Source organism: Sorex araneus, chromosome 6, assembly GCF_027595985.1.
Source record: "Sorex araneus isolate mSorAra2 chromosome 6, mSorAra2.pri, whole genome shotgun sequence".
Classification (NCBI taxonomy): Eukaryota; Metazoa; Chordata; class Mammalia; order Eulipotyphla; family Soricidae; genus Sorex; species Sorex araneus.
The window spans coordinates 105,526,104-105,593,624 of record NC_073307.1 but is presented as its reverse complement, the minus strand read 5'-3'; the positions used below and the strand labels follow the sequence as shown (position 1 = coordinate 105,593,624).

The 67,521-nt window shown below is 40.6% G+C and overlaps 1 protein-coding gene across 1 annotated transcript; it reads right to left on the bottom strand.

Annotated features, from left to right (window-relative positions):
- Positions 1–22,998: 22,998 nt before the first annotated feature.
- LOC101540178 (tripartite motif-containing protein 5-like) lies at positions 22,999–44,367 on the bottom strand. The gene is made up of 7 exons (XM_004621210.3): positions 43,951–44,367; positions 39,647–39,742; positions 38,660–38,890; positions 31,256–31,278; positions 26,044–26,144; positions 24,701–24,727; positions 22,999–24,020 (listed from the first exon to the last, which is right to left on the bottom strand). The coding sequence occupies exons 1-7, from the start codon at positions 44,365–44,367 to the stop codon at positions 23,251–23,253; spliced, it is 1,665 nt and encodes a 554-aa protein (XP_004621267.3). The 3' UTR covers positions 22,999–23,250.
- Between the last annotated feature and the right edge of the window lie 23,154 nt (positions 44,368–67,521).

Sequence of the window (67,521 nt, the reverse complement as noted above, 5' to 3'; positions counted from 1 at the left end):
AGAAATGAACAGAAGTTTCCTCAAAAAAGAAATACAAATGGCCAAAAGGCACATGAAAAAATGCTCCACATCACTAGCCATCAGGGAGATTCAAATGAAAACAACAATAAGATATCATCTCACACCACAGAGACTGGCACACATACAAAAGAACAAAAGCAACCAGTGCTGGCATGGATGTGGGGGAAAAGGGACGCTCATTCACTGTTGGTGGAATGCCGACTGGTCCAGCCTTTCTGGAAAACAATATGGACAGTCCTTCAAAAACTAGAAATTGAGGGGGCTGGAGCGATAGCACAGCGGGTAGGGCATTTGCCTTGCACACAGCCAACCTGGGTTCGATTCCCAGTATCCCATATGGTCCCCCAAGCACTGCCAGGAGTAATTCCTGAGTGCAGAGCCAGGAGTAACCCCTGAGCATCGCTGGGTGTGACCCAAATAGGAAAAAAAAAATTTTTTTTAATTAAAAAAACTAGAAATTGAGCTTCCATATGACCCCGCAATACCACTCTTCTGGGAATATATCCCGAGTATCCAAAAAAAAGCACAGTAGAAGTGACATATGTACCTATGTATTCATTGCAGCACTGTTCACAATAGCCAAAATATGGAAACACAACCCGAGTTCCCTCAAACAGATGACTAGCTAAAGAAACTTTGGTACATCTACACAGTGGAATACTATGCAGCTGTTAGGAGAGATGAAGTCATGAGATTTGCTTACAAATGGATAAACATGGAGAGTATCATGCTAAGTGAAATGAGTCAGAAAGAGAGGGAAAGACATGGAGGGATTGCACTCATTTATGGAGTATAAAACAACATCACATGAGGCTGACACCCAAGGACAGTAGATACAAGGGCCAGGGGGATTGCCCCATAGCTGGAAGACTGCTTCATGAGAGGAGGGGAGAAGGCAGATGGAATAGAGAAGGGATCACTAAGAAATGATGGCTGGAGGAACCAGTTGGGATGGGAGATTTATGCTGAAAGTAGATGACGGACCAAACACGATGACCTCTCAGTGTCTGTGTTGCAAGCTATCATGCCCCAAAGTAGAGAGAGAGTATGGGGAATATTGTCTGCCATAGAGGCAGGGGAGGGTGGGAAAGGGGTGGGTATACCCAGGATATTGGTGGTGGGGAATTTGCACTGGTGGAGGGATGGGTGTTTGATCATTGTGAGATTGTAACCCAAACATGAAAGCTTGTAACTATCTCACGGTGATTCAATAAAATTAAATAGAAAGAAAGAAAGAAAGAAAGAAAGAAAGAAAAGAAAGAAAGAAAGAAAGAAAAGAAAGAAAGAAAGAAAGAAAGAAAGAAAGAAAGAAAGAAAGAAAGAAAGAAGGGAGGGGGAGGGGAGGGAGAGAGGGAGGGAGGAGAGGGAGGGGAGGGAGGGAGGGGAGGGAGGGAGGGAGGGAGGGAGGGAGGGAGGGAGGGGAGGGAGGGAAGAGAATGGGTCAGAGCAATAGTAGATCACTTAGTGTGTTTGCCTCTCACATGGCTAACCTGCGTTAGAATCTAATCACTCCACTTGGTCCTCAAGTCCCACCAGGAGTGATCCCTGAGTGAAAAGCCAGGAGCTAGCCCTGAGCACCAGTAGATGTGACCCACTAACCTCCCAAAAATGGAAGGCTGTGGTGCACTACCTGTTGCTTTTCCTCTGTGTGTGTATGTTAGAGTACTAGGGGTACTGCTGGATTTGTGCTAGGGGTGCTCCAGAGTGCTCAGAGAACCATGAGGTATTGGGGATCAAACCAGGTCTCTGGAATGCAGAGCATGCACTCAGCCCTTTGAACTCTCTCCATAGCCTCCATGGGTTGTTCTAATGTCTATTTGGATTCTACTTGTGCTCCATCAAACTGTCTGGCTCTCTTGACTGAGCGCTATTGGGCACAGCTACCTGTGCACTACTTGGGAGGCCCTAAAAATTACAAGCAACTTAAATGGAAAATGATTCAATTATTTTAATCTGTGACTTGTCAAGCTGTCCAAAGCAAAGCCAAAGTATTAATATCTAAAGTAGATTCATTTTCATTCTTAATAGTAATGATTTCAAATCAGAGAGAAAATCAATAGAATTCTATCTGTACTAGGTGCTAGAACATAAGAAAGTTATTAGTTGGTAATTTAGTTCATTTGTTTCACCACAATATTCCAATCAGGTAAGTCTTCATACTGCCAGTTCTGAGGAGAAATTGATTTCAATTAAAGTTACTTTAGTAAGGGCCAGTAACATCACTATGGTAATGAAATCTGATTTTAAAGGCTAGGTTCTCAATTGCCACTTTTACCCTCTATCATCATATCACCAAGGGTGAAACAATTCAAGTGCTCCTGCTTCATTAATAGCCACATAAATTGAGCACAAATCTACTTTCTGGTGCCAGAGGTTTCCTATGATGTTCCAGCTCCTTCTACATCAGCACTTTCTGGGTTCTATCCAGTCAAATATCCTAGGGACAATCTGCCTCCTGTTATTTTCTTTTTGCCACAGAGACATTTATGCTGGAGAAACAGATTTATCTCTAATTCTATCTCCTCCCTATCATAAACCATGGGATGTTGAGGAATATCCTCTTAATTTATATTCTCTCTCAACCATTTAATAGAAATTTCATCATCATGCAATGTTTCTTAAGTTCATCTGGGATTAAGAAAACTCTCTCCATCTCTTTGCTCTAGCTAATGTGATGCAGGCTCTACGCAGTAGCCTGTATAATTTATAGCTCTCACATTTCTAAGAAAAGTATTGTTTTTATGCATTATATTTTTATGCTGAGTCTGTTGTTCATTTTTTTTCCCAAAGTCAGGGTGTCAAAGGCAAGACTTGTCTCTGTAATTATGCTCAGGACCCTTTGGTCCAGGGGCCAAACCTGGACTTCTTGCACTCAAGGCATACACTTCTGCTCATTGAACTACCTCTCTGGCCCTGTGTTGATTTTTAGTTTAATTCAGTTTAGTTTAGGGATCATAACTGGCAGTGCTCAGGGCCTACTTTTCTGACTCTGTGCTCAGGGATCACTCTCAACAGCACTCTCGGTAGTTGGAACTCTTAAGTGGGAGATTTCGAATTAGGGTGGCTAGTATGCAAGTCACAATTCTAGTTTTTAAACCATTTAAAAAGGAAAATAATGCATGAGATGGAACATATATGGAATTTATAAGAGTTTTACCAAAGAAAAAGTTCTTTATGCCAAAAGGCAGTCCATTTTACAAGTGTTATCTTAAGAAATAAAGATAACTAATAGACTTTATAAAGATATATATGTATATAAAATAGCTGTCCCAAGGTCAGGGATATAGCACAGGCATGAAGGTGCTTGCCTTGTGTGCTATAGAACCTATCCTGGGTATGATAATTACTGATGTAGAACATTTTTTCTTGTGCCTTTTGGTCATTTGAATTTCTTCTTAGAGGATGTTTCTTTTCATTTCTTCTCCCACTTTTTTTAATAGGGTTTGATGCTCATTTCTCCTGAAGTTCTGCCAGTGCCTTATATATCTTTGATATTTGTCGCGCGCCGCTTCGACCAGCGAAGAAACACGCAACCCAGAGATTCTTCTTGCAGCGATTTATTCAGGGACCTTTTCATGCATTAGGGAAGAAGGGGAACGGGAAAGAGGAGAAACGAAGAGGAGGAACGAGGAGGAACTGACTAGCTAGGCAGCTTTCCCCCTTATATACCTCTCGCTGCCTGTTTACGCCCAAGTGTCTGCAGCTGATAGACTAGTTACAGCTCGTGGGCGTGACAAGACATCCTGTTTCCTTATCAGGTGTTGTCTACGCACGGTGCAATTAACAAGAAACAGGTGTCCACGAAGCACGGTCCCGTGGAGGCTCTCCACAGATATTAATATTTTATTAGATGGGCATTGAGTAATTTTTTCCCATTATGTGAACTATATATTTTGGTCACTGTTTCTTTGCAGGTGCAAAAGCTTCTTTGTTTAATGTAGTCCCATTTGTTTACCTTTGCTTCCACTTTCTTGGTCAGGGTGTTCCATCTTGTTTTTGCTTGTTTGTTTGTAATGAATCATGCATAAATTTTATTTCCAAATTTTTCAATGAGCCAGGAGTAACCCCTGTGCATCACTGGGTGTGACTCAACAAGCAAAAGAAAGAAAAATAATAAGTATCCCAAGTTAAAGGCACCTTATCAAACGCTTGTGTCATTAAGAATGTATTTATGTTGTGGTATCTTCATAATACTTTGTTTTAAAGTGCTTTGAATATCCTATAAATCACATTTAAAATTTTAAATTTTTAAAAAGATAAAAAATACTAGTTCTTTATCTTTTGAAGGATAATCAGAACTACAAAGTAGAAGGACTTTAAAAAGGCAAATATCAAATATGTTTCATATACGAGATGGGCGATCTTTTACACACCATCAGCCTTTCTAGAAAGTTTACTAAGAAAGTTTCATATAGTGTTAAAATTAAAAGTTTTCTCATGTCCCAGCCGGGGCCGGTGCTCAGCTCCGGCCGGGTTTTGGCCCGCCCGGGTGCCCATGCCTCTGCACAGCCGGTGGATGTGGAACGAGCGGGAACCAGAGACAGCTTTAGGATTTGGGGTTCCAGCAAGTGCTTGCGCCCATGTATGGAGACTGTGAACTAACTTTGGCTACATGCTGTTCCAGGAAGGGAAATGATTCATTTTCCAACTTAAATCTCCACAGACTTAATTACTATAATACAGAAATTGTAAACCGCACGGCCGCTACTGTGGCCACGCAACATTTTATCTCTTCATTCTCATCAGTGGAAAACTTATTATCAACTATTTCCTTGTTAATAGAGCTGTATTCTTGGAGGATAAATTCCAACAAAAATAGTGAGTCTGTTTTGAAACTCTAACAACAATAGTGAGTTGTGTGTTGAAATCTGGAATGTAATCAAGGTAAAGAGAAAAGGAAGTGAAATTATCACTCACGCACGTGGGGGGTTGGGGGGTGAGGGGCGGGATGTATACGGTTTTTTTTTTTTTTTGCTTTTGTTTTTGTTTTGTTTTTGTTTTTATTGGTGGTGGAATATGGACACTGGTGAAGGGATGGGTGTTTGAGCATTGTATAACTGAGATATTAGCCTGAGAACTTTGTAACTTTCCACTTGGTGATTCAATAAATTAAATTTAAAAAAATAATAAAAAATAAAAATATAAAAATAAAAGTTTTCTCATTAAGAAAGTTCAAAACATTATTTGACTATTGAAATCTATTTCTCCCAATCTTATGTCCTTAACTAGAAGTTATAAATTGACTTAGAAAAGAACAAATTTTGGCATGATACAAAAATCGAATTCACGCAACAACAAATTATAAATAGTTTTTAATAAACAAGTTTATCAAAAGTGTAAACATACAGTAAATAAAACAGATAATATTCTAGCATACACAGTAATTTACTTAATGAAAGAGGTACGTTTTGGAATATATTTGGTGATAAAGAGTTTGTCTTACGTACAGAGTACTTGACCAAAAGAAAGCAAAATTTGGTGATTTTTGTTTAAATCTACTGTTTCACCTGGTTTCCTTATTGACCAGAAAATCACATTTCTACAGAATATTGGCTATAGAACTAGGTCACAGAAAAGGTCTGAAACATTTAAAAGTCATTGGACTACAGAAAAGTGTTTTCTTGAGACTTGGAGGCAGTCATTCATTAATCTGCCCTGGAAAGCATTCCTCAGCGAACTTTTCCCCTACCATCTTCAGAGGAAAGCCCAGGATCTGGGTTCCGGGATGGGATTGCTGCCAGCTGCAACTCTGACCAGCAGGGCATCCTTGCAGGCACTCTGCACGCAGGACTGCGGAAGCTCTGCAGCTGCCTGCCAGACCTTGATCCTCTCCATGGCTGCCTCCAGCCTGAGCGGCTCCACCAGGCGCTGCAGGGCGGGGTGTGGTGGGGGGAAGGCCGCACCCCGAACCCCAAACCTGGCCGCCTACTGGAGCCCCCGCTCCCGGCATGGAACCAACTAGAGGCCGAGCCTGGGGCAGAGGAAACGCGCCGCGCCCCCACTGCTGGAGGCCTGCGCGCCTGTGGGTCGGACCCCGCGGGCACCGTGACTCCCTGTAAGAAAATAGGGGTCCGCCAGGGTGTTTCAACTTTGAAGACGCCTTTAGGCACATGACAAAGTTTATTCAGGCTAACAACTTTTAAGCAGAGGCTGGGGGAAAATTCCGAAGTGCGTTAACGCGCACGTGGCGGAGGGAGGCAGGGTACTGTGACTAGGAAGAAGCTGCTGGAGTACTGTCCTTGATGCTCTAGGCAGAGGCAAGGTTGAAGTATTGCCCACACCCAAAAATGTCTGTTTCCTGCAGCTCAAGCCATGGGCTGCAGGCAAATCCAGGTCAATTAATCTATATCATTCTAGAGTCGCAATTTCGATATGCTAAAAACAGTAACAACAAGTCTCATGATGGAGACGTTACTGGTGCCCGCGCGAGCAAATCGATGAGCAACGGGATGACAGTAACAGTGATTATAGAGTCGGATTCGATTCCTCCTTCCCTGTCAGAGTGCTCGGCAAGCTACAAAGAGAATTCCACCCACGCAGCAGAGCCTGGCAAGCTACCCATGGTGTATTCGATATGCCAAAAACAGTAACAACAGGTCTCACAATGGAGACGTTACTGGTGCCCACTCAAGCAACTCGATGAACAAGAGGATGACAGTGATACAGTGCTATTCTAGAAATGTCAGGTTGCTCAGGCAACAGCCCAGTTCCCAGAGAAGTTGGGACACTAGGCACTCTCTACAGACACAGCGACCTCTAGTGGTTAAACGGCCATGCCAAGGACACTCCAACAGTCTGCTTCTTCAGATGCTCTGAGAAATTTTCTTGTTCACTTTAATCCAGTGCGTTAACTTCTCCTCCTCCTCCTCTCCCTCCCCCTCCTCCCTCTCCCTCTTCTCCCCGTCTGTCTCCTCCTCCTCCTTCTCCTCCTCCTCCTTCTCCTCCTCCTCCCTCTTCTCCTCCTCCTCCTCCTCCTCCTCCTCCTCCTCCTCCTCCTCCTCCTCCTCCTCCTCCTCCTCCTCCTCCTCCTTCTCCTTCTCCTTCTCCTTCTCCTTCTTCTTCTTCTTCTTCTTCTTCTTCTTCTTCTTCTTCTTCTTCTTCTTCTTCTTCTTCTTCTTCTTCTTCTTCTTCTTCTTCTTCTTCTTCTTCTCCTTCTCCTCCTCCTCCTCCTCCTCCTCCTCCTCCTCTTTCTTCTTCTTCTTCTTCTAAATATTTATTAGTGAATCACCGTGAGGTGAGGTACAGTTAAAAATTTATGAACTTTCATGTTTTCATTTTGTTTACATCTGTCCACTAGTGCCCAGTCCCCTCCACTAATATTCCCAGTATCCCTTCCACCCTCCCACCCCATCCCCCCACAGCCGACCCCACCTCTCTGTCGGGGCATTCCTTTTTGTCCTTTCTCTCCTTTGGGGTGTTGTGGTTTGCAATAGATGCACTGAGTGGCTATCATGTTTGGTCTATATTTTATTTTCAGCGCGCATCTCCCATCCCATACGAGTCCTCAAACCACACTTTACCTGGTGTTCCCTTCTCAATCTGAGCTGCCCTCTCCCTCCAACATGAGACCAGTTTCCAAGCCTTAGAGCCAACCTCTTAGTACTTATCTCTACTATTCTTGGGTGTTAGTCTCCTATTCTGTTATTTTATATTCCACAGATGAGTGCAATCTTTCTATGTCGGTCTCTCTCTTTCTGATTCATTTCACTTAGCATGACACTTTTTATGTTGATGCACTTATATGCGAAGGTCATGACTTCATCTTTTCTAACAGCAGCATAGTATTCCATTGTGTAGATGTACCATAGTGTCTTTAACCAGTCATCTTTTCTTGGGCAGAAAAATCTGGTTTTTTTCCAGATTCTGGCTATTGTAAACAGTGCTGCAATGAACATTCGAGTGCAGATGTCATTTCAACTATACTTTTTTGCCTCTCTGGCATAAATTCCCAGGAGTGGTATTGCTGGGTCAAATGGGAGCTCAATTTCTAATTTTTTGAGAAGCGAACATACTGTTTCCCAAAAGGGCTGAACCAGTCGGCATTCCCACCAGCAGTGTAAGAGGGTTCTTTTCTCCCCACATCCACGCCAACAGTGGTTGCTTTTGTTCGTTTGGATATGTGCCAGTCTCTGTGGTGTGAGATGGTATCTCATGGTTGTTTTGATCTGCATCTCCTCTGAGGAGAAATTTTCAAAAGGAACATTTTTTTAAAACCTCCTAAGTGAGATTTGTCTAAAGCAGTGTTATTTAAACTTATCTGACCGTCTATTCCTATTTTATAAACATAAAATGATTTAGCACCCTTGTTGCAATCTAACTTCTTTAAGTAAGCATAAATTTCACCTGATGTTATTGCAGTCTCACCCTATTATTCTAGTAGTCTCAGAAATGAGTAGGTGATCAGAGACTTACCAACACCCAGTTTCTAGACTGGACAATGTAATCTAATTTCAAAGAACAGATATTAATATAGGCCACCAATAAACTTGGAGCATATTAGAAGCCTTAAAATATTTAGTTTTATTTATTTATTTGCTGATTATTTTATTTTGTTTAGTTTTATTTTTAAACCTCTTAATGAACTTTGATGAAAAGGAAACACTAAACACACCATTCAGATATCATGTTAGAGGTCCTAGCATGGTTGTCTTGAACTCAGCTGTCTAGATTCTGTGTCTGGTACTTCATATGTTCCTCCAAACATCACCAGGAGTGACTGTTGAGCCCAAGGCCCAGAGAAAGTGATGAACACAACTGGGTGTGACCCAACTTCCCTCCCAATAAGAATGAGTATTTTTTTTTAATTGAATCACTTCGAGATACACTAACAAAGTTATTTATGATTGGGTTTTAGACATAGAATGTTCCAAAACCTTCAGCAGTGTACATCCCCCACCACCAAGGTCCCCAGGTTTCCCTCTTTTCCTCTCCATCCCCAGAGTCATCCTCTATGGCAGGCTCTTCTCTGTCTCTCTCTCTGTCTCTCTCTTTCTCTCTCTATCTCTTACTCTCTCTCTCTCTATCTCTCTCTCTCTCCTTTTGGGCTTGTGGTTTGCAATACAGGTACTGAAAGGTTACCATGTTTGTGTCTTTACCTATTTTCAGCACCCAATTCTTGTCAGAGTGAAGAGTGATCATTTCCAACTATCATTATCATAAAGGTCCCTTCTCTATCCTAACTTCCCTCCCCATGCCCCCATTAGTATTCAACTTCCAAACTTCCAACCATGAACCAGTTCTCCTGGCCCTCGTTTCTACTTTCCTTGAGTAATAGTCTCATACTATATTTTTCATATCCCACAAGTGAGTGCAATCTTCCTATGACTGTCCTTTTCCCTCTGACTCATTTCACTCAGCATGATACTCTCATTGCCCATCCATTTATAGCAAATTTCGTGACTTAAGAAGAATTTTGACTCTCAATTTATTCAAAGATTCTATGGCACTTGTTCTATAAACAAGCAAGAAAATAGTTATGAATATAATACAGAAGGTATTAACAAAAATATGAATTAATGTAACATAGATTAAAAATTAACCTCAGAGAGACAGACATAGAAAGATTGCACTCATCTATGGTATATAGAATAACAGAGTGGGAGACTAACACCCAAGAACTGTAGAAATAAGTACCAGGAGGTTGACTCCATGGCTTCGAGGCTGGCCTCACGTTCCGGGGAAAGGTCAACTCAGAGAAGCGATCACCAACTACATTGTAGTCGAAGGCCATGTGGGGGAGGGGAGTTGCGGGCTGAATGAGGGCTAGAGACTGAGCACAGCGGCCACTCAACACCTTTATTGCAAACCACAACAGCTAATTAGAGAGAGAAAACAGAAGGGAATGCCTTGCCACAGTGGCAGGGTGGGGTGGGGGGGAGATGGGATTGGGGAGGGTGGGAGGGACACTGGGTTTACGGGTGGTGGAGAATGGGCACTGGTGAAGGGATGGGTTCCAAACTTTGTATGAGGGAAGTATAAGCACAAAAGTGTATAAATCTGTAACTGTACCCTCACGGTGATTCTCTAATTAAAAATAAATAAATTAAAAATAAATAAATAAATAAATAAATAAATAAAAATAAATAAATAAACTCACGATTACCACAAAAAAAAAAAATTAACCTCAGAGTTGGGGCTGGAGCATTAACACAGCGGGTAGGGCTTTTGCCTTGCATGCAGCCAACCCGGGTTCGATTCCCAGCATCCCATATGGTCATCTGAGCACTGCCAGGGATAATTCCCAAGAGCAGAGCCAGAAGTAACCCCTGTGCATCTCCAGGTGTGACCCAAAAAGCAAAAAAAAATGATAATAAAAGATAAAATATAATAAAAATTGACCTCAGAGAGAATAGAAGACAGAATTGGTAGAAATTGTTCATTGATAGAGGGGAGGGACAGTGAGTAAAGGAGTTTTGCGGCTGGACTGAGCCTTCAGGGTGAGCCCATGTAGGAATCCATGAAAATGGGAGAGATTGCTCGTGTGTCCTGACTGGTTTGGATGAAGCTGAACATTTTCCCCCTTCAAATTGCCTTCAGTAGATAATTTCATAGATTTCAGTATATTGAAAGAGTCAGTTTTTCCTTTTCTCACAGAAGCCCATCCTAGTCTTTGGGATGCAAATTTCAAATGCTTGCCCATTTTGTAGACTTCAGGTGCAGGCCCAGTTTGTCTTTGGGATGCAAACTTAAATACTAGCCCAAGAAAGATTTAGGTTTTGGCTGTGTATTTCTTTCCTTAGGCCAAAATGCACTGGCCTATGGATACAAGGAAACATGTTTTGCTGCCTCAATATTCTTTCTGTAACTTCTTTTGATGATATCACTGTATTGTGTCCTTTAGAGGTACCATGATCAGTAAAAGATCATTTTGGGGCTCTCTACCTTTTTCACAGGTCTGAGAGAACCTGGGCTCTCCATGACATAAATTTCTTTCGCGTTCCTTGTCTCAACACCTCCGAATGAACAAATATTCATGCAACAAAGGGGTAATAAATGATGTTGAATCATCAAAAATTCATCCAAGTCCACGAATTATATGTCCATTTTATTTTTGCTGTTTTATTTTCTTTATTTTAGAGATTTTCTAGGAATTTCTTTTCATACCTGACGGTGCTCAGGGCCTACTCCTATCACTACCCTCAGGGATCACTCCATTAGGCATTATAAATCATTTATGGAACAAAGGATTAAATCTAGATCAGCCTTGTGTAAGACAAGTGCCCAACAACTATATTCCATCCCCCTAGAGAATAATTTTGAAGACTATTTTAAAAATTCTCACTTGTGCATTATCTATAATGAACTGGAAAATACAATTTTAGGTTGTGCCAATGGTGTCCACATCTTTAGATCTCTTATTGTCACACACATTGATGACTTTGAACTCCACCCTATATTCTCTAGTTATTTCAAAAAACAAGGCGGCTTTCAATATGTGGGAGAAAAAAATCTGTAGTTAATCTCATGTTTCATTTGTTCCTTCTTTTGTGACAATAAAAACATTCATGGTCTCATAATGTTTTCACACCTACAAAAGTAGCACCATAACTTAAAAATTACTATTTTGGAGGGATGTGCTCCAAATGGTGGTTAAGGGGTTGAACCTTCCTGGAAATTATCTGCCACCTGAGTCACCATTCAATTCTCTGGCTGGGGCCACGGGATGTGGAGATTCTTAGATTCTGTAGTACTGGGACATGAGGATCGCCCTCGTAGTGCTCAGGGACCTCCAGGGATAGACCCAGTGATACTGGGCTGGACCATGAGATGTCAGATATTGAACCAGAATCAGGAACATCTAAGACGTTTGTTCTAACTCCTATCCTCTCCAAATCCCGAGATGCTTATTTAATAAAGAACTAGCTCCAGGTGATCAGTGAGGTTAGAGTTACTGAGTATGGACCGATCATGATCCTCAAAATCCACTTGAACTATCCTCAAACTTGGCTTTAACTAGTTTACTTTATCTTTTAACTAGCTTGCCTTATTCTAAAATATAGCCATGTAAGAAAATTTCCAGAGATCTCAGACAGAGAAAGATTGCACTCATCTATGGTATATAGAATAACAGAGTGGGAGACTAATACCCAAGAATTGTAGAAATAAGTACCAGGAGGTTGACTCCATGGTTTGGAGGCTGGCCTCACATTCTGGGGAAAGGGCAACGCAGAGAAGGGATCACCAACTATAATGTAGTTGAAGGCCATGCGGGGGAAGGGAGTTGCGGGCTGAATGAGGGCTAGAGACCGAGCACAGTGGCCACTCAACATCTTTATTGCAAACCACAACAGCTAATTAGAGAGAGAGAGAACAGAAGGGAATGCCCTGCCACAGTGGCAGGGTGGGGTGGGGAGAGATGGGTTTGGGGAGGGTGGGAGGGATGATGGGTTTACTGGTGGTGGAGAATGGGCACTGGTGAAGGGATGGGTTCTCGAACCTTGTATGAGGGAAACATGAGCACAAAATTGTATAAATCTGTAACTGTACTCTCACGGTGATTCACTAATAAAAAATAAATAAATAAATAAATAAATAAATAAAAATAAATATGATGATCACATTAGTAATAATAAAAGGGGGAGGCATAGGTTTGGGGTGCCTCAGTGAAAGAACCACCATTTATCACTGGGTTAACTGAGCTGAGATTTCCAGTTAAAGTGCTTTGCTTTTATCTCTTAGAAGAATAAACTTTAACGGCAGTGTTATACAAAGTTAAAAAGCAAAAATTACAATAAAATACAATTCCTTTGTAAAAAATAAAAGAAAGAAAATTTCCAGAGATCATGCCCTACTTTCACTACACGGAATAAAGAAAAGTTTAAAAATTATAATAACATAAAGAAGAATCTATTAAAGTCATCCTTGCCCCCAATTCCTCAGGAAAATCTTTCCATTGTTTGTAATATACAGAACTCATCTAATCCATAGTAGTGGTTTTTTTAAAATATGAATATAAAGATGGGGCTGGAGCGATAGCACAGCGGGTACGGTGTTTGCCTTGCACGCGGCCAATCAGGTTTGATTCCCAGAATCCCATATGGTCCCCCGAGCACTGCCAGAAGTAATTCCTGAGTGCATAAGCCAGGAGTAACCCCTGTGCATCGCTGGCAGTGACCCCCCCCAAAGCAGTATATATATATATATATATATATATATATATATATATATATATATGAATAGAGAGTCCCTTGCCTGCACACCTGGCTGTCTTCCCCAGGGCCCCTCGAAGGGGATGGGCTCCAGCTTCCCTCCCCACCCCGAGCAGAGCTCCTGGTGGCCAAAGACCACTGGAACCTAGCTAAAGCCATGCTTGAGGCCCCTCTCTCCACACTTTGGGACGGGCCTCACGCATGAAGGTACCGGCAGAGGAACCCAGGTGTGTGTAATCCCATCAACGACCAACATCCTGAGACTTAAAAGCAAGCTATCAGAAGCAGTATCTTGTAGCCTACTTCTCCCTCTGTGAGAAACTGGCAAGCTTATGAGAGTTTCCTGCCCACATGGGACAGCCTTGCAAGCCTCCCATGGTGTATTCATATGCTAAATCCAGTAAGAAGCTGGATCCCATTCCCCTGACCCTGAAAGAGCCTCCAGTGCGACATCATTGGAGGGCCGAGTTGAGAGAGACTTCTAAGATCTCAGGGAAGGATGAATGGAGAGGTTACTGAGCCCGCTCGAGAAATCGATGATTAATGGGGATTTTGTGATTTCATCGTGATTTCGTGATATATGAATATGAAGAATTATGCCTCAGAGACCTGGGCCCTACGAAAACAGAATGAGAATGCTACTTGGGTATTCCAAAGAGGAATTGAAAGAGCTATGCTTGGAAATCATGTTTCACCCAAATGAGAGAAGGAATCCAGAGTTCTTTTTCTTTTTTTTTAATTTATTCTTTTGGAATCCAGAGTTCTGACCTCTGTCGACGATCAAGAATCAGGGACACTGTCTCACTTGCCAAGGCATCGAAAATCAGAAGGGCGGGACATGTAATGCAATTTAGAGATGACTGCTGGATTAGAGCTGTTACCAACTGTATTACACAGGACATCAAAAGACCCTGTGGCAGCCCACCTAGGAGATGGTTGAACTTCTTCATCAAGACCCTGAATGGGAACATGAAGACCACTCTCTACCTCTATTGCAGGTTACAGCACCCAAAAAGAGAGAGAACGAAAAAGAATGCCCTGCCACAGAGGCAGGCTGAGGTGGTAGCGAATGGGGTGGGGGTGGTGAGAGGGTTACTGGGATCATTGGTGGAGGAAAATGGGCACTGGTGGAGGGATGGGTAAACGATCACTGTATGACTGAAATGCAAACACAAAAGTTCATAAGTATGTAACTGTACATCACAGTAATTCTCTAATAAAAAAAATTTTTTTAAAAGACACTGAATGAACAGTTTGACGCTCTTCGTGTTCCTGGAGCAAGCAGACACCATTGGGCTACACTAGCATGGAACAAATGGAGACGTTAATGACTCCCACTCAAACAAATCGACAATCAATGGGATGACAAGTGATACTACGGGAAGCATTTAGCTCATCTCTTCTCACCCTAGTCATAAAGATTATAGGGGAGCAGCTCTGGCCAGGAAGAATATATGACTTAACTGAGCTAACTGGTTGACAGTACCATTTTGTGGGAAGCAGCCCTGGCCATGAAGGATATATGACTGAGTTAATGGATTGAAAGAACTACCTGGTCTTTATACAGACACAGAGCTGGAGAATCAGGAGCCAGTACACCCGTGTCTTGTATCCTGTGTCTAAATGATAAGATGCTGATGAGATGCTTTGTTAATGTATGGGAATGCCTTGCTTTCTTGATGTATTGGGATTGGGACTATCTTCCTAATTGGGAATGTTTTCTTGATATATCGTTCTTGTATACTTTTGTTCCTTTGTGAAATGTTTGAAGTTATTTCTGCCTTTGGAATTGTTTATCTTTGAGCTTGCTCCTGAGGCCCTTGTGTCCAGGATGGTTAAATAAACCCTTGGCTGTAAGCCCTTGGGTCAAGCTCTGACCTCCTGCTTCAGCAGAACAGCTCGGCCCCAGCTAGCTGGAATAATAAAGTCTCGGTGTGTGTGTTGCAGTCCCGCTGGACTCTTTGTCTCTCTGAATACTGAGGGGAGGTCTCGATCCTAACAATACAAGTGATACAATTAAATATAAAGAATATCAAATTTTGAGGCTGGAGCAACAATACAGTGAGTGTTTGCTTACACAGAGTCAATGGGGGCTTGATCTCTTACACCCCTTACCTTCTGTTCCTTGGCCCTGTCATCAGGAATGGTTCTTGAGCAGAGAAACAGAAATAAATCCTGAGCACTTCCAGATGTGATAAAAAAAAAAAGCCTGTTGCTATTTTGCCAAAGCAATATTCATTTAAAAAGCAAGGAATTTTGTTTTTGTCTTATCATTTGATGAAACTAGATTGTGAGGCTGTAAATACATAATTTTCAGATTTTTGTTTTCAATCAGGGAGTAAGATGGCTAGCTCTGTTTCTGTTTTTCAGCACCTTCAGTACACATGTAGCTATTAAAAGAGAACTGGATTTGTTTCTGCAAAATATCTCTTTGGCAAGAGTATTACATTTTATTAGTGAAGTAAAATAGCTCTGTTGAAAGAAAATTATTCAGAGAAAATATGAGGAGTGAAAAAGATAGACATGTGTTCGAGCGATAGTACAATGGGTAGGCTGACCTGTATCCGATTCCTCTGCCCCTCTCAGAGAGCCTGGCAAACTACTGAGAGTATCTCGCCCGCATGTCAGAGTCTAGCAAGCTACCCGTGGCGTATTCGATATGCCGAAAACAGTAACAACAAGTTTCACAATGGAGACATTACTGGTGCCCGTTCGAACAAATCAATGAACAACGGGATAACAGTGACACAGTGATGACTGATACAGTGATATGTTCAAGAGAGAACACAGGCTACTCCAGAGTGAGATAATCAATTTTCTTATTTTAGAGGGTCTGGGGGCAGGGAGGGCACATCTATAGGTGCTCAGTGATTCCTCCTGACTCTGTGATCAGGGATGACCCTAGCTTTAGCTTCGTGCTCAGGAATCACTCCACGTGGTGCTTGGGGGATATGTGGTGTCAGGGTTAAATCTGCATCACTTGTGCACAAGGCAAGAGCCATACTCTCTGTACTATCTCCCCACAGCATCAATATTATCTTAATCCAAAATAAGTTTCTTTGGCAAAAGTGTTACCTCAATCCACAAAATACATCTCATTGGTATCATTAATACCTTTTACAATTGGACATTTTGATCGAGGTGAAATGAGATAACTTTGAACTTCAAAACATTAGACATTAACACTTTTGTAATCAGGTAAACCTGGGGCAAAAGAGATAGGATAATAGGTATACCACTTGCCTTGCATGCAGTTCACCCAGGTTTGATCCTCAGCATCCCATATAGTCTCCTGAACCATATGGAGTGATTTCTGAGTGAGCCAAGAGTGATCCCTGTGTACAGAGCTAAGTGAAATACCTAAGCATAGTTGGGTGTGACCCTACCAGAAAAAAAGAACATGTGAGCCAAACTACAATAATTTTTGGAAAAAATTTATGGAAGGGTGGGATGGAAGGGTAAAAGGTGAATTGGTGGAGGGATTCTGACATGGGTGGTGGATGTGGAATTGGAATATTGTTTACCTGAAATTTATAAATTGCAGTGCCTAAATTTTTTAACTTAAAAAAAAACAGAAACAAAGAAAGAAGAGTTTAAAATAGCAAAAGCATGATTTTTTTCCCTTTGGTTTTGGATCACACTCAATTCTTTTCAAGAGTTGCTCTGGAATAACCCCTGACAGTAATTTTGTGATCAAATAAGCTGGAAGCAGTCCACAAAAACTGGGATGTGGCTGCAAAACAAAACAATGCATTGGTGGAGGGAAGTGAACAGTGGTGGAAAGCGATGTTGAAACACTGTATGTCTGAAACCCAATAATGAATAACTATAATTTCATCATGACTAAATAAAAAAATAAATTGTTTTTAAAAGGTGAAGTTTCAGAAATCAGTGACCTCCCACCCTGATGGATTAAGGAAACAAGAGATATCCAAAAAATGACCCTTTTACTCTCCATCCTGTATTACGGTCTACTACCCAGTGCCGGAGGGTTCAACATCCATATGATTTCCTGTAAGCTTTCCAGGGAATTCAGTGCTTTTCTAAATCTAGGAAATGAAACCGTACTGTAAAAACACTATGTCCATTTTACACAGAATGTGCATTCATCTTATCATTCCGGCATTTATTAAAGCATGTTTTTGCTGATTCAGTAGAATATTATATGTGGAGCGTGGTGACAGACACTGGGGCAGATGAGACCCGACCTTGTAAAGCGGCCCAGAAGCAAAGTGTCACAAGAGGGAGTATCTGGGAAAAGTTGGCAAGAACAGGGTGTCAGCCAGGACAGAGTGTTCGGCCTTGAACCTCACTCAACTTCTAGTCACATGAGCCCTAGATACAGAAACTGTCGCGCACACTTAGCAAGTCATGGTAACTGCAGTGTCTAGCCTTGATTGAGATTAGACCAGGGCAAAGCAGAGTTGGAGAGGTGATAGGCCACTACTGCTAAACTTTCTGTGATCTGACCATCCTCTTAAGTGAGACCCCCTATAAAATATGTGTGTATTGGCAATAAAGTGAACAGCCATCAGCTGCTCCTGGAGAGTGTTTCTCCGCGCGCCCGTTCTCCTCTGCCCCATGTCTGCCCCGACCCAGTGCACAACATGTCCGGGCACCGGTGGGAGGAAAACGGTTCCCCAACAATTATATTGTCTGGGTACCCTTAAAAATTTTCAAATACATAAATGTTCCTTCACTTTTTAGACATTTTAGCTACCAAAAGATTTCATAAAAATGTTTAGCTAGGGGCTGAAGCGATAGCACAGTGGGTAGGGCATTTGCCTTGCACCCAGCTGACTCAGGTTCGATTCCCAGCATCCCATATGGTCCCCTGAGCACCGCCAGGAGTAATTCCTGAGTGCAGAGCCAGGAGTAACCCCTGTGTATCACAGTGGCTGGAGACATGGCTTAATGGTAAAGCATGTGCCTTGCGTGCCCAAGACCAGAATACAACCCTACAATGAAAACAGAAAAGCCCTATTTGGGGACTGGGAGACAGCACAGCCAGTAGGGCATTTGCCTTGAAAGAGGCTGACCTGCTTTCTATCTCTGGCACCCAATATAGTGCTTTGAGGTCCACCAGGTGTCACCCTAAGTCAAGCAGGCAGGAGTAAGCCTGAGCAGTGTTGGGTCAAAAAAGATTTTAAAAGTTACTAAGACTGGGGCTGGAGCAATAGCACAGCAGGTAAGGCATTTGCCTTACATGCAGCTGACCCGGGTTTGATTTCCAGCATCCCATATGGTCCCCTGAGCACCGCCAGGGGAAATTCCTGAGTGTAGAGACAGGAGTAACCCCTGTGCATCACCGGGTGTGACCCAAAAAGCAAAAAAAAAAAAAAAAAAAAGCTACTAAAACTGTCCTGTTAGGGGCCAGAAAAAAAACTCAAAGAAGCAGGGGAGTACATAAGTCTTGAAGAAGAAAGTCTGTCTTTGATCTGATTATAACATGCTACCGGGACACAGCCAGGTGCTATTAGTGGCACCAGGCACCACTGGAACCAATCTCACCAGCAGAGGACAGAAGTCTTAGTTCCATACTGCAAGAGGGTTCACTGGGACGCTGAGTATTCCTAGAGACCTGTAAAAAAATAAATGTGCTGCTTCTGATATCTGCAGTCTTAATGACAAAGCAACTCTGAGGGGAAAACAACTGTTTCTCTTTCCTACAGAGGCAATGAGTTATCTGAACTGAAAGGTAGCACCACAAAAGGAAGTCGTAGTTGTGGTGCTGAAATTAAGAATATCTTAAGTTTGGGCAACACGGAAAGAACAGCAGGGAGAAAGAGATTTCACAGTATTTTCAGTGAGAGAAAAAGTTAAGTTTGTGCAATCCCATTAATGAGTGTACATCATGTCGTTATTCCACTGAAGATGGCAAATGTGCAAACAAAACTGGTCACGAGCTGGGGCGAGATCTAGGCATTTACACATGGTAAAGAAATGTTCGTCCAGGGTAGTGGATCTTTTGTGCTCTGATAGACTTCTGAGTCTAAATATTTCCCTGTGGATATACATCTGCCCCAAAAGACAAAATGGTATGACTGTTACTCAAAGGTCAGACATGAGAAAGAGAAAATCCTCTAAGTGGTTTTGTTTAGAGCAAATTCACACTTGTTTATCTATTCACCGCTTTGAATGCAAGAAAGTTTCCCTCACAGTTTACTTAGAGGAGACTGTAAATGAAATAAACATCAGTCATATATATACTTTAGAGCATAGCTCATCTAATCCAGGGATCACGCTGAAGACTGGGAGCCCCTTGGTATGAGCATCTTTTCTAGTTTTCATATAAATTCAGGAACTTATTTCTTTGTAGCTAGGTACCTCGTCCTGAATTGGAAAATGGTCATCCTAGGATGTGTAAAGGTGAATAACCCTGAAGAATATTTGGCTAATGATTCAGCACAAGGGCAGGAGAGATAGCACAGCGGGAAGGGCATTTGCCTTGCACGTGGCCAACCTGCTTTTGATCCGGGCATCCCATATGTTCCCCCAGCACCGCCAGGAGTAATTCCTGAGGGCAGAGCCAGGAGTAACCCCTGAGCATCACTGGGTGTGATCCAAAATGAAAAAAAAGGAATTCAGTAGAGAAGTTCACAATAAGTAAGAACCTTGGAAATTACAGCAATTGGGTGACAGGGTGGCAGGGGTTCTATGTGAAGTTTAGGTCAATTTCTCAAAGTGTCCTTAGTAAGGGATTAGACATAATTATGCATATGCACATACACACAAATGTACATACACAAACCATCTACCTCAGAATCTGTTATGTTAAAAAATCTAAGATGGGGAAGTTGTAAATTCCTACGAATTATCATGAATGAAAACAGACCAAAAAGCTCACTCCTCCCCGCCCTATCCCCTGCCCTTTTCAGTTCTGGGCCTCAGCGGACCCTGCTCAGGGCTTTCTTCTGGCTCTATCCTGGTAGACTTGGGAGACCAAATGGGGTGCTAGGATTCAACCTGGGGGGATTGCTGCATGCAAGCTAAGCATCTTACCCTCTCTACTATTTCTCCAACCCCCCTTTAATTCTTTATAAAAAGGCATAAAAATATTTTAACTTTATATAAGGGTCATGACCCAATGGTGACCAAGAGCACTGGTGACCCAATGGTGACCAAGAGCACTGGTGCCAGTCTTGACAGTGCTCCACTAGGACATGGGAGGCAGGACTCCAACTCACGGCCTCACACATTCTAGCCAGGTGCTCTACTGCTTGAGCTATCTCTCTGGCTCCACTGTTTCCACTAGATTGAATTAGGTTGGGAAGATTTGGTAGTAACAATTCCAAAAGGATCTCAACAAGTTAAATGAAGATATATTCCCCAACCCCCCCCCCCACACACACACACACACTCTTCCTCACTGAAGAAGAATAGGGATTTTTGTTTTGGTTTTCATTTCTGAAAATCTTGACATTCCTACTGCTGTGGGGTGAGAACTCACCCAAGAAGTCTCAAGTGCACTTGTTTGCCCATTGAAGAGCCTTTATTAACCTGTACGGGCTGCAGAGCCTAAGAATGTCTCAATGCAAAGAACAGCTCTAAACCAAAGTCCAAGCAAAGTTTTAAACATTTCTTATTGCACTCTGCCTGGCTACATCAATCAACTTTGTCATTAGCTAAAGCAAGTAAGCACAATTACAGTACAGAAGCCAGACACTCATGGTTAGCCTTGAATAGTTAAAGAATTTTCTACTTGGCAGCTGAAAAAATCAATATGTGATGGCGACATTATTTGGACTCAGGTTTTCTCCGAGCATCTTGTCCCTACATCCTTGGAGTGTCTCATCCTGCTTCCCAGCTGCTAGCAGCCACCTGCTTTTCTGTTAACTTTGGGTCACCACCTTACATTACAAAGTAAAGCTGACCAGGGAAATGAAGAAAAAGGAAACATTTTTCTACATCATGGTATTAAGTCACACAATTTTAATTCTAATTCTTAAAACATGACTGAAAGAGTAATCTGGATAAAGCTCATTTAAAATTAACTTTCAATAAAATTGAATTATAAAGATAGTGGAAGGAGAAGATATAAATATTTATTTAATGAAAAAAATTTAAAGATAATAATTCTTCAATCATATTTTTGGGTTGAAGTGATTGTATAGTAGGTAGGGAATTTGAGTTGTATGTGGTAGATCAGGGTTTTATCCCCAGCATCCCATATGGTCTCTGAGCACTGTCAGTCGTAATTCCTGAATGCAGAGCCAGGAGTAACCCCTGAGCATTGCCAGGGGTGGCCTAAAGAGCAAAAAAAGAAATCATTGTGTTTTCTGTTATTTTCCCTGTGAAGGGAAGAGAGTGGTTCACACACGATAGTACTAGGGGCTAATCCTGGTTCCGTGCTCAGCCATGACTCCCGCCCACATGCAGTGCCAGGAAGCAAGTTGAGGTTGCTCACATGTGCAAGACAAGTCCTTTATCTCCTACACTATCTCACAGTCCTTCATCTTTGTATCTCCAAACAAAATGAGTTAAAATGTTGAATGTAACCTAACCCTGCAAAAGTAAAAGCTGAAAAATCATACTGGATAATGGTTAGCATGATAGTTGGCGTGTTAAACACAGTTGCTCAACTTCAACAATATTGCACCAAGTAAATTTCAGGATTTTATTTTTTTTTTTTTGGCAAATGAAATTTTTGGTCAAAGCATAATTGCAAAGATTAAGTAGAATTATAATGTGATTCTGTGATACTTACATATGCACATAGACATATAATTATGCACACACACATGTGCGCACACTTATTTACCCAGGGCAATCTAATGTAGTTGATTGCAACACTAATCTTTCTGGAATCTAAAACTAAGCTTTGGTTAAAAGTAATCGTAGAATTACTGAAGGTAAAAAAGCAGTTTTGTGAGACACTGATACAAGAGATATGTTCCAGTAAGTATAGCACTGTAGCTCTGTCATCCCATTGTTCATCGATTGGCTCGAGCGGGACCAGTAACATCTCCATTGTGAGACTTGTTGTTACTGATTTTGTTACTGTTTTTGACATACACCATGGGTAGCTTGACAGACTCTGCCGTGCAGGCGGGATACTCTTGGCAGCTTGCCAGGCTCTAAGAGGTATGGAGGAATCAAACCCAGGTCAGCCGCATGCAAGGCAAATGCCCTACCTGCTGAGCTATCGCTCCAGTTCTCCAGTAATTATAGGAAATTTTATTATTCATTTCAGATACAAGTGCTTTGTACATAACAACTATTCTGTCATAATACCAGCAAATGTGGTACACTTTTCCTAATGTTATTATTTTAAGAAAATAAATGACATATTATTCAACATTACGCTGTTAGAATGTGGAGAGAATATTTGAGTTCAGACACACTAGACATAAAAAACTTCCCTCTACTACATAATACTTAATAGTTTTTCTAAAATTGATAAATGATGGTCTTTCTGGGTAACTAATATTACCACTGAGGACTCATACATTCATCAGTGAAAGACCTTACTCCCATACATAAATAATAAACAAAAGTGTTAAAAGTATCCTAGTATTTCTTCATATTTTGTCAGTGGCCGTGTTATTTCTTCAATACCTCAATACTGGTCTTTTTTTGTAAGCATTGGGGGAAGAGAGCTGTAGTAAGGCCTCATTTTCTATTGCAAGCAGTGAAAATGATAAGCAAGAATTTGTCCTAATGGAAACACTGTAAAACCATGGAACATAGAAAAGTAAACACTCTATTAATGAATGACAGATGTTCAAATAAAAAACAATTATAGGTTGCAGCACACACACATTATGTGAACTCATAGTAAGCACTTTATTAATGAATGACATGTTCAAATAAAAAAATTACAGGATAGAAAACATGAAGGAATAGTATAAGTCATGTTCTATTGGAGGCACCCAAAGCAAGCAGTATTGAAGCCACAGATGTAGTACAGCAGTTAGGATGTTTGCCTTGCACGTGGCTGACCTGATGTTCCCCTGATACGTGACAGGAGTCATTCCTGAGTGCAGAGCCAGGAGTAACCACTAAATACTACTGGGTGGAGTTCCTCTTCCCCCCATAAAGCAAATAATGCTACAATGAAAATGTGAGAGTGTGTGGTAGTTCAAGAAGTTGGTGAACACAAAGTTATTGGGCCAGAACAGTTCATAAGATTAAAATATGGGAATATTTTGTTAGTAAAGGTACACGAAGAGAATTTATAGATGAGAAACCCATGGTTTGTGACATTGTAAAATGAGACTGTGCGTGCCTCATAGTCAACAAAAACCCCAATACGACAGGGAGGAACAGTCATGGAAAGAGTCAAGGCCCCAGAATGAGATGCAGAAGTATTCACAAAAACTTGATTCTCAGGATGATTCTGTAACCCTATAACCCAGTAGTCAAATTGAGGTTCATGTATAGGGGGCTGGTCAAAGGGTACAGGTTTGGGGACTATATCTCTTTGGAATGGTGAGGAGTTTATAGATCCAAAGGTAGATGAATAATTATTTTGTTCATTACAGAGATAGAAGGAACCAATATATATAAAGCGAGATGCACGAGAGGACCCCACAGGTTCAAAGACAGGTGAATGAGCGGAGGACCTACTACATACAAAGGAAGATGAAGAATTATTTTGTTGACTGGATTGAGAGGATCTAATTGATGAGATTTGATGTACACCCACCATCCATTCATGTTTGTCTGACACTTCTACCTCCCAGTAACACTTTCCTGATTGGATAGCTTCAGAGCCCAGAACATAATTGTCACAACCACCATTTGAAAGACCCTGCTGTGAACTCCCATTGGCGAAACATCTCACTTGTCTTCCATCCAAAGAAACGGCAATACCCGGGTTATTGTCAGGAACTTTCAGAGTCATCTGAACTGTAGAAAAATTAGAAGATTGCATGAGGAATATGCTTTAATGTAACATTCTAAGAGGAACACTTTAAGTGAATATTCTAAATTATTCTAGAGAATAAATTAGTCTAAGAGAATAATTTAAGTGGGAACTATGGCAAATTGTACTTTGTTCTTGGGGAGAATAGCAAAGCAGAAACAATGACATGTATGTTGTTTTGTTTTGTTTTGGGTTTTTTTTTTGGTTTTTGGGTCACACCTGGCGATGCACAGAGGTTACTCCTGGCTCTGCCCTGAGGAATCACCCTTGGCGATGCTCAGGAGACCACATGGGGTGCTGGGAATCGAACCCGGGTCGGCCATATGCAAGGTAATTGCCCTACCAGCTGTGCTATCGCTCCAGCCCCAAATATAGTATTAGTGAAAGGGAAATATGAGTCTTAAAAAATGAGATCTGGGGGCTAGAGCAATAGCACAGCGGGTAGTGTGTTTGCCTTGCACGCAGTCAACCTGGGTTCGATTCCCAGCATCCCATAGGATCCCCCAAGCACTGCCAGGACTAATTCCTGAGTGCAAAGCCAGGAGTAACCTTTGAACATAGCAGGGTGTGACCGAAAAAGAAAAAAAAATGAGATCTACTAGAAAATTAAAACTTCTTAATTACTATGAGAACAGAATTTGATGATAGTGTGATTTTTCCTTACCCCAGTAGCGCTGCATATCTTTCAGTTCTGAAATGGAAAAATAAATAGTGTTAAACATAAGGAAAGGAGTAAGAACTAAAATTTATTTCCTCTGCAGTTTGGATTATAGTGAGGAACTGAACTGTTACATGAAAATAGAATCCAACACCTGAACACATCCCATTAAAGTAAAGATATATCTAGAAATAAATGGCCTCCAACATCTTCTTCTTTTTAAAATTTTTTAATTGAATCACAGTGCGATAAACAGTTTATCTCAAAGTTGTTCAAGGTGGGTTTCAGTCATACAATGTTCTAACACCTGTCGATTTCTAGTGTACATTTTCCACCACCATGTCCCCAGTCTTCCTCCTTCTGCCCCCACTCCCAGTCTACCTCTACAGTAGGCACTTCGGTACTTCTGCCTCCACTCCTGTCTTTTAGTGTCTCTCTCTTTCAGTGTCTCTCTCTCTTTGGGGCATTATGTTTATGTTACAGGAACACAAATTCCCTTTGCCTACCTTCAGCACTCAATTCTTCTCCAGAATAATGATTTCCAACTGTCATTTTCATAGTGTTCCCTTCTCTTTCCTTACTGCCCTCTCCCCTTTCTTCCAATTTCTCACAAGCTTCCAACCATGGACCAGTCCTCCTGGTCTTTATTTCTATTGTCTTTGGGTAAGAGTCTCATACTGTGTTTATTAAATCTCACAAATAAATGCAATCATTCTATGTGTGTCTCTCTCCTTCTGACTCATTTCACTCAATATGATACTCTTCATGTTCATCCATGAATAATCAAATTTCCTCATCTCTTCAAGAATGACTTCATTCTTCCTATGTAGTACTCCATTGTGTAGATGAATCATAGTTTCTTAAACCAATAGTCTGTTCTCGGGCACTTGGGTTGTTTCCAGATTCTGCCTATTGTGAACAGTGCTGCAATAAACATCAGAAGTGCAGATGGCACTTCTGCTGTGTGTTTCTGGGCCTCCAGAATATATTTCCAAAAGTGGTATTGCTGGGTCTAATGGAAGTTCAATTTCTGGTTTCTTTAGAAAATTAAAAAACAATTCCCTTATCATTTGCCAAAAAGGGTGGATGACGTGACATTCCCACCAACAACCAATGAGAGTCCCTTTATTCCCACACCGCAGCAGCACTGGTTGTTATTATTCTTTTTGACCTGTGCCAGTCTCTGTGGTGTGAGATATCTCATTGTTATTTTGATTTGCATCTCCCTGATGACTAGCATCCATCTTCTTCGTGTCTCCTCTGTTGTCCACAGAAACTGATCCTCTTCCCCTTTTAGCACATACCATCACAAATCCCACCTTTATCAACTTAAATCCACTATTCCTTACCATAAAATGCTTTCAGTATCCCACTTAGATCAGTAGCTTGAAATACTTTGCGATCTTTCAGGGGAAATGTTTCTGGCTTTCTCAGAGTCAAGTTCTTACTCCTGAGGATGATAAAAACTGATTAGATCTGATACACTGTCCCTTCAAAGACACTGACTTGTTCTATTCATCTCAATGATACGCTCAAGCTCTCCTCCTGGAGACCATGGCAGATAACAGAGTCTAGACCTCAAAGCTAGAAAAGCTAAGATCATTTCTACCTACCTTCTCCATTTGTCCTCAGCGCCAACCTATAAAGACATCTCAGAAGCATTTTTCCCCTTCCAGAACAAATTAATTTCTTCTCTATTTTCTAGAAGTCATATGAAATAATGAACCTAGCAAATCAAGACAAAAATTGTGTGGAAAAGTCCCTGCTGGATGTGGCATTCAGAGTAGTGACAGAAAGTGAGGTCATGGAACTTGGTTCCTGGTTTTCAGTACACAAAGTATGAGGATACAGGTTAGAAAGTATCAATATCTTCAAAATCGATTCCCTAGGAGAGAAATTCTAGGAATAACTTGAGAGTTTTAGCTTTTGTTCTGCACCTCAAAAGAAACAGTGACCAAAATAGAAAGACAATATACAGAATGGGAAAGGATATTTACGCAGTATCCATCAGATAAAGGGTTGATATCAAGGATATACAATGCACTGGTTGAATTCCACAAGAAGAAAACTGCCAATCCGATCAAAAAAGTGGGGTGATGAACAGAAACTTCCCCAAAAAAGAAATCCGAATGGCTGACAGGCACATGAGAAAATGTTCCACGTCACTAATCATCAGGGAGATGCAGATCAAAACAACAATGATATATCACCTCACACCACAGAGACTGGCCCACATCCCAAAAACAAAAGCAACAGGTGTTGGCGTGGATGTGGGGAGAAAGGGACTCTCCTTCACTGCTGGTGGGAATGCCGACTGGTTCAGGCCTTTTGGAAAACAATACGGACGATTATCAAAAAGTTAGAAATTGAGCTTCCATTTGACCCAGCAATACCACTCCTGGGAATATATCCCGGAGAGGCAAAGAGGTATAGTAGAGATGATATCTGCATTTCTATGTTCATTGCCACACTGTTTACAATAGCCACAATATGGAAAAAAACAGAGTGCCCAAAAACAGATGACTGGCTAAAGAAACTCTGGTATATCTACACAATGGAATACTACGTAGCTATCAGAAAACATGAAGTCATAAAATTTGCATATAAGTGGATCAACATGGAAAGTATCATGCTGAGTGAAATGAGTCAGAAAGAAAGAGACAGACATAGAAAGATTGCACTCATATGTGGAATATAAAGTAGCTGAGAGGTACAAGCTTACAATGTTGCAATTTCTGACAGATATTTCTCTGGACTTAGTTACTAAAATACAGAAATACAAAACCGTGCGGTTGCTAGTGCGGCCTCTGACCTCATATCTCTTCGTTCTCAGCAATGGAAAACAAATTATCAAATGCTTTCTTTTCAGCAGATCGAATTTAGGGGGGAGAAACTCCAAATCAATAATAATGAGTTTTTTTTGAAATATTGAATGTAATTAAAGTAAAGTGAATGTACCAGTTACACATGCCAGGTGGGGGGCTGGGGAAGTGGGGGGAAGGGGGGAGGTATACTGTGATTCTTGGTGGTGGAATATGTGCACTGATGAAGGGATGGGTGTTCGAGCATTGTATAACTGAGACTTAAACCTGAAAGCTTTGTAACTTTCCACATGGTGATTCAATAAAAGAATAAATAAATTTTAAAAAATAAATAAAACAAATAGGAAATAAAAGCTTAGAAATGATAGAAAAAAGATTTTAGCTTTTGTTAAAAGAGCTATAAATACTTAGACTATAATCTTACTATAAGCTCATGTAGCTGAGCATTCTGGAGAGACCTGATGCTGCCAGGTTGGAATGCCAATGTTGACTGTACCCTTCCTTTGTATTTACATAGATACACATAAAGTATGTGATCATGATGGATACTTCTTTGCAGCAGAGATGATATGGTTAGCAGAACCTTACAGGAAAACTTACTCTCTTCCATTCTCAGGGAAAAAATGAAAATATGACAGAGATGGATCCAAAAGATAGGGGGGATGAGCAGAATATAGTATAGTGCTTGCCTTGCATGTGGCAGACCCAGGTTTGATCCTGGCAACCCACATGATTCTCTGAGCCTGCTAGGAATGATCCATGAGCTCAGAGCCACAATTAAGCTCTAACTTCTTCCATGTGTCCAGAACACTTTAACCACCCCCACTCCCAAAACTAAGGGAGAGAAAATCCAGGGAGTATGGTACTTGCCCTCTTGCTGCTACCCCGTTTGATCAAAATTGCTGCATTTAGTAGTGAGGACTGCAAAGAGTCAGTGCGGAGCACAGAGACAGGGAGTCCAGAGCACCATTCCATGTAGCCCCCAGTACACAAAAGTAAAATAGAGTATAAGAGAATGAGAGCATGTGGAAATGGAACTAGAGAAGACAGAAATTGAATGATCCACCTGTGTTATAGACGTCAGTGAGTTAAAGAGGAAGTTAAGGTGGGTGAAGCTATAGTACAGCAAGTAGGTGTTTGTTTTGTACATGCCCGACCTGGGTTTGATCCCTGGCATCCCATATGGTTCCTCAAGTACTGCTAAGAGTGATTTCTAGTGAAGACCCAGGAGTAACCCTGAGGATAGCAGGGTGTGCCCACACCAAAAAGAATTCCAGAAAAAATAAAGGCAAAATGAAAGACACACAACACTTAGAACTGAATAAAGTGAAAGACAGAAGGTAATCACTGACTTGCATAAGGCTCAGCAGTCCCTGGATTTTATCAGGTCAAAAATTGTCAGAGCTGGGACCCTCTGCGCCTAAAGCCTTTGATTCCAAAGATGTAACACATTCGGGCATCCAGCGCAGCATCCGATAGCGATGCACTGGGACACCGAACTGGGCTACAACTCTGTGCTGCCGGGGGTGGATTTTTTTTTCCTCCCCACCTTGTCTTCCTGCACGGAAAGCGGCGGGCTGGTGGCACCCATGTGGCAGGCGCCATCTTCTGTGACTCCAAACCCACAGGTATTCGGTTTTTACTTTTGGGGCTCCCAGGAACTCATGGGAAGGGGGCGTAACTGGCACGCCCTCGGCCCAGATAAATCCGGAGCCGCTGAGCGCGAATCGGACCCTCTGCGCCTAAAGACTTTGAATTCAGAGACTTCTTACAGCAATGCACTGGGACTGTGAGCTGGGCTATGTAATTTCTGGCAGAATTTTCCCTGGACTTTATACAGAAATCCAAAACCGCGCGGACGCAGCAGCGTCCGCGAGACTTAACATTTATAATTGTCAGCAATGTGAAACGGTTCCATTTGAACAGGTCTGACTTGGGGGGGAAACTCCAAATAATAACAGTAAGTTTTTGTTGATATATTGAAGGTTTTTAATGTAGCAGCCACCTCTGGACTGTGAACTAAGCAAAAGCCCCATGCTGGCCGACCCGGCGTGGCGTACACCATACTATGAGGCGCAGGAAGGGGGATGAGGGGGAAAAAGAAAAAAAAAAAGGGAAAAGGAAAAAGGAAAAAAAAAGAGAGAGAGAGAGAGTTATGTACTTGTAGCAGTGGGGCTACATATCTCTTCATTTCCAGCAATGAAAAACTAATTATCAAATATAGTAGGTCTGTCTCTCTTGGTTGGAAACTCCAACAACTATAGTGAGTTTTGTGTTGAATTATGGAATGTAATCAAGGTAAAGAAAAAATGAAGTGAAATTCATTAGTTATACAGTAGGGGGTAGGGGGTGGGGGCGGGGGGTATACTGGGGTTTCTGGTGGTGGAATATGGGCACTGGTGAAGGGATGGGTGTTTGAATATTGTATAACTGACATATAAACCTGAGAACTTTGCAACTTTCCACATGGTGATTTAATAAAAATTAAAAATTGTCAAAGCTGCTGGAGACACAACTGTCACTGAGAATAGCAATGGGTGGCATGGAATGGAGTCTTCTGAGAAGCAGACAATGGCTGTACATCTACACAGTTACAGCAGTTGCTTCAGGAAGCAAACCAACAACTCTCAAAGGAGAAAGAACAGTGTTCAGAGTGAAGTCACTGGCAACCTATTCAAAGATAACAGAAGGCATATTATATTTTGCCAAATTTTAGCCTTACTTATTTTTTCACTCTTTCTACTTTGTCAGAAACACTGAAGTATTGTCTTTACTAATTCTTGTTAGCCTACTGAGTTAAAGAGAAAAAAGCCACCTCTAGACACCTTGAGAGTTTAGCTTTATGATAAAAACTGTTTGAATAATTAGACTTTTATATTCTTGAAATAAGATTCCACGTCATCTTTTATCTTATTTTGATCAATAAAATTGTTTTGAAGATCAAAATTGGTAAAGACAATAGGAAATATAATAATACTTTAATGCTGATGTTTTTCACTGTCACTCTGATGAGTAACTGCCGCTGACTTCAACTCAAGAAAATATCTTTTTGTTGCTTATGTATTAGTTTTTATAATGGCATCAACAAATAAAGAGATGATATATTTTTTAAAAAAGGGCAGTTCTTGCAAAATATCCAAAATCTCTAACTTTAGATATTTAGCAAGGACTGGAGGTAAAGCACAGCGGGCAGGTCATTTGCTTGCACGCGGCTGACCAGGGTTCGATTCCTGCATCCCTCTCGGAAATCCCAGCAAGATACCGGAAGTTTCACGCCTAAATGGCAGAGCCTGGCAAGTTACTGGCATATTTGATATGACAAAAATAGTAACAACAATTCTCACAATGGAGACAATACTTCTGCCCACTCGAGCAAATCAATGAACAAAGGGATGACAGTGTTACAGTGCAGCAAATAAAGCAAACATTTCCCTACCTTAATTCATATATCTGAGTTAGATACAGAAACAGGGTAAAATTAAGTCAACACAAACATTCTGAGGTCACATCTCTAAAAGTGCCACTCATCCAAACTCTGTAATGTCCTCGCAACCAAATTCATTATCTGACAAGTTTATTCTCAATACTTAGAGATCATGCAAGCCAAGATTCGGTAATAGAAATCTGATATAAAGTTATTGAGAATTATGTTTTATTCTTATTCATCTCCTGATGACTCTAATGATAAGAAATTTCTTTTCACTGCAAAAAAGAACCATTTCTGATCTTCCATACATACCTTTTGAGGAGATCATTCACATTCTAGAGAGAAAAGAGAAAATATGAGTCTAGCAATAATAAGCACACTCCACTCTCAGGGCTTCATCACATTCTCACTACTGTTTCATGAAGTAGAACAGATCCAGTGACCTTATTCTTAGTTCGTGAAGGAAACAAAATATTACCAAATACAGGAGGAAAAGACTTCCTTACAGAATTAAAACAAAAATTTCTGAGGCTCAAGGGTTACTCCTGGCTCTGCACTCAGGAATTACTTCTGGCGGTGCTCAGGGGGACCATGTGGGATGCAGGGAATTGAACCCGGCTCAGCTGCATGCAAGGCAAATGCCTACCCACTGTGCTATCACTCCAGCCCCTCTATTGCCAATTGCCGTTTATTCCAATCTCATCCCATTCACTCCTGTCTCTCATTCTGCTTCTCTCCAGTCCCTGGATCTGGAACCCCCAGCCCAGTCTTACAGCCTAGTTAAATCCCAAAGCATGAGGGGTTGGGGCTTACACATAGATGTGGTCACAATCAATAGGGTTAAAGTTCTTTCCCTTGGGGGATGCTGCTTCTAGGACAGATTCCTTTCCAGCAAGACAACTGGCCTAAAGGCAAATACCAATGATATCCTACAACAGAGGAGCTGGTACATGAAATAGGAATAGCATCTTCAACAAATGGTATTGGGAAAGCTAGATAACCACATGTGGAAAATGAAAGTGGATCATATTTCACACCTTATACAAAGTTTATTCAAAAGGGATCAAAGACCTTGAGATCAGATCAGAATCTGTAAAATACATCATGGAAAATATAGGCAGAATTTGGATCCAAGATTTGGATCTCAAAGGTGTTTACAATTATTTGACTCCAAAGACAAAGGCAGCAGAATAAAAAATAAACAAATGGAACTACATCAAATCAAAGAGTTTATGCATGGCAAAAGAATCATGGACTAAAACCAAAAGACACCCAGCCAAATGGGAGAAAATATTTTCACTCAATACATGAGATAAAGAGTTAATACCCAAGATAAATAAAGTACACATAAAGCTCAACAACTAATTCCAAAACACTGTCAAGAGATGGGGAGAGGAAGTGAACCACTTCTTTAAAGACAAATGGATGTCCAATAAGCATATGAGAAGTTCTCATTATCACATACTATCAAGAAAATCTAAATCAAAACGATAGTGAGTTAAATCAGTTATGATTTATCAGGTAATGAGCTAAACCAATGAGAATGGAACATATCAGAAAACTTGGGAACAATCTCTTGGCAGAGATGTGGCACAAAAGGAACTTTCATCCACTGGTGATGGGAATGTTGTCTGGTTCAACCTCTATGAAAAACAGTATGCAAGAGAAAAAAAAAAACAAGAAAAAAGAAAAAAACCAAAAAAAACCAGTATGCAGCTTTCTGAGGAAAGTAAGAAGTGAGGTGCCATAGGACCTAGCAATCCCATTTCTGGGTTTCTACCCCCAGGACACAAAAATATTCATTCAAAAGGACATACACAATTAGCAGCAATTAGCACAACAGCTAAGCTATGAAATCAAAGTAGGTGTCTACTGACAGATGAGTGGATTGTAAAAGTATGCTATTGATACACAATGTGATTCTATGCAGTTGCAACAAATGATAAAATCACGCAATTTGCTACAACTTGGATGGAAGTAGAGATCATGGTAGGTGAAGTATGTCAGAAGAATAAAGACAGTGTGACCTCACTTTTCTGTGTTATATAGAATGATAGGATGGGGAAATGCAAGATGTTAAAGGAGGGACATCTAGATCACCCTGGGCCCTAGAACATAGGAAAGAGAACTGGAAAGGAAAGAAATCAAGGTGAGGAAGCAAGAAGAGGAGTTCGGGAAGGAACAGGGGCAAGGGCAGGGGACTCGAGCACATCGGTGGTGTAGAATGTGTTAGAGGTATATATCTAAACCACAGAGCCAACAACACTGAAAGCATGAGGTCCAAACTACAGCACCCATACTTCAAAATGTATCTGCAGAGGAGGCAGGCTGTGTGATGAGAGAGAACTAGGGCATACTTAATGGAGGGAAAATAACACTGGTGGTGGCTCTTATATGCCTGAAACTCAGCTATGAGATTCAGAAAACCTAGAAGAGGTGATAGATCCTTTACTAAGAGGATATCAGTTTAATGCAAAGGCAAGAGAAGGACCGGAGTAATATGGGGAGAAATCATCTTGAAGTAATAGACAAGAATCTATTGATAGTGAGAGTTCCGATAACAAAGGCAAAGAGATCAGGTTCCAAAAATCATGAGACTTGAGAGTGGCATGGCTCACTCATTTACAGAAACCACAAACACTTTGGTTTGAAAAGGAGCTTAAAATATATACAGTTGAAGTTGGCCTTTGACTTTTGACATTAGTGTCTTATTACTACTCCCACTATTGTTTTGAAGCCACATCTGGAGGTGCTCAGGAGTTACTCCTGGCTTGGAATGATATGGGGCATGAGGAATCAAACCTAGGTTGACCCTTGTGCAAACACCTTCCCTACTGTACTATCACTTTAGCCCCTCCCCCTAAATATTCTTGCTTGATATTTTATCAGTCTGTGTCTATCATTCCCTTCCACAGAATCACAAATTTCAGGTTTAGGAAACCTCATCTTATTAACAGACAATTTACATCATGCTTTACCTCCTCAATTCAACCATTTTTCACACTAATTATACTATTATCACCCAGGTGGTAAAAAATAAATAGCAAAGTTGTAGTTTTCATCCATTTTTCTCTCCATTCATTCACCATTTTATATAGAAAAACATGTCCTTGAGTAGGCCCCCAAATGAAACAGCTGCCTACATTACAAGCTAAAGTTATAATATTAACTGGTTTTCTCTTAAACAGTTTTATCTTAGAGTGGAGCATGTAAAAGCAGGCTAGCCTAGAGACTGACTACCTGCCAAAAGGATAAGTATGAATAGGGATCCCATGTAGGAAAACAAATTTCAAGTTCTTTACCATTAACCCTACTCAAACTCTATACCGAGAGATCATCTTGTCTCATAAAACTGTATCACTATCACTGTATCACTGTCATCCCGATGCTCATCACCTTGCTTGAGCGGGCACCAGTAATGTCTCCATTGTGAGACTTGTTGTTAATGATTTTGGCATATTGAATACACCCCGGGTAGCTTGCCAGGCTCTGCCATGCTTGCTAGATACTCTTGGTAGTTTGCCAGGCTCTCCGAGAAGGGCAGAAGAATCGAACCCGGGTCGGCCGCGTGCAAGGCAAATGCCTTACCCACAGTGCTACACTCCAGCCCTAGCCTATCTGTGGGCGTGACAGGACATCCTGTTTTCTTACACCTTGTGGGCGTGACAGGACATCCTGTTTTTCAAAGCACGGTGAAATTAACAAGAACAGGTGTTGTTTATGAAGCACCCGGTCCTGTGGAGGCTCTCCACAAATCATAAAGTGCCAGATTATAGTAAAAGGGACTGTATCTATCCTGTTGGCATGAACAGATCTGATCCAAATGTAAGACAAAGGTGTATTAACAAAGAACTGAAAAAGAAGTGTTAAGATATCCATCCCTCAGATTGGGGGAAAATATTTCTCAACCACTCATCTGATAAAGAATTGATATCCAAGATACGTAAAATTTGAATATAACTTTATAAGGAAAAATAAAAAACAACCCCCACAAAAAAGGAGGTAAAGAGATGAACAGAAACCTCCTCAAAGATAATATACAGATGGTGAAAAGATACAAGGAAAAAATGTGCCTGCATCACTTATTTCATTTCCCTCATAAAACTGCCCAACTAAAAGAATAAATGTAAGGGCACACAAAAGAAATTCTACTGTTCAAAAATTTCTCAACAGGAGGAATTAAGCTTGTTCGTGCCCCTGGAGTACAGTACTTGCGGGGGACACTCAGGCTCAGGGGTTCAGGATTTGTTTTGGCTCTGCACTTAGGGATAACTCATGGTGGGTTTGTGGTGGCAGGAATTGAATCTGGGTCAGCCATGTGCTAGGCAAGTGCCTTACCTGCTTATCTCTCTGGCCCTGGAGGATAATTTCTGAGTCAGAAATCTCCTGTCTAATGAGGTGTAGGAAAAAGTGTGCCCACACTTCCTGCATAATGGCAGCCTCACTTCCTGCATAGTGGCAATCTAGTGTATCTATAATGCCAGATCAAAACATGTGGAAATTTCAACCCACTCAGTGTATCAGTCATTATGCATGAACACTTTGGTTGTTTCCATACCTTGGCTATTGTGATTAATGCTAGATGAGTCTTTTCAGGTTAGAGTTTAATTTTCATTGGGTAAATATATCCAGAAGTAGAATTGCTGGATCAATTTTGAATTTTTTAAGGAACTCTATACTGTTTTTCCATAGTGGCTGTATCAATTTACTTCTTATCAGACCCCATGTATATCCTCATCATCGATACTTATTATTTTTTGTTTTTTATAATAACCATTCTCACAGGTGTTAGGTGAGAATGGTTGTGGTTTTTATTTGCATTTCTCCCTTTGTAGTTTTGGTTTGCACTTCTCTGATGATTAATAAACTTTGGAAAATAAAAAAAATTTCTGAGGCTGCATAGCATTGGCTTTTGTTAGGTCTAAGGTCCATATTAAGGAGATAGAAGGAGGGGCTGGAAAGATAGTATAGCAAGTAAGGCACTTGCCTTGTATGCAGTGAACCTGGGTTCCATTCGATTGCCAGCATCCCTATGGTTCTAGGAGCATTACAAAGAGCAATATCTCAGTGCAGAGCCAGGAATGACCCCTGAGCATCACTGGTGTGGCCCCAAAACACAAAACAAAACAAACAAAAGAGGCCATAGGATTAGTGCTTGCCTTTCACACAGCTGACCCATGTTTGATCTCTAACACCACATATATGTATGGTCCCCTGAGCCCTGCCAGGAGTGATCCCTTGCAGAGCCAGGAGCAAATCCTGAACACTGCCAGGTTTGGCCTAAAAACCAAACAAATAATCAAAAACACAAGGCTCATATTAAGAGCAACACTTTGCCTAATCAGTGATGAAGTAGGTTTTTCTAGAATTAATTCTTCATCAATATGAAGTAGACCATGATAAGAAAGGAAATATAATCATTAGAGAAAAACTAGGAAAAAGTTAAAAATCTATATTGGAAAGGTGAAAAAGTTAAAAATTTATTCTTGAAATATTTGTTTTGAAGATATAGAAGACATTTCACTTAATTTAAGAGACAAATCTCCCAGAGTGAACATAGAAAAACACTCAGGAAAAACAGTATTTTAGAGCACAGAAAGAGGATCAATATGTTTAAATATATGTGTACATGTATATATATATATATAGTGAAATAGATGTCTCTTCACTAGAAATATTAAGTAAATTAAATTTATCTATAGTAAAATAAATGTATAGTAAAATAAAATAAAGTAAAATAAATTATTTTTACTAATATAGTAAAATCTACAGAAAAACCAAAATAAACTATCAAGAAGTTGTTACATTAAACAACTTGCTTTAAAATAAACTTATAAGTCAAAAAATTTTTCAGAATTTGAAATTATGCTATGCTAAATGAAATAAAAATAACAATCCTTGAGTAGGGACCACAGCTATAGCAGTGCATTGTATCATTAAATACTTATCTTAGGCAAAAATGTCAAAAAAGTTTTCCAAGTTTATAGTTCAGAAAATGTAAAGGAACAATAGTAGTATCCAATCATATATATATATGCATTTGATACACATATATCTGTATATATGCATATATACACATATATATGTATATGTGCATGTATATACACACATGTATGTATATATGCATGTATATACACATATGTGTATATATGCATATATATACACACAGAAAATAATAATGCTAGTACAGAAATAAATAATATAAACATTTTTTTAAAAGGCTTAAAACAAGGTCTGTTTGGGGGTTGGAGTGATAATACAGAAGGTAAAGCACCACCAGGAGTAATTCCTGATTGCAGAGCCAAGAGGAACCCTAGAGCATCACCCGGTGTGGCCCCCACACAACAGCAACACAACAACAACAACAAAAAGGTGTGTTATTGAAAAAAATGATAAAGTTCATGAAACAATTAGATCAAGAAATAGAAAGAAAATTAATCACCCAGGGGGCTGGTGTGATAGCACAGCAGGTAGGGTGTTTGCCTTCCACACGGCCAACCAAGGTTCAATTCCCAGCATTCCATCTGGTCCCCCAAGCACCACGAGGAGTAATTCCTGAGTGCAAAACCAAGAGTAACCCCTGAGCATCGTTGGGTGTGACCCAAAAAGAAAAAAAAAAAACAAATAAAAAGTGTATTATTAAAGGGTTTTCTTTCATTTCTTTTTTTTCTTTTGCTTTTTTTCCTGATATTTGGCCCTTACCCAGTGATACTCAGGACTTACACCTGGCTCTGCTCAGAACCGTTCCTAATGATGCACAGGGAGTTGATTATACATGGTGCTGAAAATCAGACACAACTTAGATGTGTGAAAGCAAGAACCTCACTCATTGTACTATCTCTGTGGTTCTATTAACTGAGGGTTCTGTATAAATTAATGATGCAAAAAGGGATTTTAAGGCTAATTTTATTTTTAAGATAGCTGAAACTAATTCCTATGAAGATAATACTGACAAAAATAAACTCACAAACAGTTAAAAAAAAAACTATAAACCTGATACAAGTAAAAAATATATATCCATTAAATATTAATAAAAGAATCCTGAGATAGCTGCATGGTGAATTCTACTAAATAAAGAAAATGCAATACCGCCATTCATAACTTATTACTAGAAAACAGAAAAAGAGGGGAAAATCCTATCTAGAGAAAAGGAAAAGACTCAGAATAGGAAGTTCATTTGCTAATGGCAAATGGTAGAAAACAATTTATTTGGTAAATGCTTTGCAGTACTGGTTCCCAGGGGACAAGAATCTACAGAATATCTCAAACACACTGGATCTATGGTCTAATTCTTGCCCTATACGTGATAACTTATTATAAATGAGATTATTCTGAGGCTGGAGCAATAGCACAGCAGGTAGGGCGTTTGCCTTGCACACAGCCGACCCGGGTTCGATTCACAGCATCCCATATGGTCTCCTGAGCACTGCCAGGAGAAATTCCTGAGTGGAGAGGTAGAAGTAACCCCTGTGCATCGCCGGGTGTGACCCAAAAAGCTAAGATAAATAAATAAATAAATAAATAAATAAATAAATGAGATTATTCTCTTGTTACTAGAACTTTTAACTGTTTCAACAGCCTTTGAAATAAATGGAAGGGCATTATACAACCGGGACAAAGAATCTTAGTGTCAGAGCACAACAATAAACATGGGTAGGAAAAAAGTTTCTCATTTCTCTTAAATCTCAGGGTCTGGGGCTGCTTCCCAAGTCTTACGTGCATCATGTCTTTTGGTGATGCCTGTAGTTTGTGCTCCAGTTCCGAGATGAGACCTCTAGTGAAATTGCTCTGTTGAACCAGCTCCTTCTCGGACTCTGCCAGGTCATGGAGAATTTTTTTCTCTTCTTCCCTCAGCTTCTGCAGCTCCTTCTGTTCCTTCAAATCCAGAATATCTCTTACTTCTTTAAATGCTTTCTGGACACTTTGAATCTCATATTCTATTTGATTCTTAAAGAATGAGAAAGAGAGAAAGGCGCTCAGGATATAAGGCAGAGACTGGGAGCCAGAGAAATATAATTAGACTTATTGAAAAGTTCGCTAAAGTTAGCTAAATGAAAACAAGAACCATTCTTGAAGACATGTGACTTTTCAGATTACTTCCTCACATCAGAGTCAAAAACAATGGCTTCAGATCTATAATATTAAGGTCAATCCTGAGCCAAAAAGGAGTGTGAGGATGTTACTCAGTTTTTACCTGCTAGGCTGAATAATTTATTTCCTGAAATTAGCTCTCATTTTCTTGCAAAATTTCACATAGAAGACTAAGCCAGGAGTCCTAAGTGGAGCATTTTCTGCAGAAATGTTGATTTAAAAAATCATAGTTCACTTAGTTTGATCCTCAGCATTTCAAAGGTCCCCAGAGCACTGACAGGATTGATTTCTGGTTACAGTCAGTAATATCACCCAAGTATGCTGGGCGTGGCCCAAAAATAAATTTTAAAAATGATGAGAATGTGTCAGGCTCTATTCACCAGTGACGCCCTCTACAGGGACTTCCAATGAACAGGATCACCTTCCAACCCTCACCTCTATCAGGAAAAGAATTATGAATAGATAGTCAAATGCCATTTGGAACTATTAATAATGAAGAAAAATAAGAAACTCCATCTTCCTAAAACTCAAGTTTTCAATTTGTCTGATTTCTACAGAAAGTATCTCCTCTGCCAGGAAATTTTGTCTGACTTCCTCAAGAAGTTTCTCTACCTGCCAAGAGGTGCTGTGTTCTCTGAGAGCAGTTTCAAATTGTGTGGCTTTCTGCCGCTTCTTTTTCAGTTGCTCCAGAGATGCGTGGAGATTTGTCTGTAGCAAAGAAATAAAAAAAAATTGACTTAAACCTTGAGAGTTCTCATCATGTGAATAAAAGATAAATGAGGAAAAAATAATGCCAATCTTCTAAGAAATTAAGTTTTAGAAACTAAAAAGTAAATAGAGTGCAGCGGCAGCTCACCTAGCTCCCACCAGGGTTCTATACAGGTGTGTCAGTCTGTGCACCCCCACCCTGCCTCACATCCCCCATCGTCTGCCGCTGGGACAGATCCCAGAGGGCAGCTGCCCAGAGTTTAGCCAGGAGCCCCCTCCCACCTAGCCCCGGCAGGGCTTCTGTACAGGTGCACTGATCTGCGCGCCCCAGTCCCACCCCTCCCCGAGCTCTGTACAGGTCCATGGGCCGGGGATCTAGCATCGGGACCTGCTGGGGGTGTGGCCTCCACTGTAGGGGTCATGGCTTCTGCAAAATTGGGCGTGGCCTTCTTTTGGGCTGCAGGTATATTCCCCTTTCCTGGCACTCTCCATTCACATCCCAACCTCCATCACCTAATTTTGTTCAAAATGTCCTGACAATAATAAAAACACAATCTGACAATAGTTCACTGGCCTACTCCAATTTCACCGGAAGACCAGTGTCACAGGAAGCTGTACAAGCCCAAAATAAAAGAACACATCCCCAAAAGCTTCACTAGATGCCTATCATAAGTCATCTAGGGGATCATATGGGATGCTGGGGATCGAACCCGGGTCAGCTGCGTGCAAGACAAACTCCCTATCCGCTATGCTATCACTCCAGTCCTCACTGGCAAATTCTTCGAACATTTTTTAAAGGGGACCTGTTGCCAGTTCTTCTCAAGCTTTTCCAGAAAATTGAAGACACAGGTACTCTCCCAAACAGTTTCTATGGGGCACATATCTCCCTAGTACCAAAAGCAAAGACACCACTCACAAAAAATACTATCGGCCAATATCCTTGATGAACATGGATGTGAAGATCCTCAACAAAATATTAGCAAATACAATCCCACAACTCATCAAAAAGATCATACACCACAACCAAGTGGGATTCATCTTGGGGATGCAATGAAGGATTAACATTTGGAAATCAATTAACATAATCCATCATATCAACAAAAAAGTAAAGATAAAAACCATATGATCATATCAATAGATGCAGAGAAAGCATTTGACAAGAACCAATACCCGTGTATGATGAAAACTCTCAACAAATGGGTTTTGAAGGAACTTTCCCCAAAATAGTCAAAGCCATTTACAACAAACCTATGGCAAACATTATCCTCAATGGGTAAAAACTAAGGGCCTTTCCTCTAAGATCAAGGACAAGACAAAGATGCCCACTCTCACCATTTCTGTTCAATATAGTACTGGAAGTACTTGCAATAGCAATTAGGCAAGAAAAAGATATTAAGGGTATTCAGAAAGGAAAGGAAGAAATCAAGCTCTCACTATTTGTAGATGATATGATACTATACCTAGAGAATCAAGAAGCCTCTACTAAGAAACTCCTAGAAACAATAGAGTTGTACAGCAAAGTCGCAGGCCATAACATCAATACCCAAAAGTCCCTGGCCTTCCTATATGCAAATAATGAGACAGAAGAAAGCAACATAAAAAAGCAATCCCTCACAATCATGTCCCAGAAAATCAAGTACCTCAGAATCAACTTAACTAAAGAGGTAAAGGACCTCTACAAAGAAAACTATAAAACACTATGCCACGAAATAAAAGAGGACACGAGAAAATGGAAACATATCCCCTGCTCATGGATAGGAAAAATGAACATTGTCAAAATGGCAATACTCCCCAAAGCATTATACAGATTCAATGCGATCCCTATAAGGATACCCATGAAAATCTTCAAAGAAATGAATCAAGCAATCCTGAAATTCACATGAAACAACAAACACCCACAGATAGCTAAAGTAATATTTGGTAAAAAGACAATGGGAGGTATCACCCACCCCAACTTTAAACTCTACTACAAAGCAGTAACAATTAAAACAGCCTGGTACTGGAACAAAGGCAGAGCCACAGACCAATGGAACAGGGTGGGATGTCCCTAACACAAACCCAAATGTAATGATGATTATCTAATATGATTATCTAATCTTTGATAGGGGAGCAAGAAGTGTGAAGTGAAGCAAGGAAAGCCTCTTTAACAAATGGTGCTGGCATAACTGGACAACAACATGCAAAGAATGGGCTTAGAACTCTACCTATCACCATGCACAAAAGACAGATCAAAATGGATTAAAGACCTCAACATCAGACTAGAATCCATAATGTACATTGAAGACGAGGTCGGCAAAACCTTCCACAATATTGAAGCTAAGGGTATCTTCAAAGATGACACACAACTGACCAACCAAATGGAAACAGAGATAAACAAATGGGACTATATTAAACAAGAAGTTTCTGCACCACAAAAGATACAAATGCAAGCTTTGCAGAATATAAAGACAATCTACAGAATGGGAAAGGATATTCACCCAATACCCATCTGATAAGGTGTTGACATCTGATAAGGCCCAAGAATAAATGACTGGTTAAAGAAACTCTTGTACATCTAGACAATGGAATACTATGCAGCTGTAGGAGAGATGAAGTCATGTCATTTTCGTATATGTGGATCAACATGGAAAGTAACATGTTAAGTGAAATGAGTCAGAAAGAGACAGGTATAGGAAGGTTACACTCATCTGTGGAATATAAAGTAACAAAATGGGAGACTAACACCCAAGAATAGTAAAGATAAGTATCAGGAGATTTGCTCCACGGCTTGGAAGCCGGCCTCACATGCTGGAGGAAAAGGCAGCTCAAATAGAAAAAGGAACACCAAGTAAAGTGTGGTAGGAGGACCCACTCAGAATGGGAGATATGTGCTGAAAGTAGACTATAGATTGAACACAATGGCCACTCAATATCTCTATTGCTGACCACAACACCCAAAAGGAGAGAAAGAAAACAAAAGAGAATGCCCTGCCACAGAGGCGGGGTGAGGTGGAGGGTGGGAGGGATACTGGGATCATAGGTGGTGGAGAATGGGCACTGGTGGAGGGATGGGTACTCAAGCATTGTATGACTGTCACTGTCATCCCATTGTTCGGTGTCTATTTACTTGAGTGGGCACCAGTAACGTCTGTATTGCACTCAGCCCTGAGATTTTAGCAGCCAGCTCATCTTTCCCAACGATTGGAGGCTCAGGGTCAGGGGAATGAGACCTATCTCTACTGTTTTTGGCATATTGAATACGACACAGGTAGCTTGGCAGGCTCTGCCATGCAGGTGGATTACTCTCAGTAGCTTGCCGGGCTCTCTGAGAAGTATGTATATATCTTTTACTGTATTTGGGATATGAATATGCCATGGGGAGCTGAAAGACTCTCCTGTGGGACAATGGACTCTTGATAGTTTGTCAGGTTCTCTAAGAGGGAGAACAAGGCTATTAGATGTCCCTTTTTGGCCTTGAACTTACAGGAGCTTGGTCTTATAGTCTTTAAATGTTGGCCATTGGTGGGATTACAAGGCACTGGGGGCAGTTTGTGGCTGCCAAGCTACTGGAAAATGTTGGGTCTGGGTGGAGAAGGCCCAGTCCCAATCCTAGAAGGCTCGGAGATCTCAGCCCCGGGTCCCGCACACCTGGATTCCTCTGCCAGTCCCTTCATGTGTGAGGCCTGTCCAAATGTGTGGAGAGTGGACTTGAGCACTGACTGAAACACAACCACGAAAATATGTAAATCTGTAACCGTACCCCACAGTGATTCACTAATAAAAACTTTTTTAAAAAAAAAAAAAGAAAGAAAAGTAAATAGAACCTATTACTGGACAGAAAAATTGAACATAGTGAAATAAGTGAAGATTTCAGTAGAAATTAGAGATCACCATCTGTTCCCAAGAAAACAATTTCTCTTTCTTACAAGATAAATCTGCTCCTGCAATAAGGGAATAATTTACATCATAATTCACCTGTCTCCCACTTCACCTATTCAAAAAGGTGTTAAAAGCTTTTCTGAAGCACCCATTGTCTCCTATCTAGGGCAAGTGTTTCAAACTTCTGGAGAAGGCTGTACTGTAGGCCAATCTTTTGGGAACTGGAATGCACAAACATGTTCTCTCGATGGCAGAGACTGAGCACAGGGAAAAAGAAACACAGGTCTCTGGGCTCTCCTGCCAAGGTGATCAGCCCCATGTGTTTTCTGCCCTTCCATCTGCTCTCGTACCTTGCATTCCTTGGCTGCCTCCTCAAGGAGGAGGGTGTGGTGACCACGGTGCTCCTGAGAGCGTTCACACAGCCAGCAAATGAGCATCCAGTCCTCCTTACAGAACAGCAGCAACTTCTCTCCGTGGTGCGCACAGAGATCTTGCTTCTCTTCCTCCTCTAGGCTTAAATTGACCCCTCGGAGCCTCTCGACTAAATTGTTCAGATGCCGATTAGGCCTCATGTTCCCAGGATCATAAATGATTCTGCAAACAGGACAGCTGTTTTTCCCTGCTTGACTCGACTCCTGGCTGTTTGCAGTGATGCAAGCTTGACAGAAGCTGTGGCCACAGTCCAGGCTCAATGGTTCTCTCAGGAGTTCCAGGCAAATGGGGCAGGTTACCTCTTCCTGTACGTTTCTCAGGATTTCTGTAGCCATCATTGCTGCTCCTTTGCTCATAGTTACCCTGACTTTGGAGGCTCTTTTCTGCACAGGTCCCTGCAAAATTAGGAAGTTGAATGGGGCAGAGTCACAAAGGTAGGCATAACATATCTTGATATCTAATATTATGTAGATATCAAAAACAGGCAAAAAAAAAAAAGGAAGAGATTCTAAAAAAGAAAAAGGAGAGAAACAAGCAAAAGAGCTTGAAGACCTGACAAAAACCACTTTTCATAAAAATTTCACTTAATCTTCAATCCATATCACACAATAAGTCCCATTTTCACTGTATAAATATTTTATTTTCTTTGTTCTTACTGAACAAAAGGACAAACCAAGTTTTTTTTTTTTCCAAGATCATGTGAAGGACAAATCAAGTTTTTTTTTTCCAAGATCATGTGAGAACTTTATCTCTCCCACTTTTTCCTTCTCATGCTCAAATACATCCTCAATGTTAAAAAAAAAAAAAAAAAAAAAAAACCTACCACTTCAATCTGGGCTTTTAAATGTATTCCTTTCCAAGCATGGATTATTGTTGCTGATATACAATGACTAATTTTTGTATTTCCACAGACTCTTTTGTTACATGTTCCTTATTTGAAAAACTATTCTAACTTATCTATACCGTATCCATTGCTGTCACTACTATACATTTATAATGATTTTTCTCATCATCTTGACACAATGATTATAAAATGGTAGGAGCAAATCCTTTTATCAGAGGTGTAACTACAGATGATAAGAGTGACATATACCTCCAGAAAAATGGTACAGGCACTTGCCAACCTGGGTTAGATCCTTGGCATCCCATATAGTCTACCAGCACCTCTAGATGTGATCTCTGAGTTTGGAATAAGCCCTTAGCACTACTGGGTGTGGCCCCCAAACCAAGATAAACAAAAAATGATTTACAAAACTGTTAATCTCCAGTTTCCCAGGGTTGGGACGTCTCGGACTGCTCGCCCAGCCGGGGCAGCCAGTGTTATGGGGCAGACAAAGGAGGAAACAAGGGCCAAGTAGGTTGGTTGATCAGTTGCCGTTTATTCCGTTCTCCCCACGCGCCTGCTCTGGTATCTCTAAGCCCCCCATTCTAGTCTCACACTGCCCCTCATTCCCATCTCCTGTCTCTCCCGCTCATCTCTCCACACTCCATCTTGCTCCCTGCTCTCTCTCCCCACGTGCCTGCTCCTCATTCTTCTACATTCTTCTCCTTCTGTCCGCCTTCTAGTCTCTCCACACCCCATCTTGCTGTCCTGGTCTCTCTCCCAACTCCTCCAACTCTCTCCACACCTAGTACTCTAGGCCCATGCTACAACCCAGTCTGGTAGTGCAAAATCAACATAAGAAAGCCCTCCCTGACTGCCCATCAGGCTTAAAGGCAGAAACACCAACTAGGGGTGTTCCTCTTCTCCTTAGTCCAATAACTTAATTAACATCTTAATAATCTATTAAGGTGTTATTTATTGGGGCTGGAGCAATAGCACAGAGGGTAGGGAGCTATTTGCCTTGCACGTGGCCAACCCGGGTTCAATTCACAGCATCCCATCCCTGAGCACCGCCAGGAGTAATTCCTGAGTGCATGAGCCAGGAATAATCCCTGTGCATCGCCGCCGGGTGTGACCCAAAAAGAAAAAAATTAATATTAATATTAATATTAGTTATTTTTGTATGGACACAGTAAGAGATACATTGAGGCTTGTAGGGCAGCTCTCCAGGAAACATCTTGCCACAGACTCATACTACAGTGCTCAGGCCAGATTAAGCATTCCTAACCCTAGCAGGGTCCAAATCTTGTTACTATTTTTTGGATCATGACAGCATTTTTCCATGACCAAGCTCTTAACTTATAGTTAAGCATTAGAGCACTTTGGCCAGGCCCATTTCGATGCCAGGGTAACACATAGCTCACAACTTGACTTGGTTCCATCCAGTCCCTAGTCGGAGTCCTGCTTTTGGGGTGCTAGGAAGTAAAGGCAACTGAGGCTTAAGTCGAGAGAACAGATGCCCAAGAGGTAAATATCACTGACAGTCAATTAACTACCAGGTTACAAAAGCATAGCATTTACTGTCTTCCTGTGACCATACAAAAAGGACATTGCTCTGAATAAACAATGCAAAGGCCTTAAGGAGAAGAGAAAAACAATATTTATAAGTCAACAGAGCACAAAGAAAGAAATTACAAATAAACACAGAGGAGTGGGAGCACTGTGATGGGAGTAACCCAAATAAACCTAAGCTCCCTGTGGCAAGGCAGAAAAGACAAACTAATGTTATCCTACAGTTCATGAAATAGATTTTCAATACACAGAATTAGAAATTGGGATGAAGGGGGCTGGAGTAATGGCACAACGGGGAGGGTGTTTGCTTTGCACGCAGCTGACCTGGGTTCTATCTCCGGCATCCCATATGGCCCCTGAGCACCGCCAGGAGTGATTCCTGAGTGTAGAGCCAGGAATAACCTCTGAACATCGCCGGGTGTCATCCAAACAGCAAAAAAAAAAAAGAAGAAAGAAAGAAAGAAAGAAAGAAAGAAAGAAAGAAAGAAAGAAAGAAAGAAAGAAAGAAAGAAAGAAAGAAAGAAAGAAAGAAAGGAAAAAGAAAGAAAGAAAGAAAAAAAGAAAGAAAGAAAGAAAGAAAGAAAGAAAGAAAGAAAGAAAGAAAGAAAGAAAGAAAGAAAGAAAGAAAGAAAGAAAGAAAGAAAGAAAGAAAGATATTGGAATGAAGTAATATATTTGGGCTGTAATAGAGGGCTGTCTCTTACTTCACAGACAGAATCAAAAGAAATATATAAATCAGGAACCCAACTAACTCAATACTGATTATTAACCCAATCAATATTGTTGAAGAACAATCAGACTAAAATTTGGGTCATTTACATTAAGGTCTGTTGAACAACTATAACTCGTGACCTAATTTCTGGCCTATTCCAAAGGAGTCAATCTATACTTTCTTTGTTAGTGTAGATACTCTTCATAATAAAATTCTCACTGGGAAAGTCTTTTATTCAGAACAATCTTTTCTTTTGCTATCATTTTAGACAAATTTTCAGAATGTTTCTACTCCTACGTGGGCCATGCAACAGATTTGTGAATAGTTTGGTTTTAAAAAAGGTCCTGAGTACAAAAAGTAAGTATCTTGTCTTGTAGTTGGCTGACTCTCTTCAGTTCCTGGCACTAAGCACAGATGATCCTTGAGCACAAAGCCAGGAGTGAACCTTGAGAATTGCTAGGTATGATTCAATCTCCTCTTTGCCCCCACCTCCCCCCAAAAATATCCAGAACAATTAAATCTGTTTCTTTTCAGTTGAATGTTGTATTGTGACAATACCCAGAACATTAGGGATGTGGAAGTGGAAAGAACCAGACTGACTAATGGTTTGTAGGGTATCGAAGTACTGGGATGCTAAACTTCCAATGGATGCTAAACCTTGACCTGGCAATGTACTGAGGACTACACAATGCATACTTATATGTGTAGGTGTGCATGTGTTGGGTGCTAGAAAGGCAAAAGGCATATGTTTACTCATTATGATCACACAGTGTCACAAATAAATGTCAAATTTTTAAAAATATCTCATGACTACAAGTTGACTAATATTCAAAATCATGAGTCTAAGTAATATTTTAGTCCCTGAAAACCTAGTATTCATGTAAAACACAGTAGAAAAATAAATAATTATATGCATACAAAATAACAGGTAAATTATGAGAGCAGAATATGGGACCAGAAAGATAATATGTGGAGCCAGAAAGATAGTACAGCAGGTAAGGTGCTTGAGGCTGACCTAGGTTCACTCTTCAGCACCTCATATGGTCCCCTGAGCTCCACCAGAAATGAGCCCTGCATACAGAGCCAGGAGCAAACTCTGAGCACTGCAAGGTGTGACCAAAGTCCAAGACAAACAAAGACAATTACACAATAGAGAAAATAAAAGAATATTCAACAATGCTAGCAGAAAACATGAAGGTTAGTTATTTTGAAGACACCTAAGAAATGTGGAACTGAAAGGGGAAAAAGGGTAATCCAAATAAGCCATTGTGAACTGGAGCTTATGCATATCTACTAAAGCATCATCTTAGTAACCTGGATTTAGATCAATGCCATTAACCAGCATAATGACACTTGCATTTGGGATAGTTTGAAGAACGGTGCCAAGCTTTTCCCAGGAACTATTAAATGCTACTGAAGCCTGATTTCAAAGAGAAAAGTTTATCACAGACAGCACTGCCATGAAGGCATTACTTTATTCTGTATATTTTTCTCTTTTTTTAAAGATTAAGGAACAGGGCCAGAGCGATAGTACAGCGGGTAGGGCGTTTGCCTTGCACGCAGACAACTCGGGTTCAATCCTCAGCATCCCATATGGTCTCCTGAGCACCACCAGGAGTTAAAAAAAAAAAAAAAAGATTAAGGAACAAGTTTATTTTTAAATGTGTCAGAGACTATTCTGCTTAAATAAGCTCACGTGCTCTCTCCATTTTCTCTGCCCTTCCTTCACTGGCCTCCCCACAAAACACACACACACACACACACACATTCACACACACACACGTGCACGCGTGCATGCACGCACACAGACACACACACTTGTCTGGATCTATGATTAATAGTTTAGAATTCTTTCAAAGACCTTAAGTAGCGCATATTAGCCACCTTGAACAAAGGAGGGGCGCATGCATGCTGCCCGAGCCAATGTGCTATTTGTGCCCACATGACCAAGCATAAGCGATGCCTGAGCACACGTGTCGCCCACATCTCCCCTCTTGAGATGTGTACTTTCATGCTTTCATGTCTAATGCTGGGATGTGTGTAGGGGCTCCCTCTGCCCTTGGATAAGTCCAGGTTCTTTCTTGAACACTTTACCCTCACTCTCTCTCCCACTTTATCTCCCTAATTCCCTTCAAAATCTCCAAATAAAAACTGCAACTTCATGCTCATCTACTCCTGAAATTCCTACCTGCCAGGTGAGACAAGAACCCAGTAACCCTGGGTCCTGCGTGGTACAGGCAGATGGGGAGAAAGTGACTGCCTTTCTTCTCCCCATCTCACATGAGACACCCATGACACCCAACGACATTGGCAGGCTCAGGAAACCATATGCGGTGCTAAAATTTGAACCCAGGTATGCCACCTGCAAGGGAAGCACCTTACCTGCTGTACTATCACTCCAGCCCTCAACAGTGTTTTCAAAGATTACTTCTCCTGGCTCAGCACCCCACTTCTATCCAGCCATCATCCTCCAGCCCCTCCCCTGGCCCCCTGCTGTTCCTAGACTAGCCCCAGTCCGTCCAAACAGCAGAAAGACTGCCAGCAGGGCTTGTTTACTTAGTCTTCCAGCGGATCTACCCAAGAAAAATCTGTCTTTTTTTTGTCAAAAGTCTCCCAAACTCTGCACTCTACAAACTAGTGAACATACCTCTGACCCCGACGGAGAAGCTGTGGTTCTTTGGAGAAAAGTGAAAGCCACCAGAGGCAGAATTTGTTAGGATTCACTCTCACTGGGTTTAACAGAACCTAGCAAAAACAAACTGCCAGAGAAGGAAGTGAAAATGAAAGTTCTTACAGGAAACAGAAAAGAGAAGAAAATCTAAGAACCAAGGAAAGGCCAGAGGGGACTGTGACTACAGCCTTAGTACTTCCTCCTTAAGGTAATAGGTTACACACACACACACACAGAGACACACACACCGCCACACACACACACAAACACACCCACCCCGCCACCCCACAGAGTTCTTTGTTTCCATATACCTCCTCAGACTCCCCACACCCTCCCTTTACTTTCTGAGACTGTCCCTGGTCTCTGATTACCAGTCCATATCCTATTTGGCCTTGTGAGAAGGAATGGCTATTCAATTCTGAGATTACTTCAGGTGATCAGTGACCTAACCTAGCAGAGAGTGTGGAAAGCAGTTATTCCGACATGCATGTCTAAATGAAGACACTTTTTAGAAGCGGGCTGGGAAGATGAAACTGCTTGAAATGACATTTGTTAGGGAATCATCTAATAACATTTAATATATAATGTCTTCAATTCTAACAATAAAAATAAAATAAGAAAATAATTGTTATGTGCAGTTTTATGTAACATGAACAATTTAAAATGTCACAGTAGTATAAGTAGTTAATAGTGATGCAGGAGTGGTGATGGGAGGTTGGAGGGGTTCTGTCCACAGTGGTTCCCAGGTTCTTTAATATTTTCAAAAATGAAAATATTGAGTAATAAAAATACTCACTCAAAATGAGAAAATAGAAAAGTTTACTGGAAAGTAGAAGAGAGAGGACTAGTAAATCCCCATGTGGAGAGGAACTTAGTCTAAGACTAAATTAACGATGTGTCTTTCTATGGGGGTTTTATAGGAACACTGGGTCTTTGTGTTACAGAGAATGCAGGTAGATTAAAGATAAGGGTGTTGCATCGGACCTTTAATTTTAAAAAAATGGGTTTTTTACATTTCTTATCAATTGAGAAGAATGTTACAGAGAACTTCTGGACCCGAACAATCCTTTGCTTGCCATTTGCCTTAGTATTTCTCAATATCTCAAATCTCCAGGTGAGCCTAACTTCTGGGGCTGAATTTGATGTTGGGCTATTGGTAACTCCTGTTGATCAGAAAGAGCCCAGGAATTCATAGGAAGTAAAAAATGAGAGAAGGGGCAGTCAAAAATGGAACTGCTCACAATAGCTTGTAAGTGTAAACTGAAGCTTCCTCTGTGAATGCTAAAACTAGAAACTGGTCACTCAAACAAGAAAATCCAGGGCTCACTTGAGAGAAACTCAACATTATAAGGAAATATTTGGGGCTGAAGTGGTAGTACAGTAGGTAGGGCATTTGCCTTGCATGCAGCTGACCCCAGTTCAATCCCTGGCATCCCATATGGTCCTTCCAAGCACTTCCTGGAGCAACTCCTGTGTGCAGAGCTAGGAGTAACCCCTGAGCATCACGAGGTGTGACCACCCCCCAAAAAAGAGAGAGAGAGAGAAAGATTGAGAACTTAATAGTACAAAAATTATCCAACACAAAATCAGGGTTCAAAAAGATAATAGATAGATAGATGATAGATAGATAGATGATAGATAGATAGATAGATAGATAGATAGATAGATAGATAGATAGATAGATAGATTTGGGAACCCTGTGTAATGCAGACAACAGGGAAGGAAATAAGAGAAGTTCATTGGGGTGTGCTCTCGGGTGAACTCCATGAGCCTCTGATGAGGCTGTGCTAAAGCCAAACCCTGGGAGACTAAAGGGTTTTTAAGTTGTCTTGGGCAGGAAAAGAGGAGAAGGGAACAAAGACCAATGGAACAGTGTGCTTGGTCTGGCTCCCATTATCTGTAGGGGAGCTGATGGTGAGGAAGCATTGAATATAACCTGCTGACTTCCTGGCCCCAGGTGGGCATAAGTCACGTCTTCCTCGATAAGGACAGGGTAATCTTTGATCTCAGGAATGTTGCACGTAGATAGATAGATAGATAGATAGATAGATAGATAGATAGATAGATAGATAGAGATATACCTATATATGTATATATATAACTTGAAGTCATTCTAAAGGATTAAAACAAAACTACTGGAGAACAGTCATTATTTTAAAAATCTATAAAGTAGCTAAATTAAATACAACTAAGAGGAAAATTTGTATGTCCATTCAAGCAGAAAGCAACACTCAAAGTATAATACCCATACGTCTAATAATAAATTCGAATAATCAACCTATAAATGAAAACAAAAAAACTACAATTAGCACCGTATCTTATGGCATAATTCTCTTTACGATTGGGAATATATTTAGAACCACCTCAACACTCAGCAATTATATTCATTGTTGGGTCCTGTGTAGATCCTGCCTCAAGAATGAAAGTATAAGTATTAGAGTAAAGGAAACAAAAGTCTCTATTTGTAGGGGTCATGACAGTTTATATAGAATTCAAATTAAATCTACAGAAAAATACTACTAGAATTAATGTTGAGCAAGGTCATAGGACTCAAGGACAATATTGAAAGCTAATTATATTTTCTAAATAAGTAGTGAATAATAAGAAAATTATCATTCAGGGACCAAGGATATAGCTCAAGTAGTAGAGCACAAACCTCGCATGTGTGTGACCCTGGGTTTAATCATCAAAAACCATGCTGCCAAGGAATCACGGGTGAGGTTCCTTGAGTATCACAAAAATGATCATTTATTGCACAGCTAAAAATCAGGAAAGCTAAAAGTGTTACAGATAAAATTAACAGAAGCTAGACAGTACAAAGTTTAAGGCCCATGCTTGCCTGCGACTGACTCTGGTCAATGCCTGGTACCACGTGGAGGTCCCTGAGCACCACTCTAGTGGCCAGGTAACCCCGGACATCCCAGGGCCTGTAACAAACATTTCTTCTTTCTCAGGCTCTAGAACTGTCATTAGCTGAGAATTATCAAGAGGAACCTCTGAGCCTCCTCTCAACATCTGGGTGACCCCCTCAAATTAATATGAAATTTCTACTATAAATCTGAGGTTAGCTTCCCTGAGCTAACAATACCTTCCTCCTCATCCCTGCACTTGTTCTAAAATGTACATAAATCTGGGAGACACAGCAGAGTTGCTATGGGTATGACAGAAAATGCCAATGTGGCTTTGAATACCAAGGAGAAATTAGGAGTCAGAAGCAATTACCCCCACCCCCATCATCATCCAGAGACAGAATGGATAAACTCTGTCACCTATGTCACTGAGAACAAATAATGTGTCTCTATTAAAATAACAAAATCTAGTTCCCAGGGTGTAGACACCAATAAACAACACTTATTGATGACTTTAGATCCCATTGCCTGCTCACTGTCCTTGGGATGACCTGCATAAGGAAATTTCTTTATGCCCTCAAATGAACCCAGATCTCCACAGCCCACTATGGAAACCCATCTTCCTTCAAAATGGCAGGAAGCAGAGAGGAGAGAGACAATCACTTTTCCCTGATCCAACTCTGCATCCCTGGGACCAGCTGGGAAGTCTGTGATGAGCAACTTCTCAGCACAAACCAAGAGTCCTGCAAGCCCCATTAAGAAGTGATTCAAGCCACACAAGACATCTATTTGTGGTCTCAGCAGTGAAGTGAATCCCCTGCACCCTGACTTCACAGGGACCCGTAGACTCAGGCTTGAGCAAGGAATTTCTCTGTACCAGAGGTTATGTGCTAGAACATGAGAAAGTTATTAGTTGGTAATTTAATTCATTTGCTTCACACACTATTCCAATAAGGTAAGTCTTCATGCTGCCATTTCTGTGGAAAAGTTGATTTCAATTAAAGCTATTTTAGGAAGAGTCAGTAAAATGCAGCATCACTATGATAATGAAATTCTGATTTTAAAGGTTAAGTTCTCAATTGTTCTCTCTATTATCATATCACCAAGGGTGAAACAATTCAACTACTCCTGCTTCATTAATAGCCACATAAATTGAGCACAAATCTAATTCCTGGTACCAGAGTCTCCCATGATGTTCCCAGCTCCTTCTACATCAGCACCTTCTGGGTTCTATCCTGTCCAAAATTCTAGGAACATTCTGGCTCTTGTGTTTTCTTTTTGCTACAGAGACAGCATTTATGCTGGAGAAACAGAGTTAGCTCTAATTCTGTTTCTTCCTATCATAATCCATGGGATGCTGAGAAATATCCTCTTAGTTTATATTCTCTCTTAACCACTTAATAGAAATTTCATCATCATGCAATGCTTTTTAAGTTTACCTAGGATTAAGAAAACTCTCCCAAGAAAATCCTAATAAACTGAATCAGAAATGAAAAAGGGGACATCACAACAGAAACTACAGAAGTTCAAAGAATCCTCAGGGATTACTTTGAGAAGTTTTATGCCACGAATCAAGAAAACCTTGAGGAAATAGATAAATTCCTGGACTCTTATAGCCTCCCAAGGCTGAACCAAGAGGACCTGGAGTACCTAAACAGACCTATCACAATCAAGGATATTGAAATGGTAATAAAAGGTCTCCCCAAACACAAAAGTCCTAGTCCAGATGGATTCACTAGTGAATTCTTCCAAATCTTTACAGAGGATTTACTCCTAATCCTCGTAAGCTTCGCCAGGAAATTGAAGTATCAAAAACACTTCCAGTTTCTATGAAGCAAATATCACCCTGATACCAAAAGCAGACAGAGATACTACAAAGAAAGAGAATTACAGACTGATATCCCTAATGAACACAGAAGCAAAGATCCTTCACAAAATATTCACAAATAGAATCCAATGACTCATCAAAAAGATTATACACCATGACCAGGTGGGATTCATCCCAGGGATGAAGGATGGTTTAACATTTGAAAATTGGTCAACATAATCCATCATATCAACAAAAGAAAAGATAAAAACCATATGATCATGTCAATAGAAGCAGAGAAAGCATTTGACAAGATCCAGCACTCGTTTATGATGAAAACTCTCAGCAAAATGGGCATCGAAGGAACTTTCCTCAATATAGTCAAAGCCATCTACCATAAGCTCATTCATTCTCAATGGGGAAATACTAAAAGCCTTCCCTCTAAGATTGGGCACAAGATAAGGTCACCCACTTTCTCCACTCCTATTCAATATAATACTAAAGTCCTGGCCATAGCAGTTAGACAAGAAAAAGATATCAAGGGCATATAGGTAGGAAAGGAAGAGGTCAAGCTATCACTATTTGCAGACAATTTGATACTAAACTTAGAAAACCCTGAAGACTCTACAAAAAAGCTTCTAGAAACAGTAGCTCTGTATAGTAAAGTGGCAGGCTACAAAATCAATACCCATGGCCTTCAAGGTAAAGAGAAAATGAAGTGAAATTCATCAGTTATATATTTGGGGATGGGGGGTGGGGGGTATACTGAGGTTTTTGGTGGTGGAATATGGGCACTGGTGAAGGGATGGGTGTTTGAATATTGTATAACTGAGACATAAACCTGGGAACTTTGTAACTTTCCACATGGTGATAAAATAAAAATTAAAAAAAAAGAACAAAAGTCCATGGCTTTTTTATATACAAACAATGAAATAAAATGAAGAAAGAGACATTAAAAAAAAACAATCCCATTCACAATAGTACCTCAGAAAATCAGCTACCTCGGAATCAGCTTAAGCAAAGAACTGAAAGATCTATACAAAGAAAATTACAAAACACTACTTCAAGAAATAAAAGAGGAAACTAGGAAATGTAGACACATCCCCTGCTCACGGATAGGGAGGACTAACATTATCAAAATGGTAATACTGCCCAAAGCACTATACAGATTTAATGCAATTCCTATCAGGATACCCATGACATTTTTCTAAAGAAATAGACAAAACACTCCTGAAATTAATATGGAACAATAAACCCCGAAACATACCTAAAACAATCCTTGGGAAAAATATGATGGGTGGCATCACCTTCCCCAACTTTAAACTGTACTACAAAGCAGAGTAACTAAAACAGCATGGAATTGGAATAGAAACAGACCTGCAGACCAATGGAACAGAGTTGAATATTCTGTCACAGACCCCCATATATATGGCCACTTAATCTTTGACAAAGGAGCAAGAAATGTGAACTGGAACAAGGAAAGCTTCTTCAACAAGTGGTGCTGGGAAAACTGATAGCTACCTGCAAAAAATGAAGTCTGACCTCTGTTAATGCCAGACACAAAAGTGAGATCGAAGTGGATTAAAGACCTCAATATCAGACATGAATCCATATGGTACATGGAGGAAATGTAGGCAGAACTCTTCACGACATTGAAGCTAAAAGCATCTTTAAGGATGAAACAGCACTGACCATGCAAGTGGAAGCAAACATAAACAAATGGGACTACATCAAACTAAGAAGCTTATGCACTTCAAAAGAAACAGTGACCAAAAAACAGAAAGAGCCCACAGAATGGAAAAGAATATTTACCCAATACCCATTTGATAAGGGATTAATATCCAGCATATACAAGACACTAGTAGAATTGTACGAGAAAAAACCTCCAACCCCATCAAAAAATGGGGAGAAGAAATGAACAGGAGTTTCCTCAAAAAAAGAAATACAAATGGCCAAAAGGCACTTGAAAAAATGCTCCATATTGCTAGTCATCAGGGAGATGAAATCAAAAAAATAATGAGATATGGGGCTGGAGCAATAGCACAGTGGGTAGGGCATTTGCCTTGCACACGGCCAACCCGGGTTTGAATCCCAGCATCCCATATGGTCCCCTGAGCACCACCAAGGGCAATTCCTGAGAGTAGAGCCAGGAGCAACCCCTGTACATCGCCGAGTGTGACCCAAAAAGAAAAAAAAAACAATGAGATATCATCTCACACTACAGAGACTGGCACACATTCAAAAGAACAAAACCAACCAACCAGTGCTGGCGTGGATGTGGGGGAAAAGGGACCCTCTTTCACTGTTGGTGGGAATGTTGACTGGTTCAGCCTTTCTGAAAAACAATATGGGTAGTCCTTCAAAAACTAGAAATTTGGCTTCCATATGACCACTTCTGGGAATATATCCACTTCTGGGAATATAACCTGAGGATGCCAAAAAGCACGGTAGAAGTGGCATCTGTATCTATATGTTCATTACAGCACAATAGCCAAAATCTGGAAATAACCCAAGTGCCCTAGATAGATAACTGGTTAAAGAAATTTTGATACATCTACAGAATGGAATACTATGCAGCTGTTAAGAGAGATGAAGTCATGAAATTTGCTTGTAAATGGATAGACATGGAGACTATCATGCTAAGTGAAATGAGTCAGAAAGAGAGGGGCAGACATAGAAGGACTGCACTCATTTATGGAGTATAAAATAACATAACATGAGACTGATACCCAAGGACAGTATATATAAGGGTAAGGAAGACTGCTCCATAGCTGGAAGCCTGCCTCATGAGTGAGGAGAGAAGGCAGCTGGAATAGATAAGAGATCACTAAGAAAATGATGGTTGGAGGAATCAGTCGGGATGGGAGATGTGTGTTGAAAGTAGATAATGGACCAAACATGATCTCAGTATCTGTATGCAAGCCATAATGCCCAAAAGTAGAGAGAGAGTATGGGGGAATATTGTCAGCCATGAAGCAGGGGGAGGGTGGGAAAGAGGGGGTATACCGGGGATATTGGTGGTGGGGAATGTCCACAGGTGGAGGGATGGGCATTTGATCATTGTGTGATTGTAACCCAAACATGAAATTTGTAACTATCTCACGGAGATTCAATAAAATTTTTTTAATTTAATTTAAGAGAAAAAAAAAACTCCCTGTCTCTTCTATATTTAATGTGATGCTGGTTCTATGCAGTAGCCTATGTAATTTATAGCTCCCACATTTCTATAAAAAGTATTATTTTTTAGGTGTTATGTTTACTATGCTGAGTCTCTTGCTCATTTTATTTTTTTTAAACCCAGGGTGTTGAGGGCAAGACCTGGCTCTGTAATTGTGCTCAGGACCCTGTGGTCCCAGGGGACAAACCTGGACTTCTTACATTTAAACCATACACTTCTGCTCATTGAACTACCTCTCTGGCCATGTCTTGAATTTTATTCAGTTTAGTTTGATGCAGTTTAGTTTAGGGACCATAACTGGCAGTGCTCGGGGCTTATTTTTCTGGCTCTGTGCTCAGGGGTCACTCTTGGCAGTGCTTCAGTAGTTAGGACTCTAAGTGGGGGATTTCGAACTGGGGTGGCTAGCATGCAAGGCACCATTCTGGTTTTTTGTTTGTTTGTTTGTTTTGCTTTTTGGATTACATCCAGCGATGCTCAGGGGTTACTTTTGGCTCTGCACTCAGGAATTCACCCTGGCTGTGCTCAGAGAAGCAGACGGGATGCTGGGAATCGAACCCGGGTCGGCCACATGCAAGGCAAACGCTCTGACTGTTGTGCTACTGCTCCAGCCCCCATTCTGGTTTTTAAACCATTTAAAAAGAAAAAAATGCATGAGTTGAACATATATTGAATTTATATAAGTTTTACCAAAGAAAAGTTCTTTATGTGAACAGGCAGTCCCTTTTACTAATGTTATCTTAAGAAATAAAGATAACTAATAGACTATGTAAAGATATATATAAAGACTAGCAGTCCCAGGGTCAGGGAGATAGCACAGGCATGAAGGTGCTTGCTGTGTGTGCTACAGACCCTAACCTGAGTACGATGATTACTGATGCAGAACATTTTTTCTTGTGCCTTTTATTCATTTAAATTTCTTCTTTGAGTAAGTTTCTTTTCATTTCTTCTCCCACTTTTTAAAAATAGGGTTGAATGTTCGTTTCTTGTAAAGTTCTGCCTGTTCCTTATATATTTCTGATATTAATATTTTATTAGATGGGTATTGAGTAAATGATTTTTCCCATTCTGTGAGCTGTCTTTGTATTTCGGTCACTGTTTTTTTGGAGGTGCAAAAATTTCTTAGTTTGATACAGTCCCATTTGTTTACTTTTTCTTTCACTTTCTTGGTCAGGGTGTTCCATCTTTGAAGATACCTTTAGTCATATGGCAAAGTTTATTCAGGCTAACAACATTTAAACAGAGGCTGGGGGAGAATGCCTAAGTGCATTAACTCACAGGTGGCAGAGGGAGGCAGGGTACTGTGACTAGAAAGAAGCTGCTGCAGAGTACTGTCCTTGATGCTCTAGGCAGATGCCGACACCCAGAGATGTCTGTTTCCTGCAGCTCAAGCCATCGGCTGCCGGCAAATCCAGGTCAATTAATCTATATTACTCTAGAAATGTCAGGTTCCCCAGGCAACAGTCCAGTTCCCAGAGAAGTTGGGACACGAGGCACTCTCTACAGACACAGCGACCTCTAGTGGTTAAGCGGTCATGCCAAGGAGAACTCCAACAATCTGCTACTTCATATATTCTGAGGAGAAATTTTCAAAAGGAGCATTCTTTTATAATCTCCTAGGTTAGATTTGTTTAAAGTAATGTTATTCTGGGGCTGGAGCAATAGCACAGCGGGTAGGGTGTTTGCCTTGCACGCGGCCGACCCGGGTTCGATTCCCAGCATCCCATATGGTCCCCTGAGCACCGCCAGGGGTAATTCCTGAGTGCAGAGGCAGGAGTAACCCCTGTGCATTGCCAGGTGTGACCCAAAAAAAACAAACAAAAAGTAATGTTATTCAAACTTATCTGACCATCTGTTTCTATTTCAGTAAAAATAAAAGTACTTAGAACCCTTGTTGCAATTTAACTTTAAGTAAACATAAATTTCATTTGATGTTACTGCAGCCTCACCATATTATTCCAGTAGTCCCAGAAATGAGTAGGTGATCAGAGACTTACCAACACCCAGTTTCTAGACAAGGTAATCTTATTTCAAAAAACAAATATTAATATAGGTCACCAATAAACTTGGAGCATATTAGAAGACTTAAAAAATTTAGTTTGTTTTGTTTTGTTTTTTGCTTTTTGGGTCACACCCAGCGATGCACAGGGGTTACTCCTGGCTTATGCACTCAGGAATTACTCCTGGTGGTGCTCAGGGGACCATATGGGATGCTGGGAATCGAACCTGGGTCGGCCATGTGCAAGGCAAACACCGTAACTGCTGAACTATTACTCCAGCCCCTAGCTTTTGTTTTTGTTTTTGTTTTAACCTCAATGAATTTGAAGAAAATCAAACACTAAACATACTCATCCAAATATATTAGAGGTCATAGCATGCTTACCTTGAACTCAGGTGTCTGGATTCTATCTCTGGTACTTCATATGTTCCTCCAAATATCACCAGGAGTGACTGTTGAGCACAAGGCCAGGAGCAAGTAAGTCATGAACACAACAACTGGGTGTGACCCAACTTCTCTCCCAATCATCATCATCATCATCATCATCATCATCATCATCATCATCATCATCATCATCATCCTGTTGATCTTCGATTTTCTCAAGCGGTCTCAGTAACTCTACATTCGTCCCACCTTGGGATTTTAAAAGCCTCTTTACTCGTCCTTTCCAATGATACCCTTAAAAATTTTTTCACGATTGGGTTTCAGTCATACAATATTCCAAAACCTTCACCAGTGTACAGTCCCACCATCAAGGTCGCCAGTTGCCCTCCCTCCCTCCACACCCCCACAGTCTACCGTTCTGATGGGCACTTTTCTCACTTCTCTCTGTTTCTCTGTCTCTCTGTCTCTCTCTCTCTGTCTCTCTCTCTCTCTCTCTCCCCTCTTTGGGCATTATGGTTTGTAGTACAGGTACTGAAAAGTTATCATGTTTGTCCCTTTACCTATTTTCAGCACCCAATTCTTGTCAGTGATCATTTTCACCTATCATTATCATAGAGGTTCCCTCTTTAACCTAACTTCCCTCCCCCACCCCCATTTGTGGCCAACTTCCAACTATGAACCAGTTCTCCTGGCCCTCTTTTCTACTTTCCTTGAGTAATATTCTCATACTATATTTTTTATATCCCACAAGTGAGTGCAATCTTTTAATGACTGTCCCTTTCACTCTGACGCATTTCATTCAACATGATACTGCCCATCCATTTATAACAAATTTCACAACCTAACAAGTATTTGGGGGGTTGGTGCAATAGCGCAGCAGTTAGGATATTTGCCTTGCATGCAGCTGACCTGCGTTCAATTCCCAGCAACCCATATAGTCCCCAAGTACTGCCAGGAGGAATTCCTGAGTACAGAGCTAGGAGTAATCCCTGTGCATTGACGGGTGTGACCCAAAAAAGCTAAAAAAAAGAAGTACTTTGACTCTCAATTTATTCAAAGATGCTATGGCACTTGTTCTATTAACAAGCAAGAACATATAGTTATGAATATAATTCAGAAGGTTACAAAAATGAATTAATGTAACAGAGTTTAAAAATTGACTTCAGAGTTATTAGAAGACAGAATTTGTAGAACTTGTGCATTGATGGAGGGGAGGGACAGTAAAGAAAGGAGAAATAAATGATGTTGATCATCAAAAATCCATCCAATTCTATGAATTATAAGTCCATTTTATTTTTATGTGTTTTATTTTCTTTATTTTAGAGATTTATTAGGGATTTCTTTTTATACCCAATGGTGCTCAGGGTCTCCTCCTATCACTGCCCTCAGGGATCACTCCTGATTAGGCATCCTATGGAGCCAAGGACTAAATCTAGATCAGCCTTATTCAAGACAAGTGCCCTAACAACTGTATTGCATCCCCCTAGAGAATAATTTTGAGGACTGTTTTAAAAATTCTCACTTGTGCATTATGTACAATGAACTTGAAGATACAATCTTAGGTTTTAGGTTGTGTCAATAAGGTCTACATCTTTAGATCTCTTGCTGTCACACTCACTTAAGATTTTGCATATAACTATGATTCTATACCTAATCAGAATCCAGGTACTATTGATACCATTTCTGGCATGTAGTTCATTAATTGCACTTGAAAGACTTGAATGATTTTCTTTTCTGGCCCTGAACAACCATTATATTCATGAACACCAGATTCCAGAAGAAACTGAAAAAAAAAAATAACCATGAAATCTCTTCAATTTAAATGTCAGATAATTTAATCCAACAAATATATCTCACCCGATTTAACTTTCAGCTTCTGACAATCTTATCATCTGACTTATAATCACCCTGCATTTGACTTTGAACATGTCATCATCTTACTACACTTACTGGTTTTCTCTATTTGATAGCAGTTCTGAATAATATAAAGATTTGGTGATGTTGCAAGGTACACTAGTGGCATGTCATATTAAATAATCAGAGCACCTACTAGAGTATTTAAATTTTATTTCCTTCAATTACTCATTAAGTTCGCTTAAACCTTAATAACACAGATTGTATGCCTGCTATTTTTCATTTATCTAGTCCTAGATCAGTGCATTGTATATACATATTGAGTAAATTTGTGATAGAATATCCATGGGACCTCATCAAAATAGTAATGTAAACCAAATTTACTGATGTTCTCATTCTACTAATAATCATTATTACACTCAAACTTTAACAATCTCCTACAATGGTAAAATGTAGATTTCTATAGTTAAAATCTAGAATGCATAAGAAATGACAAAGGGCAAAAACATGCTTTCTGTATTTAAATATTAAAAATATGTATAAAGACTCTTACCAAACAGACGTGTAGATCCACAAACTACACACTACCTAGAGGGGGTCTAAAAGAAAGAACATGGACATATGTGGGAAATTTGGAGCACCTTCCTTAATATTCTTCAAAGTTCAAGATGCAAGAAAAAGGTCCATACATTTCTATTCTTTGTCGACACTTCCCTTTTGAAACCAAGTATATATTAAATAACTTAACTCCACTAGAACTCTGTTTTATCACAATCCATTTGACACAGAATACTGAATGAGGTTTTCTTCTTAGGGAGCATTTTTTTTACCTTAAAGATATATGATTAATTTAGCATTTTTCTCCTTTTCCCAAGACTGTAAATATACTAATGAAATATCCAGTATTGCTTCCTGCTTCATTCTCTCCATCATGAAACTGATTAAAGACAAGGCTCTAACATTTGATTAAGATGCATGACAATGCATACCTTTTCTTTATTTCTCTCAATGTTGAGTTTGCCTATGTAAATGTTTTCCTTCTGCCTTCTGTTTAAGATAATATTCATGATTAAGACAAGGGTCACAAAGCAATATTGTAAAATTCATTCAAGAATTGGTGGAGAGTCTTGGGTACTTAGGAGGTGGTGAGGTGTAGTCACTGTACATCAAGACCATACATGTCATACTATCGAATGTTGCACTGTAGCACTGTCTCACTGTTGTCCTCTTGTTCATCGATTTGCTCGAGCGGGCACCAGTAATGTCTCCATTGTGAGACTTGTTGTTACTGTTTTTGGAATATCGAATATGCCACAGGTAGCTTGCCATGCTCTCGAAGAGGGAGGGAGGAATTGAACCCAGGTCAGCCGCCTGCAAGGTAAATGCCCTACCCGCTGTGCTATCGCTAATGTTGCACTACTATAACTTAACTACAACAATAAAAACATTTTTTAAAAAAAGTAAAAGAAAGCATTTTTTAATTCTAATATATATCTAGGCCCCTTCAAGTCCTGTTTGAGTATTTGTCTGGATGATTGTACCCAATATCCCCCCAAAACAACATAAAACACATCCTGAAATATAATCTCAAATGTAAAACTATGCATATCAGATTACAAACAAGACAGACCAGATGAGGGGGTCCTACTCTGGTACATTTATTACTAAAATGTGTGTGTGTATATATATATGTATATATATGTATATATATACATATATATATAAAACCACTACTGTCTTAACTTTTTTACAACCAAAACCAGAAATGTTGGCTTTCAGGGAAACCTAGAAACATTTTGGATACACCAATGGAAGGGTTCATTGTTAGATACTTCTTTCACGTCATTCCAAAAACATGGATGTCAGTTCTAGAAACAATTCACAAGTCAAATCTTGATCTTTCCTATATTCTCTAGCCCATTTGTTTTCCACTTTTTTCATTCAGCTTTACTAGATCCTTATCTCATCAGCTCTAATATATCCTACTTTGTCTCCCTAATAGTTCTACATTGTTCACAGCTAACTTAAATGTGAAGATCCTGGTCCCAGAATATATATGCAAAGGCAACCTAGGGACCTGAGAGAGCAAAATCACAGCAAGAAAAAAAAAAAAAGATGAAAAGCAATTGTTGCAAAGTTACAGTCAATAAGAACAGACACTGAGAAATAAGACACAGACAGGATCGTACTCATAATTGGAAGAACAAACACAGAGAGCAGGAAGAGCACACTGTAAATGTGGTTACATTGTTTTCTCCAAGGATTGCAGACAAATCAGAAGACAGGGCTTCTGAGCTAAGAGAACCTCAAGTCTCAGAGTCTCTGATCAATCTAGTAAATGAGCCAAGATCCAACCAAGTTAATCCCTTAACATTTTAGGAATTAATGCCTCCACTCAGAGTAGCAGTGACATGGAAATTTTAAAATTCAGGATGGCCACATCTGAGTAAGATTTTTTTCCCCCTTTTTTTTGGGTCATACCCGGTGATGCACAGGGGTTACTCCAGGCTCATGCACTCAGGAATTACTCCTGGCGGTGCTCGGGGAACCATATGGGATGGTGGCAATCGACTGCGTGCAAGGCAAATGTCCTACCCACTGTGCTATTGCTCCAGACCCCTGAGGAAGATCTTAATCTAGTTTCCTCAGTAATTTCAAAAGGAAACTGGCAACCACTAGATCTACCATGTCTCCATGCTCAGTTTATAACTGTCAAAAAATACTTTCATTGGTATGGATTCATCTTTTTCTGAATCTCCAGTAGTTTTTTCTTATTGGACATGAGAATATTTTCATTGTTCGTAGTTGCAGATGACAAGATTTGGGGTCTTGTTCTCACCATAGCTACCATTTTACCAGATGTGAAGAGCGTTCTTTATTTTTTTCAAGGTTTTAGGGTTTTTTCTTTTCATTTTATTATTTATCTATTTATTTATTTATTTTGTTTTTAGGCTAGTTGTGCTCAGGGCTTACTCCAGGCTCTGAGTTTAGAGGGTATGTGATGCCAAGGATCAAACCTTGATCATGTGCTTGCAAGGAAAGCCCCTTCACCACTCTACTATCTGGCACTAGATAGTCCTATTGGGATAGTTACTTCAGTGCTCAGTCTTGCATTAGCAGGATTCTACATGTTCTTTCAGGATTCTACATGTTCTTTCAGAGAATCAACACATACTTTATGTTTCTTTGCTTCTTTAGCAAAAGTGTTATCTTAATCCACAAAATACATCTTTCGTGATATCAATAATACTTTTTGCATGTGGACATCTTGATGGAGGCGAAATGACTTAACTTTGAACTTCAAAACCATAGACATTAATACTTTTATAAACACGTGAGCCTGGGGCAAAAGAGATAGGACAGTAGGTATCCCACTTGACTTGCATGCAGTTCACCCCAATATGGTCCTCAGTATCCCATATGGTCCCCCGAGTCCTGCCAAGAGTGATCCCTGAGTAAAGAACCAGGTATAAGCCCTAAGCATAGCTGGGTGTGACCCTAAACCAAAAAATAAATTAATAAAATTTAAAAAAACATAGAACAACAACCCAAAACACATGTGAAGCAAACTTCAATCGCACTGTCACTGTCACCCCATTGTTCATCAATTTGTTCAAGTGGGCACCAGTAATGTCTGTATTGTGAGACTCGTTGTTACTGTTTTTAGCATATTGAATACGCCACAGATAGCTTGCCAGGCTCTGCTGTGTGTGCGAGATACTCTTGGTAACTTGCTGGGCTCTCCGAGAGGGGTGGAGGAATCAAACCCAGGTTGGCCTCTTGCAAAGCGAACAACCTACCTGCTGTGCTATCACTCCTGCCCCACCAAGCTACAATAATTAAAAAAAAAGTTTATGAAAGGGTGGTATGAAGGGGTAGAAGAGGAATTGGTGGAGGGATTCTAAAATTAGTGGTGGTTGTGGAATTGGAATATTGTTTAACTGAAATTTATAAAACGCAGTGCCTAAATTTTTTTTAAGTTTCTTTTTTTTTTTAAAGAGAAACAAAGAAAGAAGAGTTTAAAATAGCAAAAAATAGCAAAAACATAATTTATTTCCTTTGGTTTTGGATCACACTCAGTTGTTCTCAAGAGCTATCCAAGAGTTGCTATAGAATTACTCCTGGTAGTATTTGGGAGGTCAAATAAGTTTTCTGCATGTAAAGCAGGCACACTATCTCTTTGAACTATATCTTGCTGAACTATTAGTTAAAAAATTTGTTAACTAAAAAAAGAAACCAATTGCAAATAGTTAATTAGTGATTTAAGGATGTTGCAGACAGGGCCCAAAGTGATAATACAGCAGAAAGGGCATTTGCCTTGCACAAGGCTGACCCGGGTTTGGTCCCACAATCCCATATATTCCGCTGGAGCCTCCAATGATGGATCCCTGAATGCAGACACAGGAGTAAGCCCAAACACCACCAGGTGTGACCCTAATAATAAAAAAAAGAATGCTGCAGATAAAAATAGATATAAACAAATTCATGTAAGCACATGTAAATCGCGTTGTCGCGGTTTCCCTTCGCCAGCAAAGAGAGACGACACCGGTTGAGGGTCCTTCTGCAGCAAGTTTATTGGAGATCTCCACACGTACACCAGTGGGGGGAGGAAGGCCCCGACCCTCAGAGCGATGTCCTTTTTATAGAGAAGACCCCTCACTTCTGACGTGTTGCTCGCCAGTTGGCTGTCCTCCAATCACCCCATGGGGGGCGATGCCGGGGCCCGCGCTCTGGAGGTTATTTATTACCTAGGGCAGCCGGATGTCGGCGCCATCTTTGCTCCATGTGCTCTGGCTCCCTACAACTCCCCCTTATCTCTTTACTAAGGAGCCGGTCTCTGCGAGAAAGGGGGCGACGGACACCACTGCCTGTATAGATACCAGGGACGGAGGTGGCCTCAACGGGTCCCTCTTCAGGATCTGATGAGGCTCCTCCTGTCCCGCCGTCCGCTTTTCCAGGCAGGGCAAAATTTCGACGGCGGCCCTATGCAAGCGGCTCGTCGCCCTGGGTCAGGGAGGAGAGAGACCCAGTGCAGTACCATCTAGTCTGACACCCTTCCCTGAGACCATTGCCGGTTGCCCCAAACTCGTGCAATGGATCCACAGATCCCAAGTGTGCAGGGGCTACACTCAGCATAAAAAAAAGCACTGAGCAGCTTGATTTAAAGCGGCGATGCCTCCGACGGGGGAACAGACCACCTAGGCTGAGCAACCATTGGGACTAAACGATCTAAAAAGACTAGGCTGCTTACTTTACAGTCAGCAAAACACATTATACCTGAATTACCCAAAAGGGATACCTTTTAGATCCAGATTAGAATACATTTACTAGATTACTCTGTAGAATTTGAATCTGATTCTTTAAAAAGCAAGTTACAGAAACATGGTTTTCTCTCCACCTTCATTTTAAAATTTGCCTGATGGCTTAACAAATCTGACTTGTTCTTTTGCATAAATACAGCAAGATTGGAGAACTCTCCATTTGGGGTACCCCATTATTTACTGAGAAGTCCTGGGGGTTGGCTAAAGACAGGAGGCACGCCAATAATGGCATTAATTCTATGTGGCACGTCAGAGTTACCCAGGCCTGGCCATAAATGTCCCACGATGAACTGGATGGTCTCGAGCCTTCAGGTTGAACTGG

Bases quoted from the DNA above. Each gene is read 5' to 3' on its own strand.
- LOC101540178 (XM_004621210.3), bottom strand. From the start codon at position 44,367: ATGGCTACAGAAATCCTGAGAAACGTACAGGAAGAGGTAACCTGCCCC. The intron at 39,743-43,950 runs GTACGAGAGCAG...TCTTTGCTACAG, and splicing joins AGGCAGCCAAGGAATGCAAG to ACAAATCTCCACGCATCTCT. The intron at 26,145-31,255 runs GTATGTATGGAA...TATCATCCTCAG, and splicing joins GTGAATGATCTCCTCAAAAG to GAGTAAGAACTTGACTCTGA.